Source organism: Balaenoptera ricei, chromosome 12 (assembly GCF_028023285.1).
Source record: "Balaenoptera ricei isolate mBalRic1 chromosome 12, mBalRic1.hap2, whole genome shotgun sequence".
NCBI classification, from domain to species: Eukaryota; Metazoa; Chordata; class Mammalia; order Artiodactyla; family Balaenopteridae; genus Balaenoptera; species Balaenoptera ricei.
In genome coordinates this window covers 80,541,680-80,593,755 of record NC_082650.1, presented here as the reverse complement: position 1 = coordinate 80,593,755, position 52,076 = coordinate 80,541,680, and the positions used below count along the sequence as shown (strand labels likewise).

The 52,076-nt window shown below is 37.1% G+C and overlaps 1 protein-coding gene and 1 long non-coding RNA gene across 5 annotated transcripts; one reads left to right on the top strand and one right to left on the bottom strand.

Annotated features, from left to right (window-relative positions):
- The first annotated feature begins 3,684 nt into the window (after positions 1 to 3,684).
- On the top strand, positions 3,685 to 37,038 carry IRAK1BP1 (interleukin 1 receptor associated kinase 1 binding protein 1). The gene is made up of 4 exons (XM_059942099.1): positions 3,685 to 4,095; positions 20,250 to 20,315; positions 36,304 to 36,434; positions 36,542 to 37,038. The coding sequence occupies exons 1-4, from the start codon at positions 3,781 to 3,783 to the stop codon at positions 36,810 to 36,812; spliced, it is 783 nt and encodes a 260-aa protein (XP_059798082.1). The 5' UTR covers positions 3,685 to 3,780; the 3' UTR covers positions 36,813 to 37,038.
- Positions 37,039 to 38,554: 1,516 nt separating this feature from the next.
- LOC132376436 (uncharacterized) lies at positions 38,555 to 49,973 on the bottom strand. Of its 4 annotated transcripts, XR_009506296.1 has the most exons (7): positions 49,709 to 49,973; positions 46,204 to 46,300; positions 44,369 to 44,458; positions 43,778 to 43,951; positions 39,910 to 40,070; positions 39,345 to 39,547; positions 38,555 to 38,783 (listed from the first exon to the last, which is right to left on the bottom strand). It is a non-coding gene; the product is annotated as an uncharacterized LOC132376436 (long non-coding RNA). The 4 variants fall into 4 exon arrangements; XR_009506294.1 differs by lacking the exon at positions 43,778 to 43,951; XR_009506297.1 differs by lacking the exon at positions 43,778 to 43,951 and having other exon boundaries at positions 39,463 to 39,547.
- Positions 49,974 to 52,076: the final 2,103 nt, after the last annotated feature.

The window sequence follows — 52,076 nt, the reverse complement described above, 5'->3', positions numbered from 1 at the left end:
CATGACCAGACAGCATCAGAGGGGAATTCTACCAAATATAAAAAGGAGAGCTAATACCTATCTTTCTCAAACTAGTCCAAAATATTGAAAAGGAGGCAACACTCCCATTTTCATTCTACAAGGCCACATTACCATTAATTATTATTAATTAATTACCATTACCCTGACACCAAAACCAAAGACACTACAAAAAAGAAAATTACAGGCCAACGTCTCTGATGAATATAGATGCAAAAATCCTTAACAAATATTAGCAAGCTGAATTCAACAATATACAAAAAGGATCATACACCATTGTCAGGTGGGATTTATTTCAGGGATGTAAGGATGGTTCAATATCTGCAAATCAATCAATGTGATACACCACATTAACAAAAGGAAGGATGAACAGGACCAGAGGACATAAGCAAGCTCAATGAAGAGGTTACTCAGACTCCCATGCCACTCACCAAGGTTGCACTATAACACCATTCTCAGCTCATACCAATGGTTATATAGGGCTTCTTGTATAAAATGCTAAAGGAAGAGGGAAAAGCCTGTGGTTTTATGGATAGGTTTATGGGTAGGCTGCCTAGATAAACAGGTTCTAGTTGGAAATGCAAAATAGCTGCATGACAATCATTCAACTGAATGACAGTGAAAAGCAAAATTTTCTCCATGAGTGAAGCTTTGAACTGTGCACCTAATGATCTACTTTGTGTGGCGCTCTATAAATTCCTTAAGGCTGAAAGCTGTTATGTCTTCTTTGAATTCTCCTCTATTATCCACTGTTATCAGTCAAAATGCTTAGTTTTAAGATAACATAAAACACAGTCAACCTACTTATGCATTAAAAAAAGGCAGGTGAGATTTTATGATAAGGATACAGGAATATTTTATAGAACTCCAGGAATGAAGACAGGCCTAAGGAAAATTCTATAAACATAAATTGGAACTGCATTTGGATTCTTAATCTCATCTCTGTTCCTCTCTGAGTGATTTCCTCTCTCTCTCTTTTCTTTCCTTTTCTCTATACACTGACACACTGACATTTTCTGCTTCTCTACTAGAAATGGTATGTGAAAAATGGCAAATCTATTATCTCTCAAAGTTATATGTGTGTGTGTGTGTGTGTGTGTGTGTGTGTGTGTCATGGTCCACCATCTGAGAGACTGAATTTTTAAAATTTGGTGTAAATATAGATTCCCATGAATAATAAAAACAAAAAACCTCTAACTGGCCCAGCTGGAATCAAGTGCCTATTCTGCATCTAATCAAATTGTGTAAAGTACAAAGTCAAGAGTCGTGTTATTAAAAATGGTTGCTAGAGGCTCAGCATTGATTCTAAAGGAGAATTAGGTCATTGTTAGCTGAACAATGGACATACTCTATCATTCTCATTTTCCCAGTTCTCCTGACTAGAAACCTTAGTCAGCTTTGGTTTATCCTTCTCTTTTATTTACTATATAGTTCTTTCACCATGAACTATTCCATTCTTCTTTCAAAATTACTCTTTTATCTATTCCATCTCCATTCCTACTTCATCATTTTCCAAAATGACAGTCCAAAAAAAGGATATTTATTGTAAAATCTGCATTTTTTAACTACTAAAGATAAATTTTTTTTTCTCGTTATAGACTACTGGTGTTTCTGCATTACTGGCTTGTGTTTTGGACTGAATTGTGACCCTACCACCACCCAAACTCATACGTTGAAGTGCTAACCCGCGATATGATTATATTTAGAGACAGGGTCTTTAAAGAGGAGATTCAGGTTCAATAAAGTCATTAGGGTAGAGCTCTAATCCAACAGAACTGGTATTCTTATAAGAAGACAAAGAAACAGCAGGGATGTTTGCACACATAGGAAAGGCGTGTGAGGACACAGTGAGAAGGCTGTCTGCAAACCAAGGAGAGAGGCCTCAGGAGACACTAAACCTGTCAACACCTTCATCTTGGATTTCTAGCCTCCAGAGAAAGCAAATTTCTATTAAGCCATCCACTCCATGGTATTTTATTATGGCAGCCCTGACTAACCAGCGGTTTGCCTCTGTGTTCATTATTCAGTTTTCTTTCATTTTATTCTGGTAGGAGCTCACTAAACATTGACTATTTGCTTTTTACACAAATATTTTCCCCAATTTGTTTTCCCCTTCATCTTTTTGTTTTGTTTCACATACTGAAGTTGTTTCAGTGTAGTCAAATTTTTCAGACATTTTCTTACAGTTGCTGCATTTGAAATCATGCCTAGAAAGTTCTTCTCATTCCCAGAATTATATTTATATTCACCCATGTTCTCTTACTATTTTTTTTGTCTCATCTGAATTTTATTTTTAGTGCATGATGTAAGATCCAGATCAATTCTTTTTTCACATAGCCAACCAATTATCCCTGTACCACTTACTCATTTTCCCATTTATTTAAAACCTACTTTTATCATACCCTAAATATTTATATGCACTTAAAACTCCTATTGCTTCTTACTTATGACATTCATTCATTCAATAGTTCATTTTGGAGATTATATTTTTCCACATTTATCATTAAAGAAAAAGAATTTTCTACGAAATTCAAGAAACATTATTTCGGGTGACTCAAATTACTTAAAAAATTATGGTGGGAAAGTTTTTAAATTAAAAGACTAACATATAATTGTTTTTAGCTAATAATAAACATCAAAATAAATATATACAAAACTACTTCACCCAGTAATGAGCCAAATGAAGGTGGGGGGTACCATCTGATTTAATTGAATTATACTAATCAGAAATAAAAGAAAAATGATAGAGAAGAAACTACCTGAAGATTGTCAGTTGGCTTGTTCAGGCTCCTTTCAAGAGAATAGTTGTCCTTTTTTTTTTAAATTAGTTATCCAAAAAAAAATTTTTTTCCTCATGGTATAGGAGGGCTATTTTTGTACATCATTACTTATTGGTAAGAAGAAAACCTACTTAATGCAGGTCACTGGGTTAAGGATTCTGTTGTTGTGCCAAGCAAAGGGTATAGACAAGAACTAAGTAGTACAGGCCCTGCAATGTCCATGTTGTATGTGCTTTGCTACCGCTTGAGTTTTGCCTGTCCTTATTCAAGGCCAGAACCATTCCAGGAATTTTAGAGAAAATTCGACAGACTTGAAAAGCATGCCAAAGCTTTAGCTATTACTACTATCCATTATTTTCTGTTTTCCATATGGCAAACACTTTATAACCACATTGCAAATGTGAATGTATTATCAATACGGCTTTATAGACGATGAAAATGAGATTCGAGGAATCATAAACTTCCAAGATCAAACTGGTAAAGAGCATTTCATTCCAACACAAATCTCTGGCGATCCATGGTGCTGCGCGGTCCAAAAAGCTGTGCCCAAGTGAAATGGTAAAGTCAGACAAAAGGAAAGACAAACTTGTGACAATCGCAGACTGGCATCAGAGAAAGATAAAAGCGCCACGGGGCCTATCAGGAAGCTTCCAAGGTAGGCAAGGTACGTGGCCGGCCGAGGCCGACGGAGCGCGTGGAAATGGGAGCTCACTGAGAGGGAGGCCGCAGAGAAACCTCGCTACGGTTTTTGAAGGCCGGAAGTTAAACAAGTTAAAAACCAGAGCGACCCGCTCAGCCAACCACTTGTAAAGGAGACGCGTTAAGACGCTCCGCAAGGAGTAAGTACCTCGCGCCACTAGCTCCTAGATCTCCAAGCCCATCCCGGCATTCTTTGCGCCGCGCAGGCGCAAGCCCTGACGCGCTTGGGCCCCTGCGGCCGCCGTCGGCTCTGAGTTGCTATGGAAACCCAGCTGCCCTCACTATGTCTTTGCAACAGGCCCCTCAGTCCCGGGTATTCGTGGAACTGGTTCCCTGGGCCGACCGGGGCCGGGAGAACTATTTGCTCTCGGGCGGAGAGACGCTGCACGGCCTCCGCCGCCCTCTCTCCTCAGCGCAGGCCCAGACTGCCACCCGCGAGGTGCATGTAAGCGGCACTGCGGAGGTGTCTGCGACCCCCGACCGGGCGCAGGTGGTCGTGCAGATGAGCAGCACCAAGGAGGCAGCGGCCGAGGCCAAGAAGAGCGTTTGCCGCCGCCTGGACTACGTCACGCAGACCCTCCAGCAGCAGGGCGTGCAGGTGAGGGGTCCGCGGGCGACGAGCTTCTAGCCTGCCCAAGAAAACCCGGCGGCGGAGGTTGGGGGGTGGGGAGCGTCTGGGACACTTTTGTATCATCGGTGGCATTAGAAGGCGCGAGGACCTGGCAGAGTGGATCTCTGGCCCATCCTTCTTGATGAAAGTAATTATCAGCTGCAGAGACTTGTAAAATAAAAGAATTCAAATTGAATGGGGTTTTATTTGGCGATATTTGCTGCAATAATTTTGTTTTTAACGTTGAAATGACGAAGTGTTAAACTTGAAACATTAGATGTAAATGCTTGCCTAAGTAGTGTGCTAGACACTAAATCATTGTTTTTTTTTTTATTCTGCACCACGGAATTAGCAAGTGAAAAACAGGGCTTGCTCCCAAACTGGTAAAGCTTTTTTTTTTTTTAACATCTTTATTGGAGTATACTTGCTTTACAGTGGTGTGTTAGTTTCTGCTTTGTAACAAAGTGAATCAGTTATACATATAAATATATTCCCATATCTCTTCCATCTCCCTCCCTCCCACCCTCCCTATCCCACCCCTCTAGGTGGTCACAAAGCACGGAGCTGATCCCCCTGTGTTATGAGGGTGCTTCCCACTAGCTATCTATTTTACGTTTGGTAGTGTATATATGTCCATGCCACTCTCTCACTTCGTCACAGCTTACCCTTCCCCCTCCCCATGTCCTCAAGTCCATTCTCTAGTAGGTCTGCATCTTTATTCCCGTCTTGCCCCTAGGTTCTTCTGACCATTTTTTTTTAGATTCCATATATATGTGTTAGCATACAGTATTTGTTTTTCTCTTTCTGGCTTACTTCACTCTGTATGACAGACTCTAGGTCCATCCACCTCACTACAAATAACTCAGTTTCGTTTCATTTTATGGCTGAGTAATATTCCATTGTATATATGTGCCACATCTTCTTTATCTATTCATCTGTCGACGGACACTTTGGTTGCTTCCATGTCCTGGCTATTGTAAGCAGAGCTGCAGTGAACATTGTGGTACATGACTCTTTTTGAATTATGGTTTTCTCAGGGTATATGCCCAGTAGTGGGATTGCTGGTCGTATGGTAGTTCTATTATTAGTTTTTTAAGGAACCTCCATACTGTTCTCCATACTGGCTGTATCAATTTACATTCCCACCAAGAGTGCAAGAGGGTTCCCTTTTCTCCACACCCTCTCCAGCATTTATTGTTTGTAGATTTTTTGATGATGGCCATTCTGACCGGTGTGAGATGATATCTCATTGTTGTTTTGATTTCCATTTCTCTAATGATTAATGATGTTGAGCATTCTTTCATGTGTTTGTTGGCAATCTGTATATCTTCTTTGGAGAAATGTCTATTTAGGTCTTCTGCCCATTTTTGGATTGGGTTGTTTGTTTTTTTGATATTGAGCTGCATGAGTTGCTTGTATGTTTTGGACATTAATCCTTTGTCACTTGCTTCATTTGCAAATATTTTCTCCCATTCTGAGGGTTGTCTTTTCATCTTGTTTATGGTTTCCTTTGCTGTGCCAAAGCGTTTAAGTTTCATTAGGTCCCATTTGTTTATTTTTGTTTTTATTTCCATTTCTATAGGAGGTGGCTCAAAAAGGATCTTGCTGTGATTTATGTCATAGAGTGTTCTGCCTATGTTTTCCTCTAAGAGTTTGATGGTGTCTGGCCTTACATTTAGGACTTTAATCCATTGTAAGTTTATTTTTGTGTATGGTGTTAGGGAGTGTTCTAATTTCATTCTTTTAAATGTAGCTGTCCAGTTTTCCCAGCACAACTTATTGAAGAGACTGTCTTTTCTCCATTGTATATCTTTGCCTCCTTTGTCATAGATTAGTTGACCATAGGTTCGTGGGTTTATCTCTGGGCTTTCTATCCTGTTCCATTGATCTATATTTCTGTTTTTGTGCCAGTACCATACTGTCTTGATTACTGTAGCTTTGTAGTAGAGTCTGAAGTCAGGGAGCCTGATTCCTCCAGCTCCATTTTTCTTTCTCTAGATTGCTTTGGCTATTCGGGGTCTTTTGTGTTTCCATACAAATTGTGAAATTTTTTGTTCTAGTTCTGTGAAAAATGCCATTAGTAGTTTGATAGGGATTGCATTGAATCTGTAGATTGCTTTGGGTAGTATAGTCATTTTCACAATGTTGATTCTTCCAATCCAAGAACATGGTATATCTCTCCATCTGTTTGTATCATCTTTAATTTCTTTCATCAGTGTCTTTTATAGTTTTCTGCATACAGGTCTTTTGTCTCCTTAAGTAGGTTTATTCCTAGGTATTTTATTATTTTTGTTGCATTGGTAAATGGGAGTGTTTCCTTAATTTCTCTTTCAGATTTTTCATCATTAGTGTATAGGAATGCAAGAGATTTCTGTGCATTCATTTTGTATCCTGCCACTTTACCAAATTCATTGATTAGCTCTAGTAGTTTCCTGGTAGCATCTTTAGGATTCTCTATGTCATCTGCAAATAGTGACAAGTTTACTTCTTCTTTTACGATTTGGATTCCTTTTATTTCTTTTTCTTCTCTGATTCCTGTGGCTAAAACTTCCAAAACTATGTTGAATAATAGTGGTGAGAGTGGACAACTTTGTCTTGTTCCTGATCTTAGAGGAAATGGTTTCAGTTTTTCACCATTGAGAACAATGTTGAGTGTGGGTTTGTCATATATGGCCTTTATTATGTTGAGGTAAGTTCTCTCTATGCCTACTTTCTGGAGGGTTCTTATCATAAATGGGTGTTGAATTTTGTCAAAAGCTATTTCTGCATCTATTGAGATGATCATATGGTTTTTCTCCTTCAGTTTGTTAATATGGTTTATCACATTGATTGATTTGTGTATATTAAAGAATCCTTGCATTCCTAGGATAAACGCGAGGTGATCATGGTGTATGATCCTTTTAATGTGGTGTTGGATTCTGTTTGCTAGTATTTTGTTGACGATTTTTGCATCTATGTTCATCAGTGATATTGGCCTGTAGTTTTCTTTCTTTGTGACATCTTTGTCTGGTTTTGGTATCAGCGTGATGGTGGCCTCATAGGGTGAGTTTGAGAGTGTTCCTCCCTCTGCTATATTTTGGAAGAGTTTGAGAAGGATAGGTGTTAGCTTTTCTCTAAATGTTTGATAGAATTTGCCTGTGAAGCCATCTGGTCCTGGGCTTTTGTTTGTCAGAAGATTTTTAATCACAGTTTCAATTTCAGTGCTTGTGATTGGTCTGTTTATATTTTGTATTTCTTCCTGGTTCAGTCTCAGAAGATTGTGCTTTTCTACGAATTTGTCCATTTCTTCCAGGTTGTCCATTTTATTGGTATATAGAGTTGCTTGTAGTAATCTCTCAGTATCCTTTGTATTTCTGCAGTGTCAGTTGTTACTTCTTTTTCATTTCTAATTCTGTTGATTTGAGTCTTCTCCCTTTTTTTCTTGATGAGTCTGGCTAATGGTTTATCAATTTTGTTTATCTTGTCAAAGAACCAGCTTTTAGTTTTATTGATCTTTGCTACCATTTCTTTTTCATTTATTTCTGATATGATCTTTATGATTTCTTTCCTTCTGCTAACTCTGGGGTTTTTTTGTTCTTCTTTCTCTAATTGCTGTAGATGTAAGGTTAGGTTGTTTATTTTAGATGTTTCTTGCTTCTTGAGGTAGGATTGGTATTGCTATAAACTTCCCTCTTAGAGCTGCTTTTGTTGCATCCCATAGGTTTTTGGTCATCGTGTTTTCATTGTCATTTGTTTCTAGGTATTTTTTGATTTCCTCAGTGATCTCTTGGTTATTTAGTAGTGTATTGTTTAGCCTCCGTGTGTTTGTATTTTTTACTGAATTTTTCCTGTAATTGATATCTAGTCTCATAGCATTGTGGTCGGAAAAGATAGTTGATACGATTTCAATTTTCTTAAATTTAGCAAGGCTTGATTTGTGACCCAAGATATGATCTATACTGGAGAATGTTCCATGAGCACTTGAGAAAAAATTTTATTCTGTTGTTTTTGGATGGAATGTCCTATAAATAGCAATTAAGTCCATCTTGTTTAATGTATCATGTAAAGCTTGTGCTCCCTTATTTATTTTCATTTTGGATGATCTGTCCATTGGTGAAAGGGGGGTATTAAAGTCCCCTACTATGATTGTGTTACTGCCGATTTCCCCTTTTGTGGCTGTTAGCACTTGCCTTATGTATTGAGGTGCTCCTATGTTGGGTGCATAAATATTTACAATTGTTATATCTTCTTGGATTGATCCCCTTGATCATTATATAGTGTCCTTCTTTGTCTCTTGTAATAGTCTTTATTTTAAAGTCTATTTTGTCTGAGATGAGAATTGCTACTCCATCTTTCTCTTGATTTCCATTTGCATGGAATATCTTTTTCCATCCCCTCACTTTCTGTATGTGTCCCTAGGTCTGAAGTGGGTCTCTTGTAGACAGCATATGTACTGGTCTTATTTTTGTATCCATTCAACCAGTCTATGTCTTTTGGTTGGAGCATTTAATCCCTTTACATTTAAGGTAGTTATCGATATGTATGTTCCTATTACCCTTTCTTAATTGTTTTGGGTTTGATTTTGTAGGTCTTTTCCTTCTCTTGTGTTTCCTGTCTAGAGAAGTTCCTTTCGCATTTGTTGTAAAGCTGGTTTGGTGGTGCTGAATTCTCTTAGCTTTTGCTTGTCTCTAAAGGTTTTAATTTCTCCATTGAATCTGAGTGAGATCCTTGCTGGATAGAGTAACCTTGCTTTTAGGTTTTTCCCTTTCATCACTTTAAATATGTCCTGCCACTCCCTTCTGGCTTGCAGATTTTCTGCTGAAAGATCAGCTGTTAACCTTATGGGGATTCCCTTGTATGTTATTTGTTGTTTTTCCCTTGCTGCTTTTAATATTTTTTCTTTGTATTTAATTTTTGATAATTTGATTAATATGTGTCTTGGTGTGTTTCTCCTTGGATTTATCCTGTATGGGACTCTCTGTGCTTCCTGGACTTCCTGGACTTGATTGACTGTTACCTTTCCAATATTAGGGAAGTTTTCAACTATGATCTCTTCAAATATTTTCTCAGTCCCTTTCTTTTTCTGTTCTTTTTCTGGGACCCCTGTAATTCCAATATTGGTGCGTTTAATGTTGTCCCAGAGGTCTCAAAGACTCTCAATTCTTTTCATTGTTTTTTCTTTATTCTGCTCTGCAGTAGTTATTTCCACTATTTTATCTTCCAGGTCACTTATCTGTTCTTCTGCCTCTGTTATTCTGCTATTGATTCCTTGTAGAGAATTTTTAATTTCGTTTGTTGTGTTGTTCATCATTGTTTGTTTGCTCTTTAGTTCTTCTGGGTCCTTGTTAAATGTTTCTTGTATTCTCCATTCTGTTTACAAGATTTTGGATCATCTTTACTATCATTATTCTGAATTCTTTTTCAGGTAGCTGCCTATTTCCTCTTCATTTGTTAGGTCTGGTGTGTTTTGACCCTGCTCCTTCATCTGCTGTGTGTTTCTCTGTCTTCTGATTTTACTCACCTTACTGTGTTTGGAGTCTCCTTTTCTCAGGCTGCAAGTTCGTAGTTCCCGTTGTTTTTGCTGTCTGTCCCCAGTGGCTAAGGTTGGTTCAGTGGGTTGTGTAGGCTTCCTGGTTGAGGGGACTGGTGCCTGTGTTCTGGTAGATGAGGCTGGATCTTGTCTTTCTGGTGGGCAGGACCACGTCCGGTGGTGTGTTTTGGGGTTTCTGTGACCTTATTATGATTTTAGGCAGCCTCTCTGCTAATGGGTGGGGTTGTGTTCCTGTCTTGCTAGTTGTTTGGCATAGGGTGTCCAGCACTGTAGCTTGCTGGTTGTTGAGTGGAGCTGGGTCCTAGCATTGAGATGGAGATTTCTGGGAGAGCTTTTGTCCTTTGATATTACGTGGAGCTGGGAGGTCTCTGGTGGACCAGTGTCCTGAACTCGGCTCTCCCACCTCAGAGACACAGGACTGACTCCCCACTGGAGCACCAAGACCCTTTTGGGAAGTCTGAGGTCTTCTGCCAGCGTTCAGTAGGTGTTCTGTAGGAGCTGTTCCACATGTAGATGTACTTCTGATGTATTTGTGGGGAGGAAGGTGATCTCCACGTCTTACTCATCCGCCATCCTGAAGGTCTTTCCCCTGGTAAAGCTTTGCATAAATTGATACTTCGGTATTTTTACGCAAACAGTAATGTGGGGCCTGGGAGGGGGTGTGGAATTGCACCCATTTTCATTTTATAAAGACTCAAAAAATTTCTCCAAATTTTTTCATTTTAGCTTAAAGAGAAAATTAAGCCAGTATATTGTAGATGCCACATATATGAAATACTTCTGCTTACCAGAGATGTCCGTGAGACACATAGCTAAATAAATCTTGCTTTAAGCTTACTTCTAAGAAAAGGAGAAAAAAATGAACCAGCCTTATTTAATCAGCACAACAGCCCTATTAGGCCGGTTTTAATATCCCCACTTTCCAGATTTAAGGAGGTTAAGTAATGCTCTGAACTTCAGCCAGGGCTGTATTTGAACTTCTGTGTTCCTGGGACCAAAATCTAGGTTTCTTCCAACTAGCCTAGGCTCCAGATAATTAGAATGAAAGAGAATGAGAAAGCACAGCATGGGTCACTGTCTCAGTTCGCTCATTTTAGAGAGTAGGACTCTAAAGGCCAGAGCTGTGATTTATGCCCTCCCAACATTGAGTTCATAAAATTGCTTTTGTTAGAAATGACACACCCTGAAAAAGCAAGTCTTTATTTTAGGGAGAAAATATATTTGTACTGTATTTATAAACATAGAGTTATTTAAAAAGACATTTTGAAAAGCTGTCTCTAAATGATTTTACAGTTTAGAAGAATTCTAATGCTAATTATAAATTATGTGAATAAAGTGAATTAATATATAGAAAAATATTTTCTCACAAAAACTTCTGCCAGTGCTACAGGCCTGTTTGAATAATATAACTAATTCTTAAGTTATTTACTTAAAATGTATACTGAGTTCACATGGCTGTAACTTCTAATATGTAAAACCAAATAAATGACTACATCCAATTTATAATTACATTTAAACTTAGTGTTCAAGACAAGACATACAAAGGTCATTAATCTCCCAGTTATCTCTGCTGATGGAGGAAAGCAGTCATGTAAATAATTTGTTCAGTAGATGTGCAAAAATTCATTTATATTACTTTTCAGGATGAATTATAAGGTGTCTTCACAAAGTCTTTATTCATTTTAAACTTTGAAATCTGGGTTTATAAACATCACTCCCCTGCTTAAAGGGCCCCTCATATTCCAAATTCTTTTGCTTAATAGATGGAGCCTAACTTTCTGTCATTTCCTGTCATCTCTCTCCCCTCGTTAACTAACTGACTCCCATTTTTTCCTTTAAAATCCAGCCCAAGTTCACCTCCTTAGCACTTTTTTCCTAACGTAACACTAGTCCCTGCCATACCACACTCCATTCCCCACCTTTTATAAAACGTATCACTCTATATTATAATTGTTGCTTTCCTTGTCTCTCCTCCAAATTCTAAAGCTCCCCAGAGCACAGACAATTTTTTCTCTTGTTTGCTTTGTATTGGTGGATTATGTTTCATACACATCACATAATGTGTACTTAGAAAATGGTTTTTAAATGAATAAAAGAAAAAAATGAATGAAGCACTAAATGAATAAACTATTAGTTCAACAATCGTGTAGATCATATAGTGTTATGGTGATATATAGTTTCACATGTGAAGGCATAACCCTCATTTTTAGTGTTGTTTTCATGGAAAAATGTTTTAAAGTTCTAAGTAGTATTTACCATTCAACCATAAAACATTTATTAAGCATTCCCTATCACTTCATTTTTAAATAGCATTTAACACAACATGTAATTATTTTGTTTTCTGGTTTGTATGTTCCCCCCATAAGCTGTAAGCTCCAATGTTTGCCTATTCACAATTGTATTTTTTGATAAATGTGTAATGGATGCCTCAGGCATGTTGCTAGACACCAGGAATAGAGAATGAGTAAAACTTAGCACTGTGCTGAAGGAGTCTCATTATAGGACTAGACTAATATGTAGCGTTGTGATGAAAGTATGTACATGATACAGTACAGCAGAGTAAGAAAGGAAATACTGCTCATTTTACTTGAGAAATTCCAGAAAGATTTCATAGTGGAAGTGACACTTGTATCAAGTCTTAAACAATGGCTGAAGGGAAAGCATTTCAGTTCCACACTAGAATGCAGCAAGTGTATGTGTTCAGAGCACTATATGCAGTTCAGCATGGCTAGAACACAGGAGTGCCTGGAGAAAATGGAGGGGAATTAAGAGATCAGACTGAGGAAGAAAGCTGTAGGCAGAGCATGGAGGAAGGCCTTGTGTGCCATACTGAGGGGTTGGATATTATTGATAATAAAAAACTGCTTACTATTGCTAGACTTTTTACAAATGTTATCTCATTTGATATTCACTCCTGCTGTATGAGACTGGTATCTCAGTGGCTGTTTTACAGATGAGAACTCTCGGGACCAGAGTAATTATTAGCAGGTAGCTTGACCAAAATCACACAGGTAGGAAGTGGTAGAGTTTAGACTCCAGTCAAGAACTTTGACCTCAGAGCCCATGCTCTTTAACCACTATAGCATGTTGCTGCTTTATTGTCTTGGCAGCAGGTGATTGAGTTTCAGGTAGGGGATGCAGCAGATGCTATTGATACCCCACATTTGTATCCCTTGGCTCTTCACATTTGTGTGCATGCAGGCCCACCTTATATCTGCCAACCTCAACTTGTCTTTGTGGCCAGAGAAATGCCATACACTAATTAGATTAGATTTGATTTCTGCCCATTTTTTAACGTAATTCTGTGGCAAGTTAGATGTGTAATCCTGAATGGTTTAGACCTGTCAGGGCTTACCTTGAACCACATAGTTGCTGCTCAGAGAGAGTAGGGGCAGAATGTAGACATGAGGATTCCATATTGTTTGTTGTGCCTATTGTTTTGAAATGTTACTGGTATTATATTTGTGGTATTCAGACATTCTTTATTTCAGATTATTTTAGTTCTTTTGGTCACCTTGTTGTGTTAGTACCACATTAAATTATTACATCTTTGTAAAACATTTGTAGGGCAAGTTCTCCCCTCATTACTCTTCTACTGGAAAGGTTTCCTGTCTGCAAGGGACATGTCAAATGACACCATGGGGATATTATCAGGAAATCCAGACAGTGGAAAATTCTACATTTTATTCTATAAATAAAAGATCTGTTCATATTTTGTATTGTTTATATATTAATTTCAGGAGAATTGCTGAGTTTACAGTATTTGTCCTAGTCCATTTATTCGAGCTTATTTTCTGTAAACTTTTATGGTTTTCTTTTGTTTACCCTTTTTAAGTTTATTCCTATAATAACATGGGGTTTTTTATGGCTATTTAGAATGTTACCTTGCTTCTTTCATAGATTTAAATAGTTATTCTTATATTGACCATTTTGTATTTTAAAACTCTGTCTTTTGTATTTAAATATAAAATATCAGTAGCTTACTTGGGAAAACTTAATGGACTAGGTTTGTATATTTTAATATTTTTTAGTTTATCACCAGTATGGCAGGATTTCCCAATCTCGGCACTATTATTAACATCTTGGACTAGATAATTCTTTGTTGGGAGGGGCTGTCCTGTGCATTGTAGAATATTTTAGCCGCATTCCTGGCCACTTACCTATAAGGTGACCAACTTATCCCAGTTTACCTGGGACTGTCCCAGTTTTACAACTGAAAGCCCCATGTCTCAGGAATCTCCTCAGTTCCTGGTAAACAAGGATACTTGTTCACCTTGTCTAATCACTGCATCACAGCAATGTACTCTCCCAACCCATTGTGACAATCAAGTATATCTCCAGACACAGCAAATGTCCTGTGGGGAGCAAAAGCACCCTCTGGTTGAGTTCCACTGCCCTATAGATAAACAAAAAAATCTCATGCTTTGTGTGGGATCCCACCAGCTAAACACATCAGGAATATATCTATAGTGAAACAAATTTAGGTTTATTTAGCATGATGTAGCAAACAAGAATGCATCTCAAAGGACCTTAAGAGTGTTTCAAAAAGGGGGAGTAAGGAGAGACCTCTTATAGGTTTTGGACTTGTGCTGTGAGTGGTTCTAAGGAAGGATCAGTGAAGAAGGGGCAGTTTGGTGATTGGCTATTTTATTCATTTGTTTCACAGGAAACCCAGAGGATTAAAGTTAGGACAGAGTTGGCTTCTGTAAAGGCAGCAATCAAGCAGAGAAAGAATGTTAATCACTTTTGCTGTTGCAGTTCAGTTAGTTTCTGTTAGAAACTTTGGTTCTGTCTGTGTCCTGTTGAAAACTGTTTATATTCTGCTTAGAACTTCTCAGTCTGATTGCCAAGAGGCAATTTTTATTTCCTCATTCCCTATAATATTTGGAATTTCAATGTTTATTAAATATGTTACTACATTTATAAGCAAGGTAACTGTCTTACATATATTGCTTTTAAACTACACACATTTGCTTTAAGAGTCACTGGGATAAACTAAACGAAGTTGCTTCTAAGAATTTTTTCTTTCTCAGAGAGAAAAACACTAGGGGTATAAATGCAATTCAGTAGAGTTAGGAGAGTCTTTTCAACAAATGGTGCCATAACAGTTGAATGTCCATATGCAAAAAGTGAACCTCAACAAGTACTTCACATCTTATACAAAAATGTGTTCAAAATGGATCATAGGCCTAAATGTAAAACATAAAGAAGAAGAAAGTAAAGGAGAAAATCTATGTGACCTTGGGTTTGAAAATGACTTTTTAGTTACATTACCAAAAGCACAATCCATGAAAAAACTAACAAAAATGTAAATGGAACTTTATCAAAATTAAAAACTTTTGCTTTGTGAAAGAAATTGTTAAGAAAATGAAAAGAAAATCCAGTTGCCAAAACTTGGAAGCAACAAAGATGTCCTTCAGAAGCTGATTGGATAAATAAACTGACAATGGAGTATTATTCAGTGCCAAAATGAAATGAGGTATCAAGCCATGAAAAGACATGGGAAAAATTTAAATGGATGTTACTGAGTGAAAGAAGCCAATCTGAAAAGGCTACATATGGTAATGTTTCAACTATATGTCATGTCTACAAAAGGCAAACTATAGAGACATTAAAAAGATCAGCGTTTGGGAGAGAGGGAGGAATAAAGAGTCAGAGCAGAGAGAATTTTTAGGGTGGTGAAAATACTCTGTTTGCTACAGTAGTGGTGGATACATTTGATACAAATGATACATTTGTCCAAACCCACAGAATATACACCACCAAGAGTGACCCCTAATGTAAACTATGGACTTTGGGTGATCATGACGTGTCAGTGTAGGTTCATCAGTTGTGACCAATGCGCCACTCTGGTGGGGATGTTGATAATGGGGAGGCTGTGCATGTGGGGGGCAGGGGGCGTATGCGAAATCTCTGTACTTTCCACTTAATTTTGCTGTGAACCTAAAACTGCGCCAAAAAAATAAAGTCTTAAAAAAGACATTCTACAGACTGGGAGAAAATAATTTGTAAATTACATATCTGATAAAGGACTTGCATCAAGAATATATAAAGAACTCAATTCAATAATAAAAAAACAAGTAGCTCAATTAAAAAGCACAAAATATCTGAACATATACTTCACCAAAGAATATATACAGATGGCAAGTAAACACATGAAAAGATCCTCCACATGGTTTGTCATTAAAGAAATGCAAATTAAAACCACAATGAGATGGTACTATGCACCTATTAGAATGACTGAAATCCAATATCATTGATGATAGCAAATGCTGGCAAAGATGTAGAACAACAGAAATTTTCATTCATTTCTGGTGAGATTGCAAAATGGTACAGCCACTTTGAAAGACAGTCTTACAGTTTCTTATAAAGTTAGACTTACCATAGGAACCATTAACCCACAAGAGAATCAAAGACTTATGTTCACATATAAATTTGTACAAGCAGTTTATAGCGGCTTTATTCATAAATTGCTAAAACTAAAACTTTAGAACTTGGAAGCAACCAAGATGACTTCAACAGGGGAATGGATAACTGTTACATCCATGCGTTGGAAAATTTTTCAGCAATAAAGAGGTACAGGCTATTGATTGACAGAATAACGTGGGCAAATCTTAGATATTATAAGTGAAAGAAGCCAGATCCAAAAGGTTTATATTTTATGATCCATTCATGTGACATTCTGGAAAAGGGAAAACTATAGGGACATAAATCAGTGGACAGGGGTTGTTGGATGGCAAAGTTGTTGACTATAAAGGAGATGCACAGAGGAACTTTTCAAGGAAAAGAACTATTCTTTGTGGTTCTGGGGTGGTGAATACATTTGTCAAAACCCATAAAACTGTGAATCACAAAGAGTGAACATTAATGTATGCAAATTGAAAAAAAAAAAAGACATCAAAAAAAGATCAATTCCAGGACAAAATCCAGACTGTGACAGATGAACCTAACTTTATTACAAATGAGTGAAATAACTGCACTGAACATGGGGGTGGGAGGTGAGAGGAGTATCCTAAGTAAGTCTGGAAAATTATGTTTTACTAGAAACTAAGGATAAAGATGAAAGATACGTAAATACTATCCTCTAGTTAGTAAATTTGTTTTCCAGGGGGATGCTGGTTAACAGTTCTGAAACTGCTTTATATGTATAGTAGGCTTGAAAAATAGTAAGTGGTTGGTGGGTGATGGGAGCCAGGTTTCTCACTATTGTAGAGGGAAGTTACAGATAAGAAAGGAAGGTTAGAATGAACTCTGTGGTTCTTAATGAGAGTTGGAAACATCAAGATGAACTCATGTTTAGCTTAGAATATGTGCAGATGGATAGATACAGAAACAATTGTAGATATATGTGTATATGTGAGTGTGTACACATAAATGTATTATCAAACTCTGTCCACTGAGAGGGCCTACACAGAATGACACTTGTGTAGTGGTGAGCAGTCTTAACACCCAGGTCTTGGTTCTAAATAGCAATCTCAAAGAAAAGATGGTAAGCTTCTTAGTGAAGTGGCTGATTCTAGGGCTGGGCAGGGAAACCACAACATGAGCCTATAGCATCTTGCACCAGAAAGTCAGGAAGTGCGCAAAAAATAAAAGGATGGATGGATGTCACAGGGATATAAGATCCAACCTGAAAGAAATCTCAATAGCCAAAGCTAGACCAATTTGAGCAGCAAAATAAATAATGTAGTATTTATTGAGTGAATATGGGCTAGACTTAGTGACTTGCCTTCTATGAATAAAGCATGGAAAGGGAAAAATAGTAACTTTACAGTAAAGGACCCTGTCAGACATTACCTTAACCAAGTGATCAAGGTTAACATCATGAGTAATGTCACATGGATATCATGTACCCCCCTGATATGTTGCAATGAGAAGGGCACTTCACCTCTGTGATATTCTTTCCTAAAACCTATAACCGTGGTCTGACCATGAGGAAGAGCTACCAAACAAACCCAAATTGAGGGACATCCTGCAAAATACCTGACCAAAACTTTCAAGGTTATGAAAACAAGAGAAGACTGAGAAATTCTCTTAGATTAGAGGAGGCTAAGGAGACATGATGAATTAATGCAATGTGGTATCACGGATTGGATTCTGAAATAGTAAAAGAACATTAATAGAAAAATTGGTGAAATGCAAGTAAAGTTTGGAGTTTAGTTAATGGTTATATACCAATGATGGTTTTTTAGTTTGACAGATGGTAATAAAAGATAATAACATCAGAGAAATCTGAAACTGAGGTATATAGAACTCTATACTATCTTAGCAACTTTTCTGTAGATTTTAATTTTTTCTAAAATAAAAGTTATTAAAAGGTTACAGAACAGCATGTAGAGTATAATTTCATTTATGGAAAAGTCTATACATAGATAGACTATACATAGATATGTTTATATGCATTGATAGATGACTTAAAATGTTTACTGAAATTTTAATAGTAATGGGTTTAGAGACATTACTTTCTTCTTTGTTCTTTTCTCTAGTATTAGATATTCATTAATTAGCATATATTATTTTTATAAAAGCAATAACATTGTTAAGTGCAACAGTAAAAGATACTTTCTTTTCAGCTACCTTTCCTAAAATTATTTCTCTAATAATTTTTTAATCAGAAGTTTTATATGTATTTATCAAGTAAAGTGGGGGAAAAAAATGAAAAAAAGACATCCAAGAAAATAGAAGATATGTTTACATGTCATAAGAGAATATTAAATGACAGAAATGCTTTGTGTTTCAAGTTTCATGTTTTCAACTTCAAGCAATGTATACAGTACTGGTTTATTTTATCTATATCCATATTGTAATTTTTCTACAATGAGTAAATATTATGTTCATCATAAAAAATGAATATTTTCATGGTAACAGACATCAGAGCTATAATTAGAACTTAAGTTCAGATTTTCAGGTTAAAGCTTTTTAGAATTTTCTAGGTCATTATAATGGCTTGAAATTAGTGTATATCTTAAAATTCAGGTGCAGCTAAATCCCTTACCAAATAACTTATAATTAAATCATTATTGGGCATAATATTCTTTATTTAGCATATATTTTTAAAGATACAAAAATTTATAAAATATAAGTTCTGTCTATCCCCAAGGATGGGAGTAGGTCAAGAGTTCATTTCACTAAATTTTAAAACCCTTTTGAAATGTAAATAAGAAATTTAACTTTTTAATCAGAATTATATAACCTATACTTACCCAGAGAATCAAAAAGCATTACTATTACTTTTCTAAGAACAGACTGGCTTGGGTCCAGTATTTCAGGAAATATTTATATCATAATGGTATAGCATCTGTGTTTGCTGAGTGCCTTCTATGTCAAGCATTTTATTTACAACTTTTCATTAAATCCTCAAAACAGTCCCATGTGATCTTGGGGTAACAGCAGTGAGTGGCAGCTTGAAGCAAGATCTTAATTCCTTGCCTGGGAATCGAACCTGGGCTGCCTGGGTGAAAACCAGGAATCTTAACCACTAGACCACCAGGGGCTAGTGGCTAGAAGCAGAGCCCTGGCTCTTGACCTCTTTGAAAAACGAATTTTACAGAGACGAAGGTTGTAAAGCAGACACAGAGTTTATTAGAAGCACAGTACATGTGGTAGAGCACAAAGAAAAGCAGTTTATTTAGGACAGAAGCAAAGCAGAGCTACACACTCAGAGAAGAGTGTGGGCATCTTCACTAACAAAGAGCGCTAAAGGGGTGGTTTAAATTCCTTATGTAGGGGCCATCTTCCGGGTCTTTGTTTTCCTCTGGCCAATCATCTTGCTTGTTCCCCATATCCGATCTCACTCAGGGTCCTGTCTAATGTGCATGCGCATCTTTTGGCCAAGATGGATTCCAGTGTGAGGGTCTCTAGGAGACTGGCAGAATATGTTATGCGTTAGTGCCCCCTCCCTTTTTGATCCCCTAGGAACTTCTCTGTACATGTGCAGTTGGGGAGGTCTCCTTGACCTGAAGAATGAAAGACGTGGTCATCTTATCTTTTTACTGCAGCAGAGCTTAGTTCCTCTCTGCTCCTGCTGTTATCTTTTTCCTTGAAATGTCATCGGGGGCCAGGGTGTGGTAGGGAGACCAGCTCCAATTGCTCAGTCTGACACACTCCAGCTTGCTCAGCCTGGGGCCAGTCTACCTCCTACCTCACATGTAGTGTAACCTAATTTTATAAATGTGGATGGAAACTAAATCTCAAAAAAGTTGAGTAACTTGCCCAAAGTTGTATACTATACGTTCAGTAAATTTGTATTATTTGTAAATTAAACATTTTTAAAACTCTGACATTCCTACAACACTCAGAATGCTTTATGTACAAATAATTCTTCATATATATATGTATACACCACCCTAAGTTCATAGTTTTTGTACTAGCTAATGTAAAAATTACTACAAGTGTAGTGACAATTATGATGAAATTTCAGCAAATATGTGTAAGTTTCTGAATTTATTTTATGTTACTTTTAGGAAAGTTTTAAAACACCAGGCAAACCAGTTCTTTCTGCATATTTTGTCATTCTGATTTTAATAAGTTCAGGTTTATACTTTATGTTTTAGAGTAATTGCATTTAGTAACCAAACATATAGTAATCATACTCTTGTACTTTCTGTTTCAGTCAGAAAATGTAACTGTGACAAAGGATTTTCAAAGGGTAGAAAATGCTTATCACATGGAAGCAGAGGTATGTACTTATCTTAAATAATTGGAAACAGCACGACTTTGTGGGGACAGTTTGCATTTAATTTTATTCTTGAAACTCAGTGTATACGAGAAATGCTTCTCATGGTATTGATAAAAGATTATTTTTCTCAATCATTTCTGGTATTACATATCTGGGTGAGCTTTTAAAATAAATTTAATGAGATTTAAGAGAAGTTGTTTTGAAATGGAATAAAAATAGCAGAGGGAAGTAGCATTTAATTGCCACCTGAATAAAATTTTAGTAATGTTATCATCTAGTGAGCAGGAAACACTACAGGAGAAAAATTTCTTCTCCTCAGATAAATAGCAAATTAATAGTCATAGAATAAAGGATTGAAAGACTTTTCAACATTCTTTTGTTTCACAATGCAATTTTATTGTTTTGTGTTCAGGTTTATTTAGAAATAAAAACTACTCAACCTTTGCACAAATTAAAAAGAACAAAATATTTTTGGACACTCAATTAATGAAAACATTTAGTTCCTAAAACTGTCGAGCTTTTTACTTATGTTTAAAGATTTTATGATGAGGATTTTATGAAGTCAGAGTATGTTACGTGTACTTGCGGCTAGGTTACAAGACTGCGCTCTCTTCCTGGTTCCAAACATCTTGGGGTATTTTGGGGCAGTCAGGCTGCCTCCTTGCCACAGGAAACAAACAAGAATGAGATTAGAACGGAATATTGTTTATCTAATCAGAGAATCTTTGCCATTAGAGGCGGAAAATACCTCAAGAAATCACCTAGTCCTACCTTCAGGCAGATAATATATTATTTTTTCTAATTTTAAGGGTGTGACCTTAGGCTTAGATAGCTTAGGCTCAGATTTTCCAAAGATCATATTACAAGAATTAGAATGGAAATTAGGATCCTGGCTTCTTACCTCTTGAGATAGTAATTTCGACAACACACTGTTGTCCCTATACTTACTTTAATAAATTTATAATTTCTTCACTTAAAATTTAACTATCTTATGATGATTTTAGGGATCCATTTGGCATATGTTATTCTGTAGTAGTGGGGACCAAAACATACCTTTCAAAACAGGATGAAGAGTGGTCTGGTAAGATTCCATATTATGGAAGTCAAAGACTGGGAGTTGTTCTAGCGCTCCTCCAGTAGTTATTACCTGTTTGGACTTCAGGTTGTAGTGAACACAGATGGGCTCTGGTTATCTTAGTTAATGGGGTTTGTTGTGAGGGCACACTAGTAAGTACACTAGGAGAAAAAGGAACAGTCCCAGCAAACATTCAGCCAGGCTTCATGGAAAACTGGAAAGTTTTTCAGACTGATTTATTCTAGGGACTGACCCGCCAGGTACAGAGCGTGCTTTAGAGCTGCTTATTTTGTTGTAAGACATGGCTAAGTGAGGACTTGGCTAAACTCTGCTCCTCGTCCTTTTGCTGTACTTACCTTTTTAATGTCTTGTATTTGAATTTCTTAAGAGAGAATCTGATTATATTTTGTATAGGGCTCCCCAGTAGCCAGAACTCTTATATAGTGTAGTCTAATACATGATTGCCCTTAAGTCAGCATCAGCAGAGACCAGGATGGTAGGGTCATGAGGTATAAAGTATGACAACCTGTGCATAAAGAACAATGTTTGGCTTTATGGCTATGGCTATAGTGAACACCAAAACCTAATATCTGATGTATACCAATATTCTCACAGATAGTTAAATATACAGACTAAGATTAGATGGTAGAACATTACTTTTCACATAATATCTGAAATTTTCATCCTGAAAGGCACTTCAGAGATTCTTTTTCTAACCTCCTGCCTACCCTGCTGCTTCAGCTTATTTTAAAGATATTGAAAGTTAGAAATTATCTAAGTGAGTTCTTTAAGGGTGGGTGGGTGTTTGTATGTTTGGGGTTGGAGTAAAACGTTGACTTTGCAATTCTTATATCTCTACTCTTTCCACTTCTCATGTTGTTTTCCTGTTAACAATTTCAGTGTTGGAGGGATTTTAAAAACCTGGGATATAGTAGGCATTCAATAAAAGTCTATTAAATAGAAAAAGTAGTATAACCAGTTTTCCCCCTCCTTTTCTTTGCACGCTTCCATGTGTCAGGTGTTTTCCATACGTTATCTCATCTAATTTTTTTTTAACTCTTCATCTTTGTTGTGAAATATTTTATACATAGATAGGTTTGAATATAAAAAGCCAATTCCATTTTCAGACATCTAATCCATATAAAATTTTCTAACATTAAACCAAGAATTGACTTACTAGTACTTATCCATTTTAATTGTGTACCTCTCCAAGGACAAAACAAATATTTCTTCCTAGAAGTATATACTTGAGGTTCAGTATCATAATAATGCTACTTTTTTCTTCTCCAAGTGTAGGAATCCCCAGTTTCTTTGGTCATTTCTTATACGACAAGCTCTCTCTTTTGTTAACCAATTTCCTCCTAAAGCATCTACAACTATAGTGTCCTAATTGTGATTCCATATTAGAGAAAGATGATTATCTTCCTTATTCTGGAATGTTTATTTCTAATAACACATATACGCCTGAACATTTTGGCACTTGCATCACATTGTTCCCTTCTGTTGAGCTTACAGTCATAAACAATGATTACAACTAAAAAAGTGTCTTTCTCACTTGGGGCTTTTAAATCATATTTCTCCTATCTTATAGTTTGTTATTATCACGCTATGTTCAGCAAAAATACTGCTCAAAATTAAAGGCCAACTATAGACTTTTTCAGAAAGCTGAAAGAATTCATTACCTGTAGACTTGCAATACAAGAAATGCTAAATGAAATTGGGTAGGTGGAATGAAATGGTACTAAAAAGGAATAGGAATCTACACAAAGGAATGAAGAGCACTGAAAATGGTAACTACACAGGTAGATATGATATTTTTCTTATATCTTCTCTATATCTCTACATCTATATAAAAGATAATTGTTTAAACAAAAATGATAACGACGAACTTTAGGAATTCTAACATATGTAAAAGTAAAACATACAACAGCAATAGCATGAAGGTCAAGAAGGGAGAAACAGAAGTATAATATTGTAGGTTTCTTATATATGAAATGGCATATCTCCTGAAGGTAGATTGTGATAAATTAAACATGTATATACTATAAACTCTAAAGCAGACACTAAATTAACAACAACAACAAGAGTTACAGCAAAGAAGCCAATGAAGGATATCAAATAGAATGATAAAAATATACTCAATCCCCCCAAAAAAAGGCCGAAAATGGGGAGGGGGGAAAAAAGAAAATATGAGACAAATAGTATAGCAAGATCAGAGGTTTAAATGTAACCATATCAATAATCACATTAAATATAAATATTCTAAATACCTCCATTAGAAGGCTTATATTTCAGATTGTATAAAAAAACACACCTCACCTGTAAGCTGCTTGCAACAAATGTACTTTATTTTTTTTTCTTTTATTAATAGAATTTATTTTTTTATATCTTTATTGGAGTATAATTGCTTTACAATGGTGTGTTAGTTTCTGCTGTATAACACAGTGAATCAGCTATACATATACATATATCCCCATATCTCCTCCATCTTGCGTCTCCCTCCCATCCTCCCTATCCCACCCCTCTAGGTGGTCACAGAGCACCGAGCTGATCTCCCTGTGCTATGCAGCAATGAAGTGAGAGAGTAGCATTAACATATATACGCTACCAAATGTAAAATGGATGGCTAATGGGAAGCTGCTACATAGGACAAATGTACTTTAAATATGAGGGCACCAACTGGTTAAAAGTAATGGCAGACTTTCAGTTTCTTAGTCTACGTGTTAGGAGCTTAGAAGTCACCACTGCATCCTAACAAGTAAAAAGCTGAAAAAAAAACGGAAATATCAACAACTCTTCTACGATCCATAAGAGAGGTGCACATACAGGGCACACTGCTACCCCCAAAACTGGAGAGACAGACAGACAAACACAGTGAGTCACAGCTTACCAGAGCAGAGACAACAGAAACCACCTCCAGAAATGGTGCCCGGGTAGGGAAATCTGAACTATAATTGACAAATTCCTGGAGGCTCAGTGTGGACAACTCTGAGAATTAAAACTCTAGAGGATCCAGTCATAGAGGGGGACCCACAGTTTTGTGAGATTTACCTCCACGTGCTCGACTAGGTTCTCACTGTGAATATGGGAGAAAACTTCCCTAGTGAGTCTGGCAGAGGGAGGGGGAAAGGAACCATTTTTAAATATGCCAGAGAACTCTGTTCTTCTTAAGAAAGTCTGTCCTCAGGAGAAACTAGTTAAGCAGACCCTAACCTGCTGGTATATTACCAGAGCCTAACTAACCAGAGGGAAGGGAAAAACCGAAATCCAATCCACTCTAGCCATCTTCTTCCACCTAAAGAGGAGGAGAAAACAACAACAACAACAACAACAACTCAGAAATACTTGTGAAGCTCACAGTCTGGAGGCACTGGCTCACTAAAAAACTGAGAATCAGAAGACAGCAGAACACCTTCCCTCTCCCTGTATCTTACCACCACATTACTAAAGACTTGTTTACAGCAGTTCCTTTTACTCAATATATCATGTCCAGTTATCAAGGAACAAATTACAAGGCACACCAAAAGGCAAAAAATGCAGTTTGATGAGACAGTGCAAGCATCAGAACTAGAGATGGTAGGGATGTTGGAACTATCAGACTGAGAATTTAAAACAAATATGATTAATGTGCTAAGAGCTCTGATGGATAAGTAGACACCGTGCAAGAACAGATGGGCAACATAAGCAGAGAGATTGAAATCCTAAGACCCAAAAAGAAATACTAGAGATCAAAGAAATGAAGACTGAAGAATGCTTCTGATGGGCTTTTTAGTAGACTGGATGCAGTAGACGAAAGAATCTCTAGGCTGGAGGGTATCTCAATAGAAACCTCAAAAACTGAAAAGCAAAGAGAACAAAAACTGGGGGGAAAAAAACCCCCAGAATATCCAAGGACTATGGGACAACTATAGAAGGTATAACATACACATAATGAGAGTACCAGAAGGAGAAGAGAGAAAGGAACAGAAGAAATATTTGAAGCAATAATGACAGAGAATTTCCCCAATAAATGCCCAAAAAGACCCCTACTGGTGAGCATATTATTTTCAAACTACAAAAAATCAAAGATAAAGAAGGAAACGTGAAAGAAGCCAGAGGAAAAAACACCTTACCTCTAGAGGAAGAAAACTAAGAATTATATCTGACTTTTCCTCTGAAACCATACAAGAAAAGAGAGAGTGGAGTTAAACACTTAAAGTGTTGAGAGAAAAAAAAAAACCCAACCTAGAGTTCTCTACACTGTATCCTTCAAAATTGAAGGAGAAATAAAGACTTTCTCAGACAAAAATTGAGGGAATTTGACTAAGACTGTTTTTTTGGGGGGTGGGGGTGTTTTTTGTTTTTTGTTTTCTGGCCACACCATGCGATTTGCAGCATCTTTCCCAACCAGGGATTGAACCAAGGCCACTGCAGTGAAAGCCTGGACTCCTAACCACTAGGCTAGCAGGGAAGTCCAAAAATTGAGGGAATTTGTTACCATTAGGGCTGCCTTGCAACAACTGTTAGAAGAAGTTCTTTAGAAAGAAGGAAAATAATATAGATCAGAAACCTGGATCTACGTAAAGAAAAGAAGAACATCAAAAAAGGAGTAAGTGAAGGTAAATACTTTTATTTTTCTTATTCTTTTTCTTAACTTCTTACAGTTAATAAACAATGTTGCATTAGTTTCAGGCGTACAGCAAAGTGATTCAGTTATACATATACATGTATCTCTTCTTTTTCAAATTCTTTTCCCATTTAGGTTGTTACATAATATGGAGCAGAGTTCCCTGCGTTATAGATATTTTTCTTATTCTTAATCAATCTAGTGAATAACAGTTTGTTTAAAGTAATAGCAACAATATATTCAATTTTGTATGCTTATGCATGTTTCTTATATATATACTTATGTATGCTGATATATAAGTGAAATGAATGACAGTAATGATACAAGCGATGAGATGGAGGAATTAGGATTATTTTGTTATTATAAGGTACTCGCACAACCCATAAAGTGGTATAGTGTTATTTAAAAGTAGACTTGGATTAGCTGTAAATATGTATTGCATACTTTAGAGAAACCACTAAAAAAAGCTTAAAAATATATAACTGATATGCTGAGAAAGGAGAAAAAAGGGAATCATGAAATGCTCAGTTAAAATCACAAGGGCTTCCCTGGTGGCGCAGTGGTTAAGAATCCACTTGCCAGTGCAGGGGAAATGGGTTCGAGCCCTGATCCGGGAAGATCCCACATGCTGCGGAGCAACTAAGCCTGTGTGCCACAGCTACTGAGCCTGTGCTCTACAGCCCACGAGCCACATCTACTGAGCCCGTGTGCCATAACTACTGAAACCCAGGCACCTAGAGCCTGTGCTCCGTAACGGGAGAAGCCACCGCAATGAGAAGCCCGCGCACCGCAACAAAGAGTAGCCCCCGCTTGCAGCAACTAGAGAAAGCCCATGCACAGCAACGAAGACCCAACACAGCCAAAATAAATAAATAAATAAATAAATGAAATTTTTTTTAAATCACAAAAGGCAGAAGACAGAACTTAGAAAAAGGAACAGGGCAACAAATAAACAGTAAAGAATATGGTGGATATTAATCCAACTATATCAGTAATGCTTTGAACATCAGTGGTCTAAACGCAGCAATTAAAAGACAGAGGTTGTCAAAGTGCATCAAAAATCACTACCCAACTATATGTTATCTATGAGAAATCCATTTTAAATATAAAGACATATATAACTTAAAAGTAAATCCATGGAGAAAAATTAATCATGCTAACACTAATCAAAAGAAAGCAAGAGTCATTATTGTAATTTCAGACACAGCAGACTTCATAACAAGGAGTTATCAGGGATACAGAAGGGCATTATGTAATGATACAGGGGCAATTTTCCCAGAGCCATAACAATCCTTGGGGACTTCGCTGGCAGTCCTGTGGTTAAGACTCTGCACTTCCAGTGCAGGGGGCATGGGTTTGATCCCTGGTTGGGGAACTAAGATCCCACATGCTGCATGGTGGCACAGCCACACACACAAAAAAATCCTTAACGTGCATTTCCCAACTACATGAGGCAAAAACTAATAGAACTGCTAGGAGAAATAGATGAGTCCACTATCATAGTTGGAGTCTCCAACTCCCTTTATCAAGAAGGGACAGATTCAGCAGGCATAAAATCAGTAAGGACCTAGTTGAACTTAACAGTGCCATCAATTCACTGGATAGAATGGACATCTATAAATTACTTCCTCCAAAAACAGTATTCTTCTTCTCAAGCTCTCATGGAGCATTCACCAAGATAGAACACATTTGGCGTTTGGGTCTTTTGAGCACAAGCCACCCATTCTCATTGCTTGGCCCTGCAGTAAACCTTTACTCCCCCGCCCCCCGCCAAAAAATACATTTTAGGCCAAAACTTATACCTTAACAAATTTAAAAGGATAGATCATATAATGTCTGCTCTCTGACCACAGTGGCATTAACCTAGAAATCAATAACAGAAACATAACTGGAAAATCCCAAAATACATGGAGATTAAACAACACACTTCTAAATAACATGGGTCAATGAAGAAATCTCAAGAGAAATTTTAAAATATTTAGAACTAAATGAAAATCAAAATACAGTTTATCAAAATGTGTGAGATACAGTGAAAACAGCTTAGAGAGAAATTTTAGCATTGAATGCATATAGTAAAAAAAAGAAAAATCTAAAATAAATAAGCTAATGTTTCCACCTTAGGAAACTAGAAAAAGAAGAGCAAATCAAGTCCAAAGTAAGCAGAAGAAAAATAATAAGAATTAGAGCAGAAATCAGTGAAACTGAAAACAGGAAATCAATAGAGAAAATTAGTGAAACCAAAAGCTAGTTCTCTGAAAAGATCAATAAGATTGATAAGCTTCTGGCCAAACTAAAGGGGGGAAAAAAAGAGAAAGAACAAATTACTAATATCAGAACTGAAAAAGGAGACATCACTACAAATCCTATGGAAGTACATTACAAGATAAGAAAACTACAGACGAATCTCTCATGAATATAGAGGCAAAAATCTTCAACAAAATATTATTTCCTACATACCAGCAACAAACAAGTAGAATTTGAAATTAAAAACAATTTTCCATAGCACCCCAAAACATGAAATACTTGGGTGTATATCTAACAACATATATGTACAAGATCTATATGAGGAGAACTTTGACACTCTGGTGAATTAGATCAAAGAAGAGCCAAATAAATGGAGAGATATTCCATGTTCATGGATAGAAAGACTCAATATGGTCAGGATGTCAGTTCTTCTGAACTATATCTATAGATTTGATGCAGTCCCAACAAAACTCCCAGTAAGTTATTTTGGGGATATTGAAAAAAAAAAATGATTCAAGTGTATATGGAGACGCAAAAGAACCAGAATAGCCAATACAGTATTGAAGAAGAAGAACAAAGTTGGAGAAATGACATTCCCTGACTTCAAGGCTTACTAAAAGGCTTCAAAAATCAAGATAGTGTAGTAGCGTTTGAAGAATAGACAAATAGATCAGTGGAACAGAATAGAGAGCCAAGAAATAGACTCCTGTATAATCAACTGATTTTTGAGAAAGGAGCAAAGGCAGTACAATGGGGCACAATCATCTTTTCAACAATTGGTGCTGGAACAACTAGACATCCACATACAAAAAAAAAAGTATCTAGATACAGACCTTGCACCCTTCAAAAAATTAACTCAGAATGTATCATAGACCTCAAGGTAAAACACAAAGCTATAAACATATGAGAAAACCTAGATGGCCTTGAGTATCACAATGACTTTGTAGATACAACACCAAAGGCATTGATCCATGAAAGAAATAATTGGTAAGCTGGACTTCATTACAGTTAAAAACTTCTGCTCTGTGAAAGACAATGTCAGGAGAATAATAAGAAAGTCACAGACCCAGAGAAAATATTTGCAAAACACACTTATTTTAAAGGACTGCTATCCAAAATACACAAAGAACTCTTAAACCTCAACAGTAAGAGAAAAAAAAAAATTAAAAATAAGCCAAAGACCTTAACAGATGCCTCGCTAAAAAAGATATATAGATGGTAAGTAAGCATATGAAAAGATGATCCACATCATATGTTATTAGGCAGATGCAAATTAAAACAAAAATGAAATGTCACTGCACACTTATTAGAATGGCCAAAATCTGGAATGCTGACAACACCAAATGCTGACGAGGTTGTGGAACAAGAGGAGCTCTCACTCATTCCTGGTGGGAATGCAAAACGGTGCAGTCATTTTGGGAGACAAAGTTTCCTATAAAACTAAACATATTCCTACCATATGATGCAGCAGTCATGCTCCTTAGTATGTACCCAAAGGAGGTGAAAATGTATGCTCACATAGAAACGTGCACATGGATATTTATAGCAGCTTTATTTATAATTGCAAAATTTGGAAGCAACAAAGATGTCCTTCAGTAGGTGAATGGATACATAAACTGTGGTACATCCAGAAAATGGAATATTATTCAGCCCTAAAAAGAAATAAGCTCTCAAGCCATGAAAATAGGTATGAACCTTAAATGCCTATTACTAAGACAATCAGAAAAGGCTACAAACTGTATGATTCCAACTGTATGACATTCTGGGAGAAGCAAAACTATAGCGACAGTAAAAGGATCAATGGTTGCCAGCAGTTAGGGGGAGGGTGGGATGAATAGGGGGTGCACAGAGGAATTTTAGGGCAGTGAGAGTATTCTGTATGAAACTATAATGAGAGATGCATGTCAACATACATTTGTACAAACCCAGTGAATATAAAACACCAAGAATGAACTCTAATGTAAACAATGGACTTTTGGTCATTATGCTGTGTCAGTGTATTGGGTTGGCCAAAGGTGTTATGGAAAAACCTGAAAGAACTTTTTGGTCAACCCAGTAGGTACACATATTGTAACAAATGTACCACTCTAGTGGGGAATGTTGATTATGGTGAGGGGGGACTATGTGTGTGTGGGGTAGAAGGGTATATATGGAAAACATCTGTTCCTTCCTGTCAGTTTTGCTGTGTGCCTAAAACTTCTCTAAAAAAATAAAGTTTTAAAAAAACAGATCAATGTGTTATTTAAGGCCTGTGTTTCCTTATTCATTTTCAGTCTGGATGATCTGTCCATTGATGTAAGTGGGATTTTAAAGTCCCCTACAAATATTGTATTACCATTGATTTCTCCTTTTATGTCTGTTAGTATTTGCCTTATATATATAGGTACTCCTATGTTGAGTATATTTACAATTGTTATATCTTCTCTAACACATTAGTCCAAATGGACTTAATTGATATATACAGAGCATTCCAGCAGAAAGCAGCAAAATACACATTCTTTTCAAGTGCACATGGTTCCATGTGCACATTCTCCAGGATAAATCACATGCTAGGCCACAAAACAAGTCTCAGTAAATTTAAGAAAATTGAAATTGTATCAGGCATCTTTTCTGACCACAATGCTATACAACTAGAACTCAACTATTTAGAAAAACTGCAAAAAAACACAAATGTGGAGGCTAAACAATATGCTACTAAACAAGCAGTGGATCACCGAAGAAATCAAAGAGGAAGTCAACCTAGAGACAAATGATGAAAACATGACAATCCAAAACTTATGGGACACAGCAAAAGCAGTTCTAAGAGGGAAGTTTACAGCAATACAAGCTTACCTCAGTAAACAAGAAAACTCTCAAGTAAACAACCTAACCTTACACCTAAAGCAAAAGAACTAACAAAACCCAAAGTTAGTAGAAGGAAAGAAATCATAAAGATCAGAGCGGGAATAAATGAAATAGAAACAAAGAAAACAACAGAAAAGATCAATGAAACTAAAAGCTGGTTCTTTGAAAAAATAAACAAAATTGATAAACCTTTAGCCACACTCATCAAGAAAAGAAAAGAGAGGGCCCAAATCAATAAAATCAGAAATGAAAAAGAAGTTACAACTGACACCACAGAAATACAAAGGATCATAAGAGACTACTATCAACAACTATATGCCAATAAAATGGACAACCTAGAAGAAATGGACAAATTCTTAGAAAGGCACAATCTCCCAAGACTGAACCAGGAAGAAATAGAAAATATAAACAGACCAATTACAGTAACGAGATTGAATCGGTAATTTAAAAACTCACAACAAACAAAAGTCCAGGACCAGGTGGCTTCACAGGTAAATTCTACCAAACATTTAGAGAAGAGTTAACACCTGTCCTCTGAAACTATTCCCAAAAATTGCAGAGGAGTGAACACTTTGGAACTCATTCTGTGAGGCTAGCATCACTCTGATACCAAAACCAGACAAAGATATCACACACAAAAAAAGAAAATTACAGGCCAATATCACTAATTAACATAAATTCAAAAATCCCCCCAAAAATATTAGCAAACCGAATCCAACAGTACATCAGAAAGATCATATACCATGATCAAGTGGAATTTATCCCAGGGATGCAAGGATTTTTCAGTATCTGCAAATCAATCCATGTGACACACCACATTAACAAACTGGAGAATAAAAACCACATGATCATCTCAATAGGTGCAGGAAAAGCTTTTGATAAAATTCAACATCCATTTATAATAAAAACCCTCCAGAAAGCAGGCATAGAGGAAACATACCTCAACACAATAAAGGCCATAAATGACAAACCCACCACTAACATCATACTCAACAGTGAAAAGCTGAAAACATTTCCTCTAAGATCAGGAATAAGACAAGGATGTCCACTCTTGTCACTTTTATTCAACATAGTTTTGGAAGTCCTAGCCACAGCAATCAGAGAAGATAAAGAAATAAAAGGAATCCATGTTGGAAAGGAGGAAGTAAAACTGTCACTGTTTGCAGATGACATGATACTATACATAGAAAATCCTAAAGATGCCATCAGAAAACTACTAGAGTTCATCAATTAATTTAGTAAAGTTGAAGGATACAAAATTAATACACAGAAATCTGTTGCATTTCTATACACTAACAATGACGTATCAGAAAGGGGAATTAAGGAAACAGTCCTATTTACCATCTCATCAAAAAGAATAAAATACCTAGGAATAAATCTACCTAAGGAGGCAAAACACCTATACTCTGAAAACTATACGACAGTGATGAAACAAATTGAAGACAACACAAACAGATGGAAAGATATACCATGTTCTTGAATTGGAAGAATCAATATTGTGAAAATGACTATACTACCCAAGGCAATCTACAGATTCAATGCAATCCCTATCAAAATACCAATGGCGTTCTTCACAGAACTAGAACAAATAATTTTAAAATTTATATGGAAACACAAAAGATCCCTAATAGCCAAAACAATCTTGAGAATGAGGAACAGAGCTGGAGGAATCAGGCTCCCTGACTTCAGGCTATACTACAAAGCTACAGTAATCAAAATAGTATGGTTCTGGCACAAAAGCAGACACATCAATGGAACAGGATAGAGAGCCCAGAAATAAACCCATGCACTTATAGTCAATTAATCTACAACAAAGGAGGCAAGAATATACAGTGGAAAAAAGACAGTCTCTTCAATAAGTGGTGCTGGGAAAACTGGCAGCTACATATAAAAGAATGAAATTAGAACATTCTCTAACACCATGTACAAAAATAAACTCAAAATTGATTAAAGACCTAAACGTAGGACTGGATACCATAAAACTCCTCGAGGAAAACATAGGCAGAAAACTCTTTGACATAAATCACAGCAATTGGGCTTCCCTGGTGGCACAGTGGTTGAGAATCTGCCTGGCAATGCAGCGAACACGGGTTCGAGCCCTGGTCTGGGAAGATCCCACATGCCATGGAGCAACTGGGCCCGTGAGCCACAACTACTGAGCCTGCGCGTCTGGAGCCTGTGCTCTGCAACAAGAGAGGCCGCAACAGTGAGAGGCCCGTGCACCGCGATGAAGAGTGGCCCCCGCTTGCCCCAACTAGAGAAAGCCCTCGCACAGAAACGAAGACCCAACACGGCCATAAATAAATAAATAAATAAATAAATCACAGCAATATTTTTTGATCCGTCTCCTAAACTAAAGGAAATAAAGGTAAAAATAAACAAATGAGACCGAATTAAACTTAAAAGCTTTTGCACAGCAAAGGTAACCATTGACAAAATGAAAAGACAACCTACTGAATGGGAGAAAATATTTGCAAATGATAAAACTACCATATGACCTAGCAATCCCACTCCTGGGTATATATCTGGAAAAAGCAAAAACACTAATTCAAAAAGATACATGCACCCCAGTGTTCATCCAGCATTATTTGTAACTGCCAAGATACGGAAGCAACCTAAGTGTCCATCAACAGATGAATGAATAAAGAAGCTATGGTATATGTATATATATATGTGTGTGTGTGTGTGTGTGTGTGTGTGTGTATACACAATGGAATACTACTGAGCCATAAAAAAGAATGAAATTTTGCCATTTGCAGCAACATGGATGGACTTGGAGGGCATTATGCTAAGTGAAATAAGTCAGACAAAGAAAGACAAATACTGTATATCACTTACATGTGAAGTCTAAAAAATATAAAAAGCTAGTGAATAAAACAAAAAAGAAGCAGACTCACAGATATAGAGAACAAACTAATGGTTACCAGTGTTGGAGGGCAGGGGCAATATAGGAGTGGGAGAGTGGGAGGTACAGACTATTGGGTATAAGATAGGCTCAAGGACATAGAGTTACAACACGAGGAATAGAGCCAATATTTTGTAGTAACTGTAAATGGAAAGTAACCTTTTAAATTGTCCAAAAAATAAAAAATTAAATTAAAAAAATTAAGTGCAACTATTTTAAAAAAAACAGATCAGTGGCTTTCAGGGGCTGGGATCTGGGGAGCACAGGGGAATTTGAGGAAGTTGATGGGACGGATCATAATGGTGGCTACATGAGTAAATGCATCTGTCAAAATTCATAGAACGTATACTAAAAGGAGTGTATTTTGCTCTATATAAGTTATGCCTTAATAAACCTGACTTTAAAAAAATCAAAGGGGTGCATAAAGATATACCATGCTAACAATAACCAAAAGAAAGTTGTAGTGGCTATGATAATATCAGACAGAGTATATTTCAAAGCAAAGAGTATTACCCAGATAAAGATGATTTTATAATGATAAATGGGTCAATCAAGAGAATATAACAGTCTTAAACACATACATTTAATATTAAAGCTTCAAAATACTTAAAGCAAAAATGATAGAACTGAAATATTTGAAATTTAAATAACATACTTCTCAATAACCCATGGGTCAAAGGAGAAGTTAAAAGAGAAATTAAAAAGTGCATACATTTAAGGGAGAATTTATGCCAATTCTGTACAAACTTTTCCAGAAAATGAAGAAGCTGGAATACTTTCCAACTCATTATTTGGAACCAGAAGATAACAAAACTGGGGTGGGGTGGGGGGGACATTACAAGCAAAGAAAACTACAGACCAGTGTCCATCATAAACTTATGTGCAGAAATTATAAACAAAACTTTAGCAAATCAAATGCAGTGATATATAAAAAGGATAATATATAATGACCAAGTATGGTTCATCCCTGCAATGAAAGGTTGGTTCAACATTCAAAAACCGGTCAATCTAATTTATCATATTAACAGAGTAAGAAAGAAACATATGATGATCTCAATAGATGAAGAAAAACATTTAACAAAGTCCAACATCCATTCCTAATAAAAATTCTCAGCAAACTAGAAATAGTAGGGAACTTCCTCAAAATGATGAAGGGAACCTATGAAAAATCTACAGTTACCATCATATTTATTGATGAAACACTGATTGCTTTGTGCCTAAGATCAGGAACAAGACAAACGTATCTACTCTCACAACTTCTATCCAACATTGTACTTGAAGTTCTAGCCAGTGCAGTGAGGCATGAAAAAGAAATAAAAGGCATCCATACTGGAAAGTAAGAAGTAAAATTGTCTTTATTCATGGACAGCGTGACCATCAATGTAGAAAATCTAATGGAATCTACAAAAAAACTATTAGAACTAATAAACATCAAAAATATAAAATACCTAGGGATAAATCTGATCTTTTAACTGTGTATGCTGAAAACTACAAAATATTGCTAAGAGAAATTAAAGAAGATCTAAATAAATGAAGAAACATACCTTGTTCCTGATTTGGAAGACTCAGTATCATTAAGGTATCAGGTCTTCCTTAATCTATATTTAGAGTCATTGCAATCCCACTCAAAATCCCAGTCAGCTTTAAAAAAAAAAAAAACTTGAAATTGACAAACTGATTATAAAAGACATTATTCACTTAGTATTGAAACCAGATAGAACATCAGTCTTCCCTGGATAACATTTATGATTAAAGGCAACTGTTCCTCATTGTATAAGATGACTCAGGAGGTTACCTCATCCCTCTCTTTCTCTTTGCTGCTTCCACATATTTAAAGGCAGAGGACATAGTGAAATAGATGAACTTCTGCATATAGATCTGAAAATAACTTCTGGAAGAAGAAACATACCTCAGATGACAGCAGTGAAGTATGAAGTAATTACCTCTAATCAGGAAGCTAGCTAATGGCATAGATGACTAAAGAGTCATGAAACATTTATCAGGGTTAGAATTTAGCTGAATAATAAAGTTGAAGGGGAAACCCTCCAGTTCTCTTTCATAAAAGTCTCTGACTGATTTAAAATGAAGTTTTAAATGTTCAAGTCAACATTAGATAAATTACAAAATTCATAAGCAAAAATAAATTTAATAACAAAATTTAGTTATAAGTACCAAGTAGGTCTTTCATATCTGTTACATACTATAAAATGACCTCATTGTAACCTGGCTTTACTTTTTTTAACTCACATTTAGAGAAAGATTTGAAATAACGCATCAGACATGAAAATAATTTCAATTGTCATTTCATTTACAGGTCTGCATTACATTTACTGAATTCGGAAAAATGCAAAATATTTGTAACTTTCTTGTTGAAAAGCTAGATAGCTCTGTTGTCATCAGCCAACCCCAGTTCTATCATACTCCAGGTTCTATTGAGAATCTTCGGTAAGTTAAGCACATCTTTAAATTAATTATCAACTAATTAAACAAAACTATTCAGTGCTGCGGTTTGTTGAATGTCGTATTAATAATCTCTGCATTTAATTCCTAAGACGGCAAGCCTGTCTTGTTGCTGTAGAAAATGCATGGCGCAAAGCTCAAGAAGTCTGTAATCTTGTTGGCCAAACTCTAGGAAAACCTTTATTAATCAAAGAAGAAGAAATGAAAGAATGGGAAGGCCAAATAGATGATCACCAGTCATCCAGACTCTCAAGTTCGTTAACTGTACAACAAAAAATCAAAAGTGCAACAATACATGCTGCTTGCAAAGTATTTATAACTTTTGAAGTAAAGGGGAGAGAGAAGAAAAAAAACCGTATCTGAAATTCTGACCAAAATATATTGTGTTTGTATCTTTTTGTCTATTTGTATACTTTTTATAATGTTTGCTTTTGTCCTGAATATAAATGTATTGTGTAGTCTATAAAGTGTTTCTCCCCCAAGTCTGTCAGTCCTTGAATATAGTTCCACAGAATACTTATGTTTACTTTCTGTTTTTGAAAACTTACTATGGGAAATACTCTTTGGAAATAAATGTGTTATATGTGCACACTTGCATAGTGACAGTTCATATAAGTGTGTGTGTAAATAATTTGATATTCCTACTACAGGATGAAATATTGACACAGTTATTAACATGATTCTTAACATTCATAGAAAGAATGATGAGCAATACATAACTTTTGATAAAAGGGTAATGAGATATACTAAGAAAATATTTTGATGACTGAAATAAAAGATAATATATGGACCAGACTCTCTTCACTAGGGCTCCTTTGATTATACCAGCACTCTCCAGTACAAATATATATATAATGCAATCCACATATGTAATTTAAAATTTCCTAGTAGATACATTTTTTAAAAAGTAAAAAACGGTTGAAGCTAATTTTAATATTTTATTTAACCCAGTATATCCAAAATATTATCATTTCAGCATGTAATTATTCTTAAATTAATGGATATTTTATATTCTTTTTTATACGAAGTTTTCAAAATCCAGGGTATATTTTATATTACAGCACATCTCAATTCAGATGCTAAATTTTCATCAGAAATACTTGATCTGTATTTAAGTTTTTTAAAATATAGGCAGAAAAAATAGATTCACACACCCAGTTGTTCCAGACATTCTTGAAAGAGCTAGTAACTGGATCACGTGTCAGTTTTTAAATAAAATTTTTTTTTTTAATTTAAAATTCAGTTCCTTAGTTGCACTAGCCACATTTCAAGGACTCGAAAGCCGTAAGTAGGTCATGGCTACCGTGTTGGACAGTGCAGGGCCATACACTGAGAAAATACTGATCCTTAAGGCTATCTGAGCAAGTACATATCATTGCCATTGCATTATACACCATCTGCAGGTGTGTCTACATCAGCCAAGTCTGTTATGCAGCACAGGCTTTCCATTCCCTGCCATACAGCTAAGCCCTAGGGTTTTTCCTTTGATATAGCTTGACACTCATATACCAATGTTTCTTTCCTATAACGTATTCCAGTAGTTTTCACTCCCGCCCACTTTCTTAAGTGGCACTAAAACCGCTTAATCCATCTCTTCTGTAGTATCCTTGGTGGGAAGGAGTGTGGAAGCTAAGAAGAAAACTTCTAGAATCCAACACCGCTATTTTAAAATCCTGATTTTACTACTAGAATGTAAGCTCCTTTAGAATGGAGATCTTGTCTTTTTCTCATTCACAGCTGCATTCTCAGTCTTAGCATAGTGACAGGGCCAACACAGAGTCGGCTCTCAAATATCTGCTGAGCAATGTACTGGTTATAGGAACTTGGCAAGGCACTTTAATTTCTTTAAGCTTCTCTTTCCTCACCAATGAAATGAGGCTAATAATACCTACCCTGCAGTGTTGTTACTACAAGGATTAAAGTTGATAACTGTAAGACCACAAGAATAATGCCTAGCACATAGCAGTTACTTGGTAAATGGTAGCCACTATACCAGCTGCATTCTTTGATTATTGTCAACCCAAGTAAAAGTTGGCTTTTCCAAATCTATCATTAAGATGAATTTTTAAATAGTCATATTAAAAATAAACTTATCAGAAAACCAGTTTAAGGTATGTTGAAGTTTTATTTCCAAAAAGAGTTAAATAAATTATATTTTAGCTTTTATTTATCCAGTTGGGTAGAAAAGTACAATTGAGTCTGTACATCAAGAAAAAAATTGTTCATACTCAATAAAATTTAATCACAGGGGGTGAGTTTTCTTAGCCACGGCTTCATTGTATCTTTGGTTCCATCATATTTGGTAAAGAAGGTTTTCAACTTAGCAATAAATACCTAAAAACAAATTTTAAGTTAGCAAACACTTTTTAGAATTTACAGGCATTATTAAAGATGTTGCCTCAAAAAAAAATCCTATAAAATGGACAGTCCTACAATTCTGTAGAGCATCTAAGAGAAGTAATCCTTCAAAGATTGGACTGGTTTATGTATGACATCCTGTGTACTTTAAGACTAAGGGTATCAAATTTAGTTGTCAGTTAATGGCAAGTTAATTTCTGACACATGGCAGATACTGGAGTATCACAATGAATTACTTAGGGGACCTGTGCCACAGAGCCTGCTAGAATAAACCTAGCCCGAACTTAATCCTGACAGAATTTCTTTCTTCTGAACCCCTTTTTAAAGAAAATCTTTCAAGAAAGCAAAAAATTGTAATTGCTGTTTTCTGAAAGAAAATTTCTTTCTAATTAGGATATTTGAAACAGATCCACTATGTTCCAAGCTCCTTTTTAGAAGGAAATACTATTAAAATAAGGTTTCTGAATATTACTGATAAAATTTAGGATTCCATTCAGCTACATGCTAAAGATTCCATTTTTTGTAGTAGCGATTTACCTTACTTATGTCAGTATTCTTATTTGACAGTTAATTTGAGTTCAGTGTAAATAAGACCTGGAAAAATATTTTTTAACTTAAGATTCTGTGCCTCATATTCCATAAATATTGTTATGACCTCCTTGGAAATGTAGGTTTAGGAGACGCAAATTCTGTCAGACTTGTTGATGAGAATTTGATAGTGAGGAATTCTTCTCACTGGCCTAAAAACAATAAAAACATGAATTATGAGGTCAAAAGTGGGAGTTAACATATTATCTACATTACAAAATTATGTGGAAGACAAATGTTTTATTATTCATTCCAGAAAAAAACTATATAAATCGGTTTAATTAAAATAACAAACATTTATTATTTTATTCATATTATATTTGCAGCCAAATAGTTTCTAATAGCCATAAAATCTCCTGTGGCCTAAATCACTTTAACATGTTCAGTTATGTTAAAAGACTGGAATTAACAGTGGCTTATCCAAGTCAAACACTTCTCAGGGTGAGGTAATAGATACTTTTCAAGAGGAATTATTTGTACTATTTTATTAAACCGAATAACATTCTTTTATCACCTGTTTAGCAGGGGGATATTCTGTTTCAGCCACCCTCTGGAGCTCTGGCTTCAGTGTCCCAACCAAAAGTACTCCCAAATAGCCATGTCACTTATGGATGTTCACCAGTCCCACCTCAGAATGAGCAAATGCTGGCTTTGGACTTCAAATGTAAGTTGGTACTGTTATAACAGTGATAAAACAAAACAGCTAATCAAAAACATATTATTTGCTACACAGAGTTTGATTTATCAGGGTTTCATATGCTTGATACAATTAATAAGGCAAATCAGTGAACCAAAAACTAAAATCAGTTTCCACACTAAGAGATTAAAAGCCTAGGTGGCAGGAGAAAGTACTAATCTAAATGATCCTGAAACAAGGCAGTGATCCCTGAATTTTAAAAAAAATCCTCCAAATATCATGTTGCCATCTGGTGGCAGTGGGGGGGGTGTGTGTGTGTGTCCATTTTTTTAAATATAGAGATTCTGTCATCCTCTGCTCCTTCCCTTCTGCAAACGATTTTGCACAAAAGACTCAAAAACAGGTAAATAGTTCCAATACTTCAAACAGAAAAATTTGCACTGATTACATTCATTACATCCTAATTTTTCATCAGTTTCTATACAAGACTATGAACTCCTCAAGGGTAGGGCTATGTCTTAAACATTTCTTTTCCTAGTACCTGGCTAATAAAAGGCTAAGAGGAGGAAAAGCTGGTTGTCAGTTATTCTGCTTTATTCCCAAATCAGAAGAATAGCATTTATAGCAGAGTACCTCAATGTTGGTACACATGGAAGTGGGGAAGGGAAATGCAGGGCACTGATTCCAGAGTCAAGTACAAATATGATCTATAATAGGCTTTGAAAATTAATGGTAATGGAAACAAATTCAATTTCAATATCTATTTATTAAAAGTTTTAACTGAATTTATTAGATGCAGTTTTATAGTGGTTGCAGTCAGAATTTCAAAAGCAACTTTCCCTGAGAGTGTGTTATGGGCTGTTGTTTTGTTTTCTGTTGTTGTTTTGGGGTTTTTTTGGCTCTAGTTCACTGTTTTTATTTACATAACCACCTTTCTCCCAGACAAGCAACATTAGCAAAACTTAAGGCAAAGATGCCTTGCTGGTGACCATCCTGTTCAATTTTCTTCCGCGGAGGGTCTTCTCAGTGGCCAGTTACCACATGGAGTTCCTGCTGTGTTTGCACATTTTCTACTGGGTCAGCTCTAAGTGAGGACCTTTGCCCTACCCTCCTGTCACCACTGAGAGTAATTATACTTGTACCACACATTGCTCACCAACAGGCCATGACAAACTCTCAGGGAAAGTTGCTTTCTTTGAAATTCTGACTTCAACCACTATAAAACTGCATCTAATAAATTCAGTTAACTTACAACTTCTAATAAACAGATGCTTAAATTGAATGTTTCCATTACCATTAATTTTACTTTCAAAACCTATTTTAGAAGGTTATATTTGTACTTGATAGCAATAATGAATTTGTATCTCACACAAAAACAGTTTTTATGCTTTTTCTTTTTACCAAATCAGCCATGTTTATTGTAATTCCATTTAAAAAGAGTGAGTGTAATGATTCAGATAAATCAAGTCTAGCCCAAGTAAGTAAATAGCATCAAAAGAAAATTTTTCTTAGTTTATGCTAAACTAATGATGAAAGGTCTGAAGTATTACATTCTATATCGGAGTAGGAGGTGAGGTATAATTAAAGTTGAATGTCAATCAGATACAATACAAAATTATTTTAATATAGCAAATGTTTCACTAGCTCAATACCTGCAAGGAAAGCATAGATTTCTTCTTCATTGTACCTATTCCTAAAATGATAAAGATGCAGTGATACAGGCTGATGTGTTCTGCAAAGAATCCATGATGAATATGCAGCCGAAACCTTTGAAAATTTTATTTGCAAACCACAGAGGTCGGCATATATTTGAGGAATGACTATATTTGTTTCATTCTGTAGGAATGTTGAGAATTCATAGCATCCCCAAATGTTACTACTCTTAAACGTTACATTCATTTAAAGTATTCAGGGACTTCCCTGGTGGTCCAGTGGCTAACACTCCACACTCCCAATGCAGGGGGCCCGGGTTCTATCCCTGGTCGGGGAACTAGATCCCATATGCCACAACTAAGAGTTCTCATGCTGCAACTAAAGATTCCGCATGCTGCAACTAAAGATCCTGCATGCCGCAACTAAAAGATCCCGCATGCCGCAACTAAAAGATCACACATACTGCAACTAAAGATCCTGCATGTGCAACTAAAAAGATCATGCATGCTGCAACTAAAAGATCTCGCATGCTGCAATGAGGATCCCGCACGCGGCAACGAAGATCCCGCATGCTGCACCTAAGACCCAGTGCACCCAAATAAATGAATAAATAAAACTTACTTTAATAAATAAATAAAATATTCAACTGTTCGTTTGAATAAGAAATAGAGAATTGATGATCTCACTAACATTAAATCCAACACTTTAGACATGTTTATCTAAATGATTAGACATTTCATTGTCCAATATTAACTAATGGTTTTTCATATTATTTGGTGACAACTCTGGAAACATAACCCTGCAATAACCACACGACTGAATAACTATGAGAACACCTGCAGCTCTGAGACTTGGAGAGATTCTAGCCCTCACTCCACCACCGCAGCCCTGATGTCAGGAAGAGCAGAAACCCCAGCAGGGTCTACAGAGCCACCCAACCACTGCTTCTCCATGTGTTCAGAAAGGGAATATGGGAGTTGAGAGAATAATGAACTTCTTGGAAGAGAGCAGCCATGACAGAAGCTGTCACATCACTCCCAGAAGTATATGTGGAGGCAGTTCCTTCAATGCTTAGTTTGCAGTTTGCAGTCTGCTACCTGCCAGAGCTTATTACGACTAGAAAGAAACAGGTAAAGTCTGAATATAAAGAATTTTTAAAAATCTCGATCAGGAATGTGTGTAGTTGTAATGCTACACTTGCAAGCAACATCATTTAAGAAGAAGGGACAAAAGCTAAAATTAAAATGCTTGAAATTAATAAAACATATAACAAATCAAAGTTTTGTTTAGGTTTTTATCTTTAAAAAAAAAAAGAATTCTGAGTACTCTTCTCCCCTTCCTACCCTGTCTCACATACAAACTGCTATTTCCCATGAATGCTCTCTCTCCAGTCATACACAGTCAAGATAAACAGCCCAAAATCTTGCACATAAGTGCCCTTAACTGAGTCTGCATATCGCAAATAAAGCCAGACATCTTTTCATTTTTGCCACTGAGAAGATGAATTATCATGGATGGTGAGGTTTTCATGACTTATTTGGGGAAAAGTGGATTATGTGTTAAAAAAACTGTTTTATCAAGTCTTAATAACAGTTATATTAGGGTATATTTTGCTACCTGCATCATAATTCTTTTTTCATACCCTGTCCAAAATATATCCCCTTTCCAGCCAAGCCTAAAATAATCCAGGACAAATGTTGGAATAAATGTCAAGTTACAATTATTTCTTACAGTTTTTCTTATTCTTTTTCATAAAAAAAAAAATCAGTATTGAATCAGCATGAAAATGTCAAAAATAAATGACTTTTATTTTCAAGGTTTGAAATGAACTTAGGATAATATTCTTACACCTGTAGAATCCCTTAAACCATTCTGTTTGCTAGATGTCTGTGGTCAGTTATATCCCTATGCCCATTATTATTTTTAGGACACTTTTTATTCTCAAGTGGCCTTGATGCTTTTAAATTCATGGTTTTACACTGTTATCTGAAAAATCTTATAAACATTTGTATATATAGATGTAGATACATAGATATATAAATTATCAAAATAAAAGGGATTACTCCTTTGCCACTTCCCCATTACTACTCACAGTATAGTTTTTTTTTTAAATGATGGGCTTCCCTGGTGGTGCAGTGGTTAAGAATCCGCCTGCCAATGCAGGGGACATGGGTTCGAGCCCTGGTCCAGGAAGATCCCACATGCCGCAGAGCAACTGAGCCCGTGCACCACAACTACTGAAGTCCACGCGCCTAGAGCCCGTGCTCTGCAACAAGAGAAGCCATCCAATGAGAAACCCACGCACCGCAACGAAGAGTAGCCCCCGCTCGCTGCAACTAGAGAAAGCCCGCGCACGGCAACAAAGACCCAACACAGCCAAAAATAGAAATAAATAAACTTATTTAAAAAATGAATCAGCCTCCTCTTTTTAAATAGGAAGTAATTATCCCTACTCTTAGCTCCTCGGCCTTTAAAATATTTATTCAAGAATAACATGGAGTTAATAAGTTTTACATAGATTACTAGAAGCCTGGTGAACCTTCTAGATGGTCAGAAAAGACCATTCCTAACTTCCTTTATTTTATACACGATATCTTAGTTCAAAATATATTTTGGAAAGGGTATGTGCAAACCAGGAGTCAGATTAGGCAAAATTTGAAAGCAGATTTATAAATGCTCCCACCTTGTCTTTAATAACCAGTGCTTCATGTGAGTCATGCATGCCTTCATTCTCTGGGATGACCATCTAAAACCATTCCAACAGTCAGAAAGCCTTAAAAAGAAAGAAATAAAATGCTTTTAAAACAACAAATGGCATAATGCGTATTAGTATATCGCAAATGGCGTTTCTTGTTACCTAAGTCTAGCTATCATCTCTGAGAGAGGAATTTGTCTTTTATCCAACCATGTTGAGTTTATCTGTGTAAAAGTTAGAGAAAATAGACCTCGTCCATGAAACAAGAGTATTAAAATACGTAAAACACACACACACACACGCACACACACTCCATGTCATGCCCAGTAAGTTTTCTGTTGTGAGAAATCAGCGTCGGAACCGTAGGTTATTTTATCTTAAGAATGTAATGTTTTAATGAGAAAAGTATAATCTAGCTACATAGTATTTTTCTGCATTTTTATTACAGTTTTATTGTTCATTAGAGCCAATTTCTCTTTTCCACAAAGGATCTTTTTCTCATTTTGTACATGTTTAAAAGGAACGTACATCAGACAAAATTTATTGTTCAGAAAAAAACTTTGATAAGCACACTGTTTTTAAAAAGTGTAATATATCTTATGGGGCAATCAGTCACCCCTGGAATACTGTGGAGCTTTTCACCCTGTAGGGTCAAAACTGAGCTAATAGTAAAAAGGAATTCTAAAGTCTTACATACCAATATTCAACATTGATATGTGATTTTATAATAATATTTTACTACAGTTCTCTGATGTCCCAAGAGTTCACAAAACTGCAAAAAAAAAAAAAAAAAAAAAAAGCAAAAGAAAAGTCAGGGTAAAAATCCAGATTTGGCGAGGCTAAAAAACTGACTGCAATCCCCACCTCAGCCCTCACTGATGTGACATACAGGATCTGTCTGAAATAGGGTGAGTAACTCAGTAATTTCTTTCCCCCAAAAGGTGAGGAGAGTATACACCAATAAAAAGCTGAGAGTAAGACATGTATGCTGGAATAAACTACCCTCGAGTATATGGAATGCTAAATATTCTTTTTTTACTGAATAATCTGGTTTCTTTCCCAGCTATATAGGGAAATGATATGTGAAAGAAAGTGGACAAAGAACAGGCTAAGATCATGTCTCCATTACCCTCATAGTCTTGCTTGATTTTCCTTGAGATAAAGCTAAAAAGTCAATACTTTTCAGAAGTTACACTTTGTCATCCAAGGTAACCACCTGACTTTATTTTTCTCCAAAATTGTTTTGAGCCCCCATTTGCCCATCCGTGCTCAAGCTAGTTTTAAAAAAAGATTTTAAGAAGAGTTCCTGTTTGTTCTTAAAGCTAATTGCAATTTTCAAGTTTTCTTATCAATCAAATGTTATTGAAAAGTACTGTGCTAATCTCAATAAGCAGAGGTAGTGTTATAATTTATTGAGCCACCCTCCCAATCCCCGCCTCCAAGAAAAAGATAAGGAGGGAAGATTTAATTACGGAGCTTCCACTACAAAAGGAGAATGTGTACCGATCTTTATTCGTTTTTGTTTTTTTTAATATTTACAGAAGGATGACTATATCATTGTGTTAAGGGATTTCTATTCTTGGACTTTACTTTTCAACATTTTTGTGCACATGTTGTTTAATATCTTTTATTTGCCAAAAGCCACTACATTGATTAACCCATTTCCTGCTCCCACAATCCCAAAGTATTATCTTAAATGATGTGTAAAGTTCTCCCCTGAAGGATGGTAGCTATTTTTTTTAAGGATGAAAGAAAATACAAGAATTACAGTACAGTACAACCCTTTGATTCCTTGAAGACTCTTAGCAGGACCATTGGCATACCTGAGTCAGTAGAGTTTCTAGTGGCGTTCAGCCGACAGAACCATCAGTACACCATCTTCAGGAATCTCCACAGTGAGAAGTCTTCCAAGATGCTTCTCTATGTATTATATCAGGCAAAAAGAAAAATATGTTAATTCACCTTCACTGTGCAATCTCCTTTAGCAAGATTTACATATGAAACACTAGATGTTTTCTAATTACTACCTCTGAACTCAGTAACTTACTACTTCTTATTTTTGGTATTGGATTGAAAGCTAACTAGAAGCATTACCAGGTCATTAGGTTTCTTCCCAGCTACAACTACTCTTCTTAAAATAAATGATAAATAGCATAATTTATTTCCCCTAATTCAAGCACCCGACTTTCCACAAAACTTGGGTTCACTTAACAGGTTTCTTACATTTGTGAGCCCAGATAAAAGCTCACTTGATAAACTTGGTAAAAATAGCTTAAAGAGAAATCTTAGACTGCAAGAAAAGCTTCCTTCAGTAGGAAAAGAATATCCTTTCTTAAGGGTAAATTGAAATTCCTAAGACCAATTTAATCCACAGTTAAAACAATAAAAGGTTAGAAGTTGGCACTGAGAATGTTTATTTTGTATGTGTGTAGAACACACACACAGAGAAAAAAAAATATTGAGATAGCCTAATTTGGATTTTTTTTGCTGAATTGGGCTATTCTCAGTCTGAGTTAGCACTTGTTGTTGATCAGTGTAATGCAGGTGCCTACATTACCGCTGCAGTGTGTACATCTACCAGAAGAATTCTGGATTTAGACATGTCGTGGGGCAGAATCAATGTGCGCTAAATTTTTAAGCCGCCATCTGCTGACTCTTCACCGACAGAGGTCTGACTGGTTTTTCTTCCTTTCAATTTCTTTCCCAGCATCAGGTTTGTTTCCTGATTTACATGTACTCTAGAGCTGGACCATAGAGGTCAACTCCCGGTGCGCTTTCTACCTAATCCCAGACTTCTTCTACAGCATTTTTGATGAGTGGTCAGCCAGTCTTTGGTATTAGAGCATTGGTAGAAAATTATAAAGAATGATAGCATGAAGGCCAGTTTTGGGACGAGAGAGAAAATATGAAATGGGAAGAGGGAAAAGTGTATATTGAAGAGGAAAACTACTGACTCAAGAAGGGAAAGCAGGCAAATAACACACTGGCTGAGGGGTTGCACATCCCTGCAATGTAAAGATTCTAACCTAGCTTCTCGCAGCAAATCCACTGTGTGTATGTGTGTGTTTTGTTTTTGTTTTTATTTACTTGGCCGCATCAGGTCTTAGTTGTGACGCTCAGGCTCTAAAGCGCGCGGGCTTAGTTGCCCCTTGGCATATGGGATCTTAGGTCCCCGAGCAGAGACTGAACCCGCGTCCCCTACATTGGAAGGTGGATTCTTAACCACAGGACCACCAGGGAAGTCCCACATGTGTATGTTTTTAAAGTACATCAAGGATGCCGCTGAATGAGATTTGTCTCTGTATGCTCTTTTCCACTTTCTGATTCCAAGCCAAAATGCTGGGTTTTTAAAGGCATACAAAATGCCGAGGAATTCCACAACTCTTAAGTCCAGACATCACTGGTGAGTCCATTTCACCCTCTAGGAAAAGGTCCTTAAAAAACTAATAATTTACTTCAGTAACAGCAGAAAGTGGTCCAGAGGCTGAGATGAAGTCCAGATGGAGGGGAACTTAGGAATTACTGAAGATATATTAACCAATTATTTGGAGCTTATTTGGATCCGGATTCAAACAAACTAAACAAAACTATAGCAGGAGACATTTGGAAATTTAAATACTGACCAGATGTTTGACGTTATTTCTATGTGTTTGCTCTTTTTCATAATATGGTTGTTTAAAATGGCATCTTTCCATTACTGCATGCTGTTTCCAGTAACAACACAAGAAAAGAGAACAAAAAGAATGAGAAGGCTTGGGTGGGTCACGAAGGATGGACATGCAGTCTGAAAGGCAGGCTGAAAAGCCAGGTGCCCAAACCCTGACATTTATCCAAGTGATAGTAAGGATAAGCCTGGGGAGTTTCCCGGGAGAGGGGTTGCTAGACCATCACGCGAGAAACTGGAGTTGCTAGTCAGGAGGTAGAGCAGGATCTGTGAGAGGGAATGAGGGCCTGCTTGGGGGTGGGGGGGCTTTCTGATCAGGTCACAAGAGGAATGAGAAGAGGACACTGCTTTCTCTCTGCATACAAAAGTGACAGATCAATTAAAATGATCTTCACTTATTCGTTGAGATAGGTTTGTTAAACCAACTTAACTTCATTATCTTAATCACTAGCTGCTGCAGATGAGTGCATGTGAAGTAATATAAAAGATTTTCATTAAAAAGTGTTGAAAACTTCTAAGGTAAAATGGTGTGTTGAGTCAGAACACAGAATCTTTTGAGATAAATAAAAATAAACAACAAAAGAATTACATTATGAATTTTTAAAAAAGTGACAGATTATCAAGAATATATTGAAAGGCAGCTGTGTGCCTACCACACTCCTGGGCATTATGGAACATTCTAGAGAAATACAAATCCCAGAATTTAGCTCATGAATCAGCATCAGAACATAATCGCCTGAGTGAACTATTCACGTAAAGTAGTTAGTTTGGTGACAACATTTGACAGAAAAAAAAAAAAAAATCCACTTCTGGTAAAGTCAATAGTTACTGTTTGAAGAATCATAAATATATATACATGGGTAGACTGAGGTTGTGTAACAGCTCCAAGATACCTAAAGAAAGTGGAGTATGGGTCATAGCAAAGGAGGAAACATGGCATCAACCGGAAGAGAGATAAAGCTGCAGACGACAAAGGACAAACCAAACCAAAACTAACCGCGACAAACACTTGCCCTCCCCCAGGTCCGAAACAGAGCAATAAATTATACACGTCGCCTTCTTCCTCGCCCCCAAAACACCTAAAATGACGCAAGGCGAAGGAGAAGGAGCCGCCCTCGCCCTGGTTCTCCCTCAATCCGGTTACCGTCCAGCAGCCCCGGAGCGGAGGCCCCGGCCCGGCCCGCGCTCCGTCCCGGACGTCCCCGCGCTGCGACGCGGGCGCTCCATCCACACGCAGCGGCGCGGGCCTGTCCCCCGGGGGAGCCGGGATCCCGGCCGGCGCGCCGGGCGAGCCCCTCCCGGGCCGGGCTCAGCCCCCGGGGCGACGCGCTGCGCCCCCGCGGTCGGCTCCCCGGGCGGGCGCTCGCTGGGCAGGGCTGCTGGGGGCGCGCTGCGCTGGGACCCCGCGCTCCGCCGGGTCGTTCGCGCTCCAAGGCGCCGCGCCAGCGCGACCTCGGCCTGCAGGCCTCCGGCGTTTCAGACTCACCGGCCCTCGGCGGGATCTGCCGTAGTCCACCCAGAGCCCCCGTCTCGTGCTGGGACCCCCCAGGCCTAGGCCGTGCCATTTCCCTGCTTTGCCCACTGTTAGTGCAAAAGGTCAGGATGGCCTTCGTGCCCTCCGCATCCCTCACCCTCCTAACGCCGGCAAGGGCCGTGGTTTTTACCTCTTTTTCGCCCTTGCTTCTCAGGCCTTTTACTCCGTTTCTATTGCAGCTGCCCGATCCCAGGCCACTGTCCCTACTGAGACCGTCCTCCGGTCTCAAATCACCGCAAATCCACACCAGGATGCAGTGACCCAACGTAAACGCGACTCTGATCGCGTTCTTCCCAGCTTAAAACCTTTTGGTGGCTCCTGATGGCCAGCAGCATTAAAGGCCAACCCCCTTGCGTGGTTTCAAGGCCCCTCGAGATCTGACCCCTGTGCTCTCCGCAATCTCACCCCTCCTCCTCCTCGCGCGCTCCAGAAGAATTCCACACTCCCTTCTCTGCGATGTTCCCCACCCCCAATGCCTACCAGGCTTGTCTGGCTAATTTACTCACCTCTGTGTTAAAAAGTCGCCTCTGACATCACATCCTCCAGGACTGCCATCCCAGCCAGCAGAGTGAGACGACCCTCAGAGCCCCTGCGTGTTTCTCTCCATTGCGGCAAACCTCACTACTCCAGCTACGTAGTTACCGGTTTTCCCCACCCCACTCCCGGCAGTTCATCACCTGCTACTTTGTACCAGGCACGGGGCTAAGCAGGTGTTACGAATTATTTAATACGTACAACCACCCTAGGAAGTAGCTTCTGTTATTCCCATCATACACATGCAGCATAGGCTAAGAGCTTAAGAAATGTGTCTAATCTCGCATGGCCAGGACGCAGGGGACTCAGGCATCCATATTTTTTAAATTTATGCTCCCGGCGATTCCCGTATGCAGCCGTGATTGAGGATCGCTCTGTGGCCCGTGAGGTCTTTTAGGACAAGGGCCCATCCATGCTTCTGGACCTAGCACAGTGACTGAGACGCAGTAGGTGTTTGTCGAATGAATGGAGGCTTTATTTGATCCTCTACACCAGTCTAGAAGGCAGGCCCATTCAGAAATCGTAACTGCCTTGTTTTCAGATGTGCAAAGAGATCCAGAAAGTTGAGTGACTTTACAGTTCCTAAATGGCAGTGCATGTTCCGGACTAGGAACATCTGACTCCCCTGGGTTCTTTTCACCATCGTAGCTTTTTCTTGGACAGCCTCCCAAAGAAAGATTTCCTTTTGATTCTTCCTGGAAAACTTTGGTGATAAGAGTTTCATTTTCACCTCTGATCAGATTTAGAGCATCTGTAGTGCCAGAGTACAGAGTAGAAAGGGACAGGGTAGGTTCTACTGCCAGAAGGAAAGAGGAGTAGCAACCTTCCTGAGCAACATCGCTCTTTGGATGTTTATCCTTAAAAGGAATTGCTTCAGTTACTGGAGTTATCTCGAGATCATTCCAGGTCATCTGGAATACTATTCCAGGTGGTTCTGCTAAGCCTCTAGGTTGAAGGATTTTTAAGTAAGAAAGAGTAACATCAGAATTGGATTTACTGAACACACACACACACACACACACACACACACACACACCACCAGCAACAGTGCAGGGGATGGGTTGTCAAGGAACAAAAAGTAAACACAGGAAATGATGTCCATAGCAGGGTTGTTAATAACAACAAAAGGCTGGAAACAACCACCATGTCTACTGGCAAACGGAATGGTTCAATTGTGATGTTCACACAATAAATATTATACGTAAGTGGAAATGAATGAATTATACCTTGTGTAAAACATGAATAAATCTTGGAAGTATTACAAAATTACAGTCGTATGAAGGAACAGCCAAAGAATGTAGGAAAAAAACAGCCACCAAAAATGTAGGAAAAAAAGATATTAGAGAGCACTCAGACTCCTTATTTGTTAAACAAAAATGTGATATCCATGTATACACTTGCATACAATATATGCAATTTATTTCACAGATATTTGGATGTTTATAACTCACAGTGCCTCTACAAGCACATGTATATGCATGCTATATAAACACATTATACAACTGGTATACAATGGACTGTGAAAGCATGATTGATGGCACAAATGTTATTACTATGGAGGTGATTGCATCTTTAAAATAGAGTTTAGCTGTGTGGAGCGTCCTCAAAAAATTAAAAACAGAACTACCATGTGATCCAGAAATCCCACTTCTGGGTATATATCCAAAGGAAATGAAATTATTGTCTCAAAGAGATATCTGCACCCCCCCCCATGTTAATTGCAGTATTATTCACAACAGCCAAGATATGGAAACAACATAAGTGCCCATCAACAAATGAATGGATAAAGCAAATATGGTACATATATACAAGGGGATATCATTCAGCCACCAAAAAGAAGGAAATCCTGCCATTTGTGACAACATGGAAGAAACTGGCGGACAGTATGCTAAGTGAAATAAGACAGACAAAGAAAGATAAATACTGTATGATCTCACTTATTATACGTGGACTCTAAAAAAGTC

Excerpts from the sequence above, each read along its gene's own strand:
- IRAK1BP1 (XM_059942099.1), top strand. The coding sequence starts at position 3,781 with ATGTCTTTGCAACAGGCCCCTCAGTCCCGGGTATTCGTGGAACTGGTT. Across the intron at positions 4,096-20,249 it reads TCCAGCAGCAGGGCGTGCAG|TCAGAAAATGTAACTGTGAC; the intron begins GTGAGGGGTCCG and ends TTTCTGTTTCAG. Across the intron at positions 36,435-36,541 it reads GGTTCTATTGAGAATCTTCG|ACGGCAAGCCTGTCTTGTTG; the intron begins GTAAGTTAAGCA and ends TTAATTCCTAAG.